The 72,089-nt window shown below is 43.0% G+C and overlaps 2 protein-coding genes and 1 long non-coding RNA gene across 4 annotated transcripts in view; 2 read left to right on the plus strand and 1 right to left on the minus strand.

Moving 5' to 3' along the window:
• Positions 1-20,173: 20,173 nt before the first annotated feature.
• On the minus strand, positions 20,174-48,870 carry LOC112217947 (poly(A) polymerase alpha). Its single transcript, XM_042301003.1, has 20 exons — positions 48,713-48,870; positions 46,662-46,832; positions 43,377-43,443; positions 43,038-43,119; positions 42,730-42,839; positions 42,534-42,587; positions 42,262-42,373; positions 37,740-37,829; positions 34,870-35,008; positions 32,401-32,473; positions 31,762-31,882; positions 29,804-29,888; positions 25,597-25,650; positions 25,281-25,400; positions 23,850-23,959; positions 23,502-23,623; positions 23,045-23,320; positions 22,571-22,900; positions 21,960-22,031; positions 20,174-21,592 (listed from the first exon to the last, which is right to left on the minus strand). The coding sequence occupies exons 1-20, from the start codon at positions 48,718-48,720 to the stop codon at positions 21,497-21,499; spliced, it is 2,292 nt and encodes a 763-aa protein (XP_042156937.1). The 5' UTR covers positions 48,721-48,870; the 3' UTR covers positions 20,174-21,496.
• On the plus strand, positions 47,795-58,771 carry LOC112217948. 2 transcript variants are annotated; one of them, XR_002948537.2, is made up of 3 exons: positions 47,795-47,951; positions 53,949-54,841; positions 56,420-58,771. It is a non-coding gene; the product is annotated as an uncharacterized LOC112217948 (long non-coding RNA). The 2 variants fall into 2 exon arrangements; XR_002948536.2 differs by lacking the exon at positions 56,420-58,771 and adding an exon at positions 55,042-56,334.
• A 9,764-nt stretch (positions 58,772-68,535) lies between these two features.
• actc1a (actin alpha cardiac muscle 1a) overlaps positions 68,536-72,089 on the plus strand; it is a 9,532-nt gene continuing 5,978 nt past the window's right edge. The window contains exon 1 of the mRNA XM_024378570.2: positions 68,536-68,638. The gene's annotated coding sequence lies outside the window, so the exon portion shown is untranslated. The remainder of the gene's footprint in view (positions 68,639-72,089) is intronic.

Raw genomic sequence — 72,089 nt, forward strand, 5'->3', positions numbered from 1 at the left:
ATGTTTTCCTATGGATAAAATAACAGTGAGTGAGCCACGTGTGTGTGTTCTCTCTCTGTGTGTGTGTGTGTGTGTGTGTGTGTCTGAACTCTCTCTCCGTATGAAATATCTGCCGAGAGACTAAAGCATGCCCCCGAGGTCTGTGTATCAGTGATAACCTTTAGAATAAGGTGTAGTTCATGCCTGCCGCCCTCCCCTCTGCCCCTATCTATCTGATGAAAGGATATGGAGATGTTTTGGATAGATTCTCAATTTCTCATGCAGAGGAAGAGAAGACAGGCAGGACAGGCAGACTGGCATATGTGATTGATGTCATCTTTTTGTATTAGGCATTTTAAGTTGTAGCAGAGTACATAGACAACCCTTACAGCAAGCTGAAATACTCTAACTGAAAGGAGGGTGTTTTGTCATGTAAGGGTTGTCTAACTGAAAGGAGGGTGTTTTGTCATGTAAGGGCTGTCTAACTGAAAAAGGGGGTTTTGTCATGTAAGGGTTGTCTAACTGAAAGGAGGGTGTTTTGTCATGTAAGGGCTGTCTAACTGAAAAGGGGGGTTTTGTCATGTAAGGGTTGTCTAACTGAAAGGAGGGTGTTTTGTCATGTAAGGGCTGTCTAACTGAAAAAGGGGTTTTTGTCATGTAAGGGTTGTCTAACTGAAAGGAGGGTGTTTTGTCGTGTAAGGGCTGTCCAACTGAAAGGAGGGTGTTTTGTCATGTAAGGGTTGTCTAACTGAAAGGAGGGTGTTTTGTCATGTAAGGGTTGTCTAACTGAAAGGAGGGTGTTTTGTCGTGTATTTCAGAGGGTTGACTCCCCTTGGTTTCTGGTAATGGTCCTAGCAGTCCCTTTAGTGTGATATGCCTATGGCCAGCTCTGCTACATGAAGTCAATGTCATTCATTCATCTTGTGTAATTCCACTCTCTCTGACAGGAAAATAAATTAATAATTCAACACACACTCAGACATCCCTTACCAGGCACTCATATTTCAATTAACTTTTGATTGAGTTGTGAAATATATAAAATGACAAGACATTTTCTTGTTTGTGACATTCGTCTTCTTAGATTCCTCAGTATTCTACATGACATTCCATTAATTCCGTTTGCACCGGGACAGGTGATCGTCAGCAATAGTAATTTCATCAATACATTTTTCCGGGCCTTGCCTTCTATTTTTTCGAATGAAAAAATAACTTGCTAATTTTGTCGGTGCTCTTTCTAGACACTGCAGGTTTAATTGCTAATTGTGAACTGGGAATGAATACATTTGCATATTAATTAGTTAATTCATTTGCATTTTTAATTTGCTGCCTTCAAAGGGGGTGAGATAAAAGGTCGCGCAATTCTGAATAATTTAAATAATTTATGCTCCATTGGTGAAAAGAAGCCGAACAGAAGTGCTGTGTGGATGTTAACCCCAGAGAGCTTTTAGCGAATAAAGCACTCAAAAATTGTTTTAACAAATCTAATTAAACGGAAAAAGCCACCACCCAGTACAGTTGAGGAGAGAGTAGTGTCCTAAGGAAGAGCGATGGAGAGAGAGAGAGAGTAGTGTCCTGAGGAAGGGAGAAAGAGAGAGAGAGAGAGAGAGAGAGAGACAGACAAAGAGAGAGAGAGAGACAGACATAGACATAGAGAGAGAGACAGACATAGAGAGACATAGAGAGAGAGACAGACAAAGAGAGAGAGACAGACATAGAGAGAGACATAGAGAGAGAGAGAGAGAGAGACAGATAGACAGGCAGACAGACAGACAGACAGACAGACAGACAGACAGACAGACAGACAGACAGACAGACAGACAGACAGACAGACAGACAGACAGACAGACAGAAGACATCCTTTCATTGGGATATGAAGGCCATTCTGATTCTTATCATCCTTTACATTGATTGTATAGCCCTAGAGGGATGACGAGGATGGAGTTATTACTGTATTACAGTACTTGCTTCTGTCATTCTCTCCCATGTTCAAAGTTACTGGAAATACTGTACAGTGCCTTCAGAAAGTATTCACACCCCTTGACTTTTTCCACATTTTTGTTGAGTTACAGCCTGAATTTAAAGTTGATTACATTTAGATTGTTTTTGTCACTGGCCTACACACAATTACCCCATAGTGTCAAAGTGGAATTATGTTTTTAGAAATGAAAAGCTGAAAGGTCTGGAGTACTCAAACCAGTGTTTCCCAAACTCGGTCCCTGGGAGCCCAAAATCAAATCAAATGTATTGATATAGCCCTTCGTACATCAGCTGATATCTCAAAGTGCTGTACAGAAACCCAGCCTAAAACCCCAAACAGCAAGCGATGCAGGTGTAGAAGCACGGTGCCCTACACAGCTGATTCAAATGATCAAAGCTTGATGATTAGTTGATTATTTGAATCAGCTGTGTAGCGCTCGGGTAAAAACCTAACCGTGCAACAAGTTTGAGTAAACCTAACTCGACCCCTTTGTTATGACAAGCTTAAATAAGTTCTGGAGTAAGAGTTTGCTTAACAAATTGCATAATAAGCTGCGTGGACTCTGTGTGCAATAATAGTGTTTAACATGATTTTTAAATGACTGCCTCATCTCTGTATCCCACACATACAATTATCTGTAAGGTCCCTCAGTTGAGCAGTGAATTTCAAACAGAGATTCAACCACAAAGACCAGGGAGGTTATCCAATGGCTCACAAAGAAGGGTAGATGGGTAAAACTTTTGGGGAAAAGCAGACATTGAATATCCGTTTGAGCAATGTGTATCAATAGACCCAGTCCCTACAGAGATACAGGCATCCTTCCTAACTCAGCTGCCAGAGAAGAAGGAAACCGCTCAGGGATTTCACCATGAGGCCAATGGTGACTTTAAAACAGCTACAGAGTTTAATGGCTGTATTAGGAGAAAACTGAGGATGGATCAACAACATTGCAGTTACTCCACAATACTAACTTAATTGACAAAGTGAAAAGAAGGAAGCCTGTACACTTTAAATACAAAGTGTTATGTTTGGGGCAAGTCCAATACAACAATACTGAGTACCACCTTCCATTTTTTCAAGCATAGTGGCAGCTACATCATGTTATGGGTATGCTTGTCATCGTTAAGGACTGGTGAGTTTTTCAGGATAAAAAAATAAACATAATGGAGCTCAGCACAGACAAAATCCCAGAGGAAAACCTGGTTCAGTCTGCTTTTCACCAGACACTGGGAGATGAATTCACCTTTCAGCAGAACAATAACCTAAAACACAAGGCCAAATCTCCGTTGGAGTTGCTTACCAAGAAACAGGCAGAGTTAGAGTTTCAACTTAAATCTGCATGAAAATCTATGGCAAGACCTGAAAATGGTTGTCTAGCAATGATCAACAACCAATTTGACAGAGCTTGGAGAACTTTAAAAATCATTTTGAAATGGGCAATTCAGCCATGGAACGCTTATCCAGAAAGACCCTCAGCTGTAATCACAACCACTCAAGGGGTTGAATACTTATCTAATCAAGATATTTGTGTTTTTTGTGGGTTTTTTTTAATAACTATATTTTGGCTCTTCCACCTTGACATTAGAGAATATTTTGTGTAGATTGTTGACGAAAAACTGAAAACGAAATCAATTTGAATCCCAAACACAACAAAATGTGGGAAAAGTAAATGTGTGTGAATACTTTCTGAAGGCACTGTATTCCTTTCCATTCTCTGGGCTGTGAGGAGAGGAGGAACACACATCCACAGGGACCATCCCATGCGTTCAGCGCTCCGTGTCCCTGCCACAGCAAAGGTGAAACACACCGACGCCAGCCGACACCTGAGACAGAGGATAGCTAGCTCCAGGGTGTGATTCCATTCCTCTCCATGGTCGCTGTAGATAATAAAGGTTAATTACAGTGGTTCACCATGTCATATTTGACATGACCAGTCATCGCTGTAATTACAATCATTACACTCCAATGGATGTGTAGTTATCCCCTTTTAAACACACGGCCGCACAAAGACAATCTATTATTCAATCAGACCAGAGCCATTCAGATCAGACCTGCCTGAGTTCACTTCATCTTGGGCCTGGATGAATCTGACTGCAGCTAATACGCCCTCTGAGCCCCGGAGAAGAAGAGAAGAACAAAAAAAAGAGAGAAGACACCTAATTAGAACCCTTTCAAACGGTCAATCACATTTTCAAAGGAATGCTTTAAGTTTATTCTGATAATCAGGTGACATGAATAGGAATGGATTTCATCTGGTGCTTATCAGAAGTTATCTGGAGATAGAGGGGATGGCAAGTCAGGTGGATGATGAGGCTTTGCCCTTCTCTAGCTTTGTTTCTTTCTCTCGTTTCCCCCTACTGTATCTCTCCCCTTCCCCTCACCTCATTTCTACCATATCCTTGGTCTACTCTACCCAGTGCCCACAGGGATTGGCAGCATGTAATTTAAGAGCAACTGGCACAAAGACCAAATGCCAAGCAGGCAGGCCTATCTATAATGGAGGCTGGTGAAATGTGTTCCGATTTAAATGGGGCCGAGCGTTCGGCTCGCAGCACAGGCCCACGGTGTGTAATTAAGATCACTAGGGACAAAGGAGAGTAGAGGAGACAGTCCAACAATGCAAAGACAGGACCTGGGGTATGGAGGGGGAGAGAATATCAGCTCCATTCACCCAAAATGGAAAAGGGAAGAGTTTTATGGACACTTGAGTAGTTGAATAAAAGAGTCACAGAGAGGTTTGGAAGACCAAATCTAGTACTTCCTACCTCTAGTCTCCTTCATTGTTAGTGTGTTTAAGTCAGTGGTGTAAAGTACTTAAGGAAAAATACATTAAAGTACCACTTAAGTTGTTTTTTGGGGGGGGTATCTGTACTTTGCTTTACTATTTACATTTGACTACTTTTACTTCACTACATTCCTAAGGAAAATAGATACTTTTTACTACATACATTTTTCCTGACAACCAAAAGTACTTGTTACAATTTGAATGCTTAGCAGGACAGACAAATGGTCAAACGCACGCACCTATCAAGACAACACGTGGTCATCCCTACTGCCTCTGATCTGGCGGACTCACTAAACACAAATACATCTTCTGTAAATAATGTCTGAGGGTCGGAGTGCGTCCCTGGCTATCCGTAAAAACAATAAAATGGTGCCGTCTGCTTTTCCCCTACCTACATGTATATACAGTTGGAGTCATTAAAACTCGTTTTCATCCACTCAACACATTTCTTGTTAACAAACTATAGTTTTGGCAAGTCGGTTAGGATATCTACTTTGTGCATGACATAAGTCATTTTTCCAACAATTGTTTACAGACAGATTACTTCACTCATAATTCACTGTATCACAATTCCAGTGGGTCAGAAGTTTACATACATTAAGTTGACTGGGCCTTTAACAGCTTAGAAAATTCCAGATAATGATGTCATGGCTTTAGAAGCTTCTGGTAGGCTAATTGACATAATTTTAGTCAATTGGAGGTGTACCTGTGGATGTATTTCAAGTCCTACCTTCAAACTCAGTACCTCTTTGCTTGACATTATGGGAAAATCAAAAGAAATCAGCCAAGACCTCAGAATTTTTTTTGTAGAACTCCACAAGTCTGGTTCATCCTTGGGAGCAATTTCCAAATGCCTGAAGGTACCACATTCATCTGTACAAACAATAGTATGCAAGTATAAACACCATGGAACCACACAGTCGTCATACCGCTCAGGAAGGAGATGCGTTCTGTCTCCTAGAGATGAACGTACTTTGGTGTGAAAAGTGCAAATCAATCAAAAGAACAACAGCAAAGGACCTTGTGAAGATGCTGGAAGAAACAGGTACAAAAGTATCTATATCCACAGTAAAACGAGTCCTACATCGACATAACCTAAAAGGCTGCTCAGCAAGGAAGAAGACACTGCTCCAAAACCGCCATAAAAAAGCCAGACTACGGTTTACAACTGCACATGGGGACAAAGATCGTACTTTTTGGAGAAATGTCCTCTGGTCTGATGAAACAAAAATAGAACTGTTTGGCCATAATGACCATCGTTATGTTAGGAGGAAAAAGGGGGAGGCTTGCAAGCCGAAAAACACCATCCCAACTGTGAAGAATGGGGGTGGCAGCATCATGTTGTGGGGGTGCTTTGCTGCAGGAGGGACTGGTACACTTCATAGATGGCATCATGAGGATGGGAAATTATGTGGATATATTGAAACAAAATCTCAAGACATCATTCAGGAAGTTAAAGTTTGGTCGCAAATGGGTCTTCCAAATGGACAATGACCCCAAGCATACTTCCAAAGTTGTGGCAAAATGGCTTAAGGACAACAAAGTCAAGGTATTGGAGTGGCCATCACAATGCCCTGACCTCAATCCTATAGAACATTTGTGGGCTGAACTGAAAAAGCGTGTGTGAGCAAGGAGGCCTACAAACCTGACTCAGTTACACCAGCTCTGCCACGAGGAATGGGCCAAAATTCACCCAACTTATTGTGGGAAGCTTGTGGAGGGCTACCCGAAACATTTGACCCAAGTTAAACCATTTAAAGGCAATGCTACCAAATACTAATTGAGTGTATATTAAACTTCTGACCCACTGGGAATGTGATGAAAGAAATAAAAGCTGAAATAAATCCCTCTACTATTATTCTGACATTTCACATTCTTAAATTAAAGTGGTTATCCTAACCGACCTAAGACAGGGAATTTTTACTGGGATTAAATGTCAGGAATTGTGAAAATCTGAGTTTAAATGTATTTGGCTAAGGTGTATGTAAACTTCCGATTTCAACTGTATTACCTCAATTACCTTGACTAACCTGTGACCCCGCACATTGACTCGGTATCGATATCCCCTGTATATACTGTAGCTTCGTTATTGTTATTTTATTGTGTTACTTTTTAAAAAAAACTTTAGTTTATTTAGTAAATATTTTCTTAACTAAATTTTTCTTAACTGCATTGTTGGTTAAGGGCTTGTAAGTAAACATTTCAAGGTAAGGTCTGAACCGGTTGTATTAATTTTAAATGATTTATACTTTTACTTTTGATACTTAAGTATATTTAATCAATTACATTTGCTTATGATACTTAAGTATATTTCAAACCAAATCCCTTTCAGACTTTTACTTAAATAGTATTTTACTGGCTGACTTTCACTTGAGTAACTTTCTATTAAGGCATCTATACTTTTACTCAAGTATGTGTGGAAGGACCACCAGAGAGCAGGCTGGGCTCACGGATAGTAGCCCAACAAGGTAACCAGAGGGCAGGCTGGGCTCACGGATAGTAGCCCAACAAGGTAACCAGAGGGCAGGCTGGGCTCACGGATAGTAGCCCAACAAGGCATGGGAGACAAGGTAACCAGAGGGCAGGCTGGGCTCACGGATAGTTGCCCAACAAGGCATGGGAGACAAGGTAACCAGAGGGCAGGCTGGGCTCACGGATAGTAGCCCAACAAGGCATGGAAGACAAGGTAACCAGAGGGCAGGCTGGGCTCACGGATAGTAGCCCAACAAGGCATGGGAGACAAGGTAACCAGAGGGCAGGCTGGGCTCACGGATAGTAGCCCAACAAGGCATGGGAGACAAGGTAACCAGAGGGCAGGCTGGGCTCACGGATAGTAGCCCAGCAAGGCATGGGAGACAAGGTAACCAGAGGGCAGGCTGGGCTCACGGATAGTAGCCCAACAAGGCATGGGAGACAAGGTAACCAGAGGGCAGGCTGGGCTCACGGATAGTAGCCCAACAAGGTAACCAGAGGGCAGGCTGGGCTCACGGATAGTAGCCCAACAAGGCATGGGAGACAAGGTAACCAGAGGACAGGCTGGGCTCAGGGATAGCAGCCCAACAAGGCATGGGAGACAAGGTAACCAGAGGCAATTAAGCACAGCTGACGGTACTAATGACATATTCTCCTTCCCCTATAAGAGAGAGTATGGAACCAGCAGACCAGGGGGGAAAAACGATCTCTGGAAGATGGCCACCGAGACAGAGGAGCTATCCAGGAAGAACCACTAAGACGGTGACAATCCCGTGACTTGTGTTGTAGTTTAAAGATAATCGTATTGTGTTCCTGTTTCATCTGGAGAAGATGTATGTTTTTTTCCTTGGAAGATTTTCATTGATTATGTTGGAGTGTTTGTGTTGTACTTCCGGCGCCGACAGAGATGGCCGCCTCGCTTCGCGTTCCTAGGAAACTATGCAGTTTTTTGTTTTTTTACGTGTTATTTCTTACACTAGTACCCCAGGTCATCTTAGGTTTCTTTACATACAGCCGACAAGAACTACTGAATATAAGATAAGCGTCAACTCACCATCAGTACGACCAAGAATATGTTTTTCGTGACGCGGATCCTGTGTTCTGCCTTACAACCAGTGTAACCGAGTGGATCACATGCAGCGACCAAAAAAAAAACGACTCAGAAAAAGAGGGAAACGAAGCGGTCTTCTGGTCAGACTCCGGAGACGGGCACATCGTGCACCACTCCCTAGCATTCTTCTTGCCAATGTCCAGTCTCTTGACAACAAGGTTGATGAAATCCGAGCAAGGGTAGCATTCCAGAGGGACATCAGAGACTGTAACGTTCTCTGCTTCACGGAAACATGGCTAACTGGAGAGACGCAATCCGAAGCGGTGCAGCCAGCGGGTTTCTCCACGCATCGCTCCGACAGAAACAAACATCTTTCTGGTAAGAAGAGGGGCGGGGGCGTATGTCTTATGGCCAACGTGACATGGTGTGATGAAGGAAACATACAGGAACTCAAATCCTTCTGTTCACCTGATTTAGAATTCCTCACAATCAAATGTAGACCGCATTATCTACCAAGAGAATTCTCTTCGATTATAATCACAGCCGTATATATCCCCCCAAGCAGACACATCGATGGCTCTGAACGAACTTTATTTAACTCTCTGCAAACTGGAAACGATTTATCCGGAGGCTGCATTCATTGTAGCTGGGGATTTTAACAAGGCTCATCTGAAAACAAGACTCCCTAAATTTTATCAGCATATCGATTGCGCAACCAGGGGTGGAAAGACCCTGGATCATTGTTACTCTAACTTCCGGCGCATATAAGGCCCTGCCCCGCCCCCTTTCGGAAAAGCTGACCACGACTCCATTTTGTTGATCCCTGCCTACAGACAGAAACTAAAACAAGAAGCTCCCACGCTGAGGTCTGTCCAACGCTGGTCCGACCAAGCTGACTCCACACTCCAAGACTGCTTCCATCACGTGGACTGGGAGATGTTTCGTATTGCGTCAGACAACAACATTGACGAATACGCTGATACGGTGTGCGAGTTCATTAGAACGTGCGTTGAAGATGTCGTTCCCATAGCAACGATTAAAACATTCCCTAACCAGAAACCGTGGATTGATGGCAGCATTCTGGTGAAACTGAAGGCACGAACCACTGCTTTTAATCAGGGCAAGGTGTCTGGTAACATGGCTGAATACAAACAGTGCAGCTATTCCCTCCGCAAGGCTATCAAACAAGCTAAGCGCCAGTACAGAGACAAAGTAGAATCTCAATTCAACGGCTCAGACACAAGAGGTATGTGGCAGGGTCTACAGTCAATCACGGACTACAGGAAGAAACCCAGCCCAGTCACGGACCAGGATGTCTTGCTCCCAGGCAGACTAAATAACTTTTTGCCCGCTTTGAGGACAATACAGTGCCACTGACACGGCCTGCAACGGAAACATGCGGTCTCTCCTTCACTGCAGCCGAAGTGAGTAAGACATTTAAACGTGTTAACCCTCGCAAGGCTGCAGGCCCAGACGGCATCCCCAGCCGCGCCCTCAGAGCATGCGCAGACCAGCTGGCCGGTGTGTTTACGGACATATTCAATCAATCCCTATACCAGTCTGCTGTTCCCACATACTTCAAGAGGGCCACCATTGTTCCTGTTCCCAAGAAAGCTAAGGTAACTGAGCTAAACGACTACCGCCCCGTAGCACTCACATCCGTCATCATGAAGTGCTTTGAGAGACTAGTCAAGGACCATATCACCTCCATCCTACCTGACACCCTTGACCCACTCCATTGCTTACCGCCCAAATAGGTCCACAGACGATGCAATCTCAACCACACTGCACACTGCCCTAACCCATCTGGACAAGAGGAATACCTATGTGAGAATGCTGTTCATCGACTACAGCTCGGCATTCAACACCATAGTACCCTCCAAGCTCGTCCATCAAGCTCGAGACCCTGGGTCTCGACCCCGCCCTGTGCAACTGGGTACTGGACTTCCTGAAGGTGGTGAGGGTAGGCAACAACATCTCCTCCCCGCTGATCCTCAACACTGGGGCCCCACAAGGGTGCGTTCTGAGCCCTCTCCTGTACTCCCTGTTCACCCACGACTGCGTGGCCATGCACGCCTCCAACTCAATCATCAAGTTTGCGGACGACACAACAGTGGTAGGCTTGATTACCAACAACGACGAGACGGCCTACAGGGAGGAGGTGAGGGCCCTCGGAGTGTGGTGTCAGGAAAATAACCTCACACTCAACGTCAACAAAACTAAGGAGATGATTGTGGACTTCAGGAAACAGCAGAGGGAACACCCCCATCCACATCGATGGAACAGTAGTGGAGAGGGTAGCAAGTTTTAAGTTCCTCGGCATACACATCACAGACAAACTGAATTGGTCCACTCACACAGACAGCATCGTGAGGAAGGCGCAGCAGCGCCTCTTCAACCTCAGGAGGCTGAAGAAATTCGGCTTGTCACCAAAAGCACTCACAAACTTCTACAGATGCACAATCGAGAGCATCCTGGCGGGCTGTATCACCGCCTGGTATGGCAACTGCACCGCCCTCAACCGTAAGGCTCTCCAGAGGGTAGTGAGGTCTGCACAACGCATCACCGGGGGCAAACTACCTGCCCTCCAGGACACCTACACCACCCGATGCTACAGGAAGGCCACAAAGATCATCAAGGACATCAACCACCCGAGCCACTGCCTGTTCACCCCGCTGCCATCCAGAAGGCGAGGTCAGTACAGGTGCATCAAAGCTGGGACCGAGAGACTGAAAAACAGCTTCTATCTCAAGGCCATCGGACTGTTAAACAGCCACCACTAACATTGAGTGGCTACTGCCAACACACTGTCAATGACACTGACTCTACTCCAGCCACTTTAATCATGGGAATCGATGGGAAATGATGTAAATATATCACTAGCCACTTTAAACAATGCTACCTTATATAATGTTACTTACCCTACATTGTTCATCTCATATGCATACGTTGATACTGTACTCTATATCATCGACTGCATCCTTATGTAATACATGTATCACTAGCCACTTTAACTATGCCACTTGGTTTACATACTTATCTCATATGTATATACTGTACTCGATATCATCTACTGTATCTTGCCTATGCTGCTCTGTACCATCACTCATTCATATATCCTTATGTACATATTCTTTATCCCCTTACACTGTGTATGACAGTAGTTTTTTTTGGAATTGTTAGTTAGATTACTTGCTCGTTATTACTGCATTGTCGGAACTAGAAGCACAAGCATTTCGCTACACTCGCATTAACATCTGCTAACCATGTGTATGTGACAAATAAAATTTGATTTGATTTGATTTGATGCCCTCAATAGAGAACTGTGTTCAATCCAGAAAACCTACTCCTGACTCGTTTATTCCACCTTTCCGCTTTAGAGTGACGCCCAATTACTTGGTCCGCTCACATATGACAATTGGGTACTTTTTCCACGAGTGGTCTAAGTACTCTCGGCTGATGACTCAGGTGATACATTTCTATATCACAATGCTAATTCTGGAGTTTGGTTGAAATGACTTAGTATAGTAAAGGCTCATGCCACTCTACATTTCTCTAAGGCCTGTGCAGTTCTACAGAGAGAGAGAGAGAGGCCAGGAGGCCTCCACCTCAGCCCCCTTCCTCGTCACCAGGACCCCGAGCCCCATCCTCGCCTCCTGACAAACCTCGAGAGGCGGAGCTGCCAGGCTGTGCCAGCAGCTGTGGAGACGCTCATTTGCATATGAAGGCCTTAATTAGGTTTTGTGTAGTGCAAGCGCCTGTGAAAGAGAGTGTGACCAGCGGCCATGAGGTGGCACATGACTGGGGTTTTGGATTGAAGTCCTTTGTGGTGACGATGGGCACAAGGGGTGCTGTACAAAACAAAGTCCTCAGCGATTGGATCGTCTCTAACCCATTATAGTATCAAAGCCAATGAGGAATGTTCAAACCCGCCACTTTACCCACGTGTGTTCTGGATCTGGCCCAACCCATCGGTTTATGAACCAATGAGACGGCCCTGAATATGTTGGCATTCGGTGAAGCGTCGGGGGAGGTACTCAGATCCAGACTCATTGCAGAGAAGAAACTAACGTCTGTGGGCGTGGCGTAGCGTTTGGCTGGAGCAAGGATAGTCTGGGTAGCCAGGCATGGTTTGGATGGCAACTGAGGTGGTAGAGAAGTACTGGGGTTGGTATAGGGACTGGGGGTGGGGGTACTGGTACAGGACCAGAGAGGAAGCTAGTACAGGGATAAGGTTGAAATGGGATTGACAAATAAACCTTGAGGTCGGAGCACAAACATTCTCCTGCTAAGAGACTGTGGCTACAATACATGTGTTCAAGGCCGTTAACCCACGACAACAACTGATGATGTGGACGTCGATTAAGACAGCCCCCCGCACCACTCTGATTCAGAGGGGTTGGGTTAAATGCGGAAGACACATCTCAGTTGAATGCATTCAGTTGTGCAACTGACTAGGTATCCCCCTTTCTCTACTGTCTCCTCTAGAGCCAAGCCTTTGATAATTGTACCTTTGCTTACCTCCAACAGTACAACAAGGCATCAACACCCTCAACCGGTTTTGACTAGAAAGGATACAGCTTGTCAAAATTGATTATGAGGATAGGAGAATTTACACAGCAGGTTAGGAGAATTAACGTAGCATGTTAGGAGAATTAACGTAGCATGTTAGGAGAATTTACACAGCAAGTTAGGAGAATTAACGTAGCATGTTAGGAGAAGTAACGTAGCATGTTAGGAGAATTAACGTAGCATGTTAGGAGAATTAACGTAGCATGTTAGGAGAAGTAACGTAGCATGTTAGGAGAATTAACGTAGCATGTTAGGAGAATTAATGTAGCATGTTAGGAGAATTAACGTAGCATGTTAGGAGAATTAACGTAGCATGTTAGGAGAAGTAACGTAGCATGTTAGGAGAATTAACGTAGCAGGTTAGGAGAATTAACGTAGCATGTGAGGAGAATTAACGTAGCATGTTAGGGGAATTAACGTAGCATGTGAGGAGAATTAACGTAGCATGTTAGGAGAATTAATGTAGCATGTTAGGAGAATTAACGTAGCATGTGAGGAGAATTAACGTAGCATGTTAGGAGAATTAACGTAGCATGTTAGGAGAATTAACGTAGCATGTTAGGAGAATTAACGTAGCATGTTAGGAGAATTAACGTAGCATGTTAGGAGAATTAACGTAGCATGTGAGGAGAATTAACGTAGCATGTTAGGAGAAGTAACGTAGCATGTTAGAACTTACGCAGCAGGTTAGGAGAATTAGGTTAAATTTAGAAAAAGGTTTAGAAAAAATAAACAAACAAAAAATCTACTTTTGACATAAACTGTATCCAATCTAGACATGACATCAACCTGTCTGCCATGACACAGCAGCCTTCTCTCCGCTATAGAACTGGTCAGATCACTCAGAGCGCTGTCTCAGTTTATCTTCTCAGATCTCCTTGAGAAGGAAACCTCTAAACATTGCAGCATCTCCCTTCCCTTTCAAGATAGAAAGCACAGTAGCATTCATTGTTTTCATCTCACCTCTCATTTTTTGAAAGGCGCTCCTGCTTTTATCACCTGATTTGTTCAGTGGAGACGCTTGAAAACAGTCAGGAGAGATTTAATATGCATCTAAGAGGGGAACATCAATGACAGGTATGGTATGATGGGGAGGGCATTGCCAGACCATGCCCTCCCCACTAGCATTGGCACATTGCCCGTGGCGACGAGTCTGGGGTCACGGCAACATAGTGGCCAGTAGGTGGTACAGAACCCCTCTGTCACTCACATGGTAAACGTCACTTACTCCTTGTACCGTCATCAATCTGGTGGTCTAACAACCTCCAGCAGATGGAGACCCAGCAGGAGGACAGGAGGGCCGTGCCCTGGGCCACTACCCAACACAGAGAGCACTCTGTTGGGCTAAGAGGGGACACAACACAAGGATAGCCTGGTTCTCTCCCAGAGGGAAGACGGGGGGGGGGCGTGCCCTGGGCTTCTCCAAAAACAGAGAGCATTCTGTTGTGCTAAGAGGAGTCACAACACTGGGGGAGACCAACGGCCCAGCCCGGATCTCTCCCACAGAGCAGCCAGACACACCTCTGGATGAAGGCCTAATGTAGGGGAGTATTGATGAGGACAGCACACAGAACAGTTATTTAACACATCTCTAAGGAGGACCGTTTGTATGGTGGAGTAGCATTTGAAATAGAATGGACATTCCTATGCATTTTCTATGGTGCAGGGTCACTGCTGCCGATGATGAGGATCCATCTGAATTAGCCTAGCTAGCACACATGCACTGCTTTTAAAGTGATGCAATAGGAACAGCCAGCAAAGACAGGCAATACGAACTACCAAGTTTAGTATTCTTTACCATTGACCGAACCACGGACAGGGCTTGCTGTAAATACCTATAGTCAAAGTTAGACCCCTATATACATTTTTAATATAATTTTACCTTTATTTAACTAGGCAAGTCAGTTAAGAACAAATTCTTATTTTCAATGACAGCCTAGGAATAGTGGGTTAACTGCCTGTTCAGGGGTAGAACGACAGATTTGTACCTTGTCAGCTTGGGGATTTGAACTTGCAACCTTCCGGTTACTAGTCCAACGCTCTAACCACTAGGCTACCCTGCCGCCCCAGAGATGTGAATGCAAACATCTGACCATATTGAAGCAATACATAAACTAAGGATAAACATGATCTGGGAGTGAATAAACTGGTGTGTTTGTGTCCAATCAAATATATTCCAAAGACAGACTGACCACCTGCTGAGTAAAGAGGAAGACTTCTGTTCCTAAGCAACAACACACTCTTACAAGCTCTGTCTAACATCTTGGGGAATTCAGACCGGCTCGGGATGCAGATAGGAGGATTCGGAGGCACACAGGAATAACAACAGACTACAGACTACAACTTTAACTAGGACAAGTTATGAGCATGCTCTCTGCGTAGACAGTTTCCAGTCTTTTACATTTCTGTTGTGATATTTCAGAAACTGTCGTCTGACTTGTGGGACTACACTCGGACTATTCCAGTTTCTTCATCTACTAGGAGACTGCTCCCTGGGTATACCAGTCTCTTCATCTATTAGGAGACTGTTCCCTGGGTATACCAGTCTCTTCATTTATTAGGAGACTGTTCCCTGGGTATACCAGTTTCTTCATCTATTAGGAGACTGTTCCCTGGGTATACCAGTTTCTTCATCTATTAGGACACTGTTCCCTGGGTATACCAGTCTCTTCATCTATTAGGAGACTGTTCCCTGGGTATACCAGTCTCTTCATCTATTAGGAGACTGTTCCCTGGGTATACCAGTCTCTTCATCTATTAGGAGACTGTTCCCTGGGTATACCAGTCTCCTCATCTATTAGGAGACTGCTCCCCGGGTATACCGGTCTCTTCGTCTGCTAGGAGACTACTCTGGGTATACCAGTCTCTTCGTCTACTAGGAGACTGTTCCCTGGGTATACCAGTCTCTTGACTGTTCCCTGGGTATACCAGTCTCTTCATCTATTAGGAGACTGTTCCCTGGGTATACCAGTCTCTTCGTCTACTAGGAGACTGCTCCCCGGGTATACCAGTCTCTTCGTCTGCTAGGAGACTGCTCTCTGGGTATACCAGTCTCTTCATCTATTAGGAGACTGCTCCCTGGGTATACCAGTCTCTTGTCTACTAGGAGACTGCTCTCTGGGTATACCAGTCTCTTCGTCTATTAGGAGACTGTTCCCTGGGTATACCAGTCTCTTCGTCTACTAGGAGACTACTCTGGGTATACCAGTCTCTTCATCTACTAGGAGACTACTCTGGGTATACCAGTCTCTTCGTCTACTAGGAGACTACTCTGGGTATACCAGTCTCTTCGTCTACTAGGAGACTGCTCCCTGGGTATACCAGTCTCTTCATCTACTAGGAGACTGCTTCCTGGGTATACCAGTCTCTTCGTCTACTAGGAGACTGCTCCCTGGGTATACCAGTCTCTTCCTCTACTAGGAGACTGCTCTCTGGGTATACCAGTCTCTTCGTCTTCTAGGAGACTGCTCTCTGGGTATACCAGTCTCTTCATCTACTAGGAGACTGCTCCCTGGGTATACCAGTCTCTTCGTCTACTAGGAGACTATTCTGGGTATTCCACTCTCTTCGTCTACTAGGAGACTACACTGGGTATACCAGTCTCTTCGTCTACTAGGAGACTACTCTGGGTATACCAGTCTCTTCGTCTACTAGGAGACTACCCTGGGTATACCAGTCTCTTCGTCTACTAGGAGACTACTCTGGGTATACCAGTCTCTTCGTCTACTAGGAGACTACTCTGGGTATACCAGTCTCTTCGTCTACTAGGAGACTACTCTAGGTATACCAGTCTCTTCGTCTACTAGGAGACTACTCTGGGTATACCAGTCTCTTCGTCTGCTAGGAGACTGCTCTCTGGGTATACCAGTCTCTTCGTCTACTAGGAGACTACTCTGGGTATACCAGTCTCTTCGTCTACTAGGAGACTGCTCTCTGGATATACCAGTCTCTTCATCTATTAGGAGACTGTTCCCTGGGTATACCAGTCTCTTCGTCTACTAGGAGACTGCTCTCTGGGTATACCAGTATCTTCGTCTACTAGGAGACTGCTCTCTGGGTATACCAGTCTCTTCGTCTGCTAGGAGACTACTCTGGGTATACCAGTCTCTTCGTCTGCTAGGAGACTACTCTGGGTATACCAGTCTCTTCGTCTGCTAGGAGACTACTCTGGGCATACCAGTCTCTTCGTCTACTAGGAGACTACTCTGGGTATACCAGTCTCTTCGTCTACTAGGAGACTACTCTGGGTATACCAGTCTCTTCGTCTACTAGGAGACTACTCTGGGTATACCAGTCTCTTCGTCTACTAGGAGACTACTCTGGGTATACCAGTCTCTTCGTCTATTAGGAGACTGCTCCCTGGGTATACCAGTCTCTTCGTCTGCTAGGAGACTGCTCTCTGCGTATACCAGTCTCTTCGTCTACTAGGAGACTACTCTGGGTATACCAGTCTCTCCGTCTACTAGGAGACTACTCTGGGTATACCAGTCTCTCCGTCTACTAGGAGACTACTCTGGGTATACCAGTCTCTTCGTCTGCTAGGAGACTACTCTGGGTATACCAGTCTCTTCGTCTGCTAGGAGTTGAGATACTTAAGAAGCAAAAGGAAATGTATTTCCTACTTTATACATTTACTTTAGATTTACAAATAATTTAGGATTTTTTTCTTAGATTTCACTGTAATGTGGTAAATCAAGTTAAAAAGTAAGATTTTAAAATGAACAGAAATGTGATAAAACATCTGATAATATAAGCACTGCCATTTGAACCATAGGTCTCATATAGCACAAATCAACAACCCAGGACTTCCCCAACTCGGTCCTGGGGCACGTTCTGGTTTTGCACTAACACTACACAGCTTATTCAAAACCATCAATCTTTAATGATTAGTTGATCAATTGAATCAGCTGTGTAGTGCTAGGGCAAAAACCGAAACGTGCACCCCTTCAGTTCTCGAGGACCCGAGATGGGGAAACAGCCGGGGTAAGAAAGAGTCTACTGGGGTGTTATGCGACTGTGTTGTAACATCTTGCTGAGTTTTTCCTCACGCAGTCGTGGCGCACTTTGAACAAGAACACAAGCATATCTTCTCAACAAGGCAGACCTTTATTTGTAAAAAAAAAAGAAAAAAAGTACAATACCTCATCCTTACAAATACGCCTAAGAAAGAAAAAAAGTACAATACCTCATCCTTACAAATACGCCTAAGAAAGAAAAAAAGTACAATACCTCATCCTTACAAATACGCCTAAGAAAGAAAAAAAAAAAAGCGTTCAACTGAAAAAAAAAAAAAAAACAGCATTGCCTAAGAAAGAAAAAAAAAGTACAATACCTAAGAACAGGGGACATGACATGTAAGAACAGGGGACATGACATGTAAGAACAGGGGACATGACATGTAAGAACAGGGGACATGACATGTAAGAACAGGGGACATGACATGTAAGAACAGGGGACATGACATGTAAGAACAGGGGACATGACATGGCATGTAAGAACAGGGACATGACATGTAAGAACAGGGGACATGACATGTAAGAACAGGGGACATGACATGTGAAGAACAGGGGACATGACATGAAGAACAGGGACATGACATGTAAGAACAGGGGACATGACATGTAAGAACAGGGGACATGACATGTAAGAACAGGGGACATGACATGTAAGAACAGGGGACATGACATGTAAGAACAGGGGACATGACATGTAAGAACAGGGGACATGACATGTAAGAACAGGGGACATGACATGTAAGAACAGGGGACATGACATGTAAGAACAGGGACATGACATGACATGTAAGAACAGGGGACATGACATGTAAGAACAGGGGACATGACATGTAAGAACAGGGGACATGACATGTAAGAACAGGGGACATGACATGTAAGAACAGGGGACATGACATGTAAGAACAGGGGACATGACAGGGGACATGACATGTAAGAACAGGGGACATGACATGTAAGAACAGGGGACATGACATGTAAGAACAGGGGACATGACATGTAAGAACAGGGGACATGACATGTAAGAACAGGGGACATGACATGTAAGAACAGGGGACATGACATGTAAGAACAGGGGACATGACATGTAAGAACAGGGGACATGACATGTAAGAACAGGGGACATGACATGTGAAGAAGAACAGGGGACATGACATGTAAGAACAGGGGACATGACATGTAAGAACAGGGGACATGACATGTAAGAACAGGGGACATGACATGTAAGAACAGGGGACATGACATGTAAGAACAGGGGACATGACATGTAAGAACAGGGGACATGACATGTAAGAACAGGGGACATGACATGTAAGAACAGGGGACATGACATGTAAGAACAGGGGACATGACATGTAAGAACAGGGGACATGACATGTAAGAACAGGGGACATGACATGTAAGAACAGGGGACATGACATGAACAGGGGACATGACATGAAGAACAGGGGACATGACATGTAAGAACAGGGGACATGACATGACATGTAAGAACAGGGGACATGACATGTAAGAACAGGGGACATGACATGTAAGAACAGGGGACATGACATGTAAGAACAGGGGACATGACATGTAAGAACAGGGGACATGACATGTAAGAACAGGGGACATGACATGTAAGAACAGGGGACATGACATGTAAGAACAGGGGACATGACATGTAAGAACAGGGGACATGACATGTAAGAACAGGGGACATGACATGTAAGAACAGGGGACATGACATGTAAGAACAGGGGACATGACATGTAAGAACAGGGGACATGACATGTAAGAACAGGGGACATGACATGTAAGAACAGGGGACATGACATGTAAATGGTAGTCATTGAAGAGAAACATCTGTACATGTTGATTAACACACTGTAGCTTGACAGTGGTCTTCAGATTCATCATCACCATACAAGTCCACACGGTTAGCACAAACAAATCCAAACAAAAGTATCGTTTTGTTTATACATCTAGAAAATATTGAGAAAGTTAAAATGTTAAAAGTCAGGACACATTGTTTGTAAACTTTAAAAAAAAAAAAAAAAAATGAAAAAAATCTTGTTACTTTGTTTGCTAATCCTACTAACACATTTTAAACCCGTTGACTATTCCCACAAAGTCCACACCCATTACGACGTGAACAAGAAAATCCTAAATGAATAACCAACAAAGACAATTTTTTTTTTTTTACGAACTAAACCCTCTATGCAATGTTAGAATAATTATCTTGATTCAAATCGCACCATTTTATGCAACAACAAAAAAATAAACAAAATTCACCAAGGCGAAAGATCCAAGTCCTTTATATTCTAATCAAAAGAAAAGCTTTCTTTTTCATCATTTTAATGTTATTGTACAAGACAGACACTAATGGTTACTGTACAATGCATGTATACATAGAACAAATGTAGTTTCTATGCCCATTCTAATCATTCTATACAATGTATATCTGAACACTTCAGTCAGACACCAGACCACCTCTCTACTCTACACTTGGCCTACAGCACTCTGCTACTGCCTTTTCTTACTGTAGCAGTCCTCGGACATAAATCACAGATAATCTCAACGTTAGCGTGAATGTAGAAAGATGACTAAACTCTTAACTCCTTTTTTTTTTTTTGTCATCTCTAGATTATAAACATGCATCCTAGACAAGAGAAACTACGCCATCCTGTTCACAGAGACATTCTGAGATATTCTGGTTTTTTTTTTTGGTCAAAGTTATTGTGTTGTACATGTACACAAACCTGATGTAGCTCCAAGCGTATAGCTGCAGGCGATGACAGCGTGGACATCTTTATGATGCGCCCCCTCATTTCACTACCTGTATACCCTGAAGCCCACCTCATATCCCAACAGTTACCTGACAGACAGCGACTACCTGTCCGTGGATTATAGACTGATACAGAACGACAGCCGATTCCCTTTATATAATGACCAGGGTTATAAGTAGTGGACTATATAGGGCCTTCAAGCCAGTTCCACTTTTCATTGGTCCAGTCTAAAAAGGAGATTGATTTAGACCTGGGACACCAAGACGTGTGCAATTAGTTACCAGGTAGAATAGAAAAGCAGCAGGCTCCTCGTAGGGGTCAGAGTTTATTAACCCTGCTATAGGGAACAAGGTGTCATAACCTGTAGTCATCTCTAATCCGTTATAGAAGACCGGAAATAACAGGTTCGAACTGGCGTACGTGAGCACGTCTGTCTGTCTGCAGAGTCACGGTGACATCTTTGTGCAACATTCTACTCCTTCCAGCAGCTCTGGAAGAAGTAGGATGAAGATGCCTAAATGGTTAAGGTGACGACACAGGGGAAGGTAAAGCTGATCCCAGATCTGTGCCTATGGGACAACTTTAAATTTAACCAGTAAGGTAGAGGTTGGAAGCTGCCTGGGAGAATCCAGTAGAAGGGCAACATCGCCCTCTTGTGAAGATAGTTGCAACTACGCCCTGCATGTCAACTGACAATGTCCCTAGTCGAGAGAGCGCTGTCTGTCTAGTCGCCTGTGCGTCCGCCCTGTCTGTCTATGTGTCTGTCTGCTGCACTGTGGGCATTCCGTGGCAAAGGACAGAGGACAAGTAGGTCTTAGAACATCCACCGTAGCGGTCAGGGGTCGGGGAGGCTGGATTGGTGCGTCTGTCTGGCCTCTCCTACCTGCTGAGACGAAGCTTGATAGAGTTCTTGACCACTGGAATGGGGTTGGCTGGCAAGAGAGGCACGTCAGACAGATCCGTACTCACCATTCTCTGAGGGGAGAGAGAGATTATTAAGTTGTTGTTTGGCTGCAAAATGCACAATATAAACAGACCAAAGTGGAGAAAATTACCTGTAGCCTACCTAGAATTATATATAAATGAGAGAGAGAGAGAGAGAGAGAGAGAGAGAGAGAGAGAGAGAGAGAGAGAGAGAGAGAGAGAGAGAGAGAGAGAGAGAGAGAGATACTCTTTTGTGAGTGTAATATTTACTGTTCATTTCTAATTGTTTATTTCCCTTTTGTTTTTGTCTATTTCAATTGCTTTGGCAATGTAAACATGTCTCCCATGCCAATAAAGCTTTTTGAATAGAATTGAGCGAGAGAGAGAGGGATGAGAGACACAAAAGGAGAGCTGATACCGTAATGTTTGCCTCCATCTTCACTTCCCCTTCAGAAGCCGCCATCTCCTCAGATATACTGTCCTCATTCACCTGGCAACACAAGGGCCCACAGAACAGTTTATCACAACTATCATTGACCTGGCAACACAAGGGCCCACAGAACAGTTTATCACAACTATCATTGACCTGGCAACACAAGGGCCCACAGAACAGTTTATCACAACTATCATTGACCTGGCACTTTATCACAACTATCATTGACCTGCAACACAAGGGCCCACAGAACAGTTTATCACAACTATCATTGAACTGGTTTATCACAACTATCATTGAACAGGGCCCACCCACAACTATCATTGAACAGTTTATCACAACTATCATTGAACTGGCAACACCAGGACCCACCGAACAGTTTATCACAAGTACTAGGCCGGGGCAGTATACCGTATACCAAGGTATTTGGAAAAAGCCACAAGATGGTTTTTCAACACCATCCAAACTATTTATTTGAAGTTTTTCAATAAATGTGAATATCTGTAGTCAACTTCTGCAGTACAATAGGAGACGCAGAGACATAAAAATGGTATCCATACATGAAATTGGGCCATGATGATAAGCTTGTTGTGTACCTCTGCCTCCACAGAGGTGCCCCCCTCTCCCTCTCCAACGCTAGCTGCACCACTATCCTCTGTCTTTGTCTCTGGGACTATGGAGGGGTCCTCCATCTGGTGCTCCTTAGGGCTCTTCTCCTCCAGCACCTCCTGGTTAGGGGTCTTGTGGGCCACTGGGGGACCTATGGTGGGGGGAGGAGAGGGCGTCTTTTGGGCCACTGGAGGACCCATGGTAGCGGGAGGGGAGGGGGTTTGGGGGGCCGCAGGGGGACCCATGGTGGGGGGAGGAGAGGTGGTCTGGCTGCTGGGGACGGAGTCTCCTGAAGTCTGTCTCTCAGTGGCTGACTCCTACAGGAAACAGAGGAGAACATTATCAAACAGGATCAATAACTGGAGTCTACTGTCCCAAAATGGCAGCAACAAACACCTGCAACAACCTTTACATTGTGTTACATTCTGTAAACTCCTGGCAATTCATATCGAATAGAATACCTCAGAGTCTGATTTTAACCTCTTCCTCTCTTCTTGCATAGGGGAACCAGGTCTCTTCACAGCTGGCGGACTCATAGTGGAAGCTTGGATCTCTGGTTGGCTGGCTGCTGCCGCGATGGGACTGGGAGGGGGACCTAGCGGGCCACTCTTCACTGGGGTCGACGTGGGCACTGCGGCTGACAAGGCTGTGGGGGAGGGCACTGACATGCTGTTGTCACTGTCGAGCGATAGGTCCAGACTACTGTCATTCATCTGACGAAGCCCCTCTGTAGAGTGCTGGAGGACAGAACAAAATGACACGGGTAACAGGAAGCATGCAGTCAGCGAAATTAGAGACAGAGTATCTGTTCCACTTCTATAGAGTTAAAAACACCAGCTGAAGATGCATATCTGAATGGTCAATAACATACGTAGGTTGATCAGAGGTGGAGGATAAGGAAATGGGAGTCTGTCGTACCTTCCTGCGTTTGGGCATGACCAGGCTGGGCAGTAGCTGATGCAGTTGTCTCTTCTTCACATGCATGGCCTGGATCTTCATGTCTGCCTCAAACATCTTACTGCTGATCGCCTGGCGATACACTGCAGGAAACATTTAGAAAATAACTAGGATTATGGTCCTTGTTATAGAACATTAGCATCAGTTTGTGTCAAATAATAGATACAATAGATACAAATAGAGAAAACAGGACAATAATCCAAATCTGGAACGTTTCTAATTCTACATCCCATTTCGTTCCCATGGCGATCCCATGGCGTTCCCATGGCATTCCCATGGCATTCGACTGTTTGAGTGAGGTGATCATACCCGTGTCAGTAAAGGACTGGATGTCAATGGTCAGGTCAACGTTGAGGTTCTCTGATGTCTCCATCTTCTTAAAGATAACCCCTATCACCCACATGGTGCTGACCTCCTCTCTGAGACAGACAGAGACACAGAGACAGAGAGACACAGAGAGAGAGAGACACAGAGACACAGAGAGAGAGAGAGACACAGAGAGAGAGAGAGAGAGAGACACAGAGAGAGAGAGACACAGAGAGAGAGAGAGACACAGAGAGAGAGAGACACACAGAGAGAGAGAGACACAGAGAGAGAGAGAGAGAGACACAGAGAGAGAGCGAGAGACAGAGAGAGAGAGACAACAGAGAGAGAGAGAGAGAGAGAGAGAGAGACACAGAGAGAGAGAGAGAGACACACAGAGAGAGAGAGACACACAGAGAGAGAGACAGAGACACACAGAGAGAGAGAGACACAGAGAGAGAGAGACACAGAGAGAGAGAGACACACAGAGAGAGAGAGAGACACAGAGAGAGAGCGAGAGACACACAGAGAGAGAGAGACACACAGAGAGAGAGAGACACAGAGAGAGACACACAGAGAGAGAGCGAGAGACACACAGAGAGAGCGAGAGACAGAGAGAGAGACACAGAGAGAGAGAGACACAGAGAGAGAGAGACACAGAGAGAGAGAGAGAGAGAGAGAGAGACGAGAGAGAGAGAGACGCAGAGAGAGCGAGAGACACAGAGAGAGAGCGAGAGACACACAGAGAGAGAGCGAGAGACACAGAGACACACAGAGAGAGAGCGAGAGACACACAGAGAGAGAGCGAGAGACACAGAGAGAGAGAGAGACACACACAGAGAGCGAGCGAGCGACACACAGAGAGCGAGCGACACACAGAGAGCGAGCGAGAGACACACAGAGAGCGAGCGAGAGACACACAGAGAGCGAGCGAGAGACACACAGAGAGCGAGCGAGAGACACACAGAGAGCGAGCGAGAGACACACAGAGAGCGAGCGAGAGACACAGAGAGAGCGAGAGACAAAGAGAGAGAGCAGAGACACAGAGAGAGAGCGAGAGACACACAGAGAGAGAGCGAGAGACACACAGAGAGAGAGAGAGACACACAGAGAGAGAGAGAGACACACAGAGAGAGAGAGAGAGACACACAGAGAGAGAGAGAGAGACACACAGAGAGCGCAGAGAGAGAGAGAGAGACACAGAGAGAGAGACACAGAGAGAGAGACACAGAGAGAGAGACACAGAGAGAGAGACACAGAGAGAGAGACACAGAGAGAGAGACACAGAGAGAGAGACACAGAGAGAGAGACACACAGAGAGAGACACACAGAGTTATAAAAGAAAGAGACCTTGTCCATGGTCAAGTAAGAGTTTGTTACAATCTTGCATAAATAAAATAAAATCAATCAAATGTCCCAGCTCAATAACAAACTCACTTCTCCCTGCTTTCCCTGGGTCCAGGGAATGACTGGGGGTTGACATGGGCCAATGTTATGAACTCATTCTTCTCCAGGTTTCCCACAAGGATCCTGATCTTAGACTCAACTAGACCAACCCTGCAGGGACAGAGAAAACAGTACTTTTAGCAATCTATTCCCAAACAGTAGTCTGATAAAAGACCCATCTTTTGGCTTTAGGAGCAACATTGAAACAGATGAAATGCAAAACATGTTACACACCAGATCTCCACCCCTCATCATCTAATGCTCATCAAGGTTTTTCCAGTTTGTATATGTCTTTGTCAATACTCACCATTCCAGGTGCTGCTTCTCGGTGGGGGCGCTTGCTAGCAACACAATATAATGCCTTGGAACATAAGAGACAGAACAATACCATTACACCCTAAAAGACAGAGGCCAGGCAACGAACCCAGGCTAGGAACCCAGGCAACGAACCCAGGCTAGGAGAGAGGCACTTAGAGGCCCGGATCAGATCGGCACCGCTCTCACAGCATGTCATGGAAATATACATCTTTTTTTTTAATACATTAAAAACACACTTCTCTCAAACTGCTACAAACTACAGGACTAATAATACCAAACTGTGTGTTAAGGCAATAAATGATAGACACACAAACATCAATAGTCTACGTGATACTGTCTTACAGCAACACGTCACAGTATCAGCTACAACTGCTCCACAGCACATCAAAACTAGTCAGATAAAACCAATAGAACTAACACAATCATTTACTCTCCAAATCATCATGTCAGAGAACGAACCTGATTCAGTCTAGAAAACATATGTTCCACAATATTAAAAAGTATCCTGATAGTCACTATTATACTAAAACTGAGCAAAACTAGTAGTCTGTCTGTGTACAATCTCTCTACGCAGTTACCACGGTAGCCCCATAAAGTTCTCTCTACGCAGTTACCACGGTAGCCCCATAAAGTTCTCTCTACGCAGTTACCACGGTAGCCCCATAAAGTTCTCTCTACGCAGTTACCACGGTAGCCCCATAAAGTTCTCTCTACGCAGTTACCACGGTAGCCCCATAAAGTTCTCTCTATGCAGTTACCACGGTAGCCCCATAAAGTTCTCTCTACGCAGTTACCACGGTAGCCCCATAAAGTTCTCAGTTACCACAGTAGCACCATAAAGCAGTTACCACAGTAGCACCATAAAGTTCTCTCTATGCAGTTACCACAGTAGCACCATAAAGTTCTCTCTATGCAGTTACCACAGTAGCACCATAAAGTTCTCTCTATGCAGTTACCACAGTAGCACCATAAAGTTCTCTCTATGCAGTTACCACAGTAGCACCATAAAGTTCTCTCTATGCAGTTACCACAGTAGCACCATAAAGTTCTCTCTATGCAGTTACCACAGTAGCACCATAAAGTTCTCTGCAGTTACCACAGTAGCACCATAAAGTTCTCTCTATGCAGTTACCACAGTAGCACCATAAAGTTCTCTCTATGCAGTTACCACAGTAGCACCATAAAGTTCTCTCTATGCAGTTACCACGGTAGCACCATAAAGTTCTCTCTATGCAGTTACCACAGTAGCACCATAAAGTTCTCTCTATGCAGTTACCACGGTAGCACCATAAAGTTCTCTCTATGCAGTTACCACGGTAGCCCCATAAAGTTCTCTCTATGCAGTTACCACGGTAGCACCATAAAGTTCTCTCTATGCAGTTACCACAGTAGCACCATAAAGTTCTCTCTATGCAGTTACCACGGTAGCACCATAAAGTTCTCTCTATGCAGTTACCACGGTAGCCCCATAAAGTTCTCTCTACGCAGTTACCACGGTAGCCCCATAAAGTTCTCTCTATGCAGTTACCACGGTAGCCCCATAAAGTTCTCTCTATGCAGTTACCACGGTAGCCCCATAAAGTTCTCTCTATGCAGTTACCACGGTAGCACCATAAAGTTCTCTCTATGCAGTTACCACAGTAGCACCATAAAGTTCTCTCTATGCAGTTACCACAGTAGCACCATAAAGTTCTCTCTATGCAGTTACCACGGTAGCCCCATAAAGTTCTCTCTATGCTCTGTGTGGAACAGCTCTTCCTTGCATCTTGTTCAAAACCACCTCACTGTTCGTCCAATCACAGGAGCTTGTACTCTGATTATTTCCCATGAGGTTACAATATTATAATAGGTTTAAAATGACAAGTAGATGATAACGGGAAGGATAGTTTTTCATTTTCAGGCCACATTGAAAATAAAAAAAGGTCTGAGCCCGGGATAAAATGACAAGATTTATTTAAACAACAGTACAGAGAAACCAGTAAAATCAGCAGGACGCCACCCAAGCCAGCAGGATGGTCTGATTCTGAAATCTATTAATCAAGCCTGATGTGTAAGACTCTAACCTGGATGGCAATCAAAGTGGAATTACTCCTCTAATGCTCCTGTCCAATCCACAGGCTGGATGTATTTATTCACTTAAAATGATCATCCATTTTTTCAGGCTCTCCAGTGCTATAAAAGGCCAGAATGTCCTGTTGTATTGTCTCCTTTTCTCAACCAGCATCCCAGAGGAATAGGAGTTGTGTTAAAGGCAGGGTGTGCTGTCAACAACCCAGGAGGAGTTGTGTTAAAGGCAGGGTGTGCTGTCAACAACCTAGGAGGAGTTGTGTTTAAGGCAGGGTGTGCTGTCAACAACCTAGGAGGAGTTGTGTTTAAGGCAGGGTGTGCTGTCAACAACCTAGGAGGAGTTGTGTTTAAGGCAGGGTGTGCTGTCAACAACCTAGGAGGAGTTGTGTTTAAGGCAGGGTGTGCTGTCAACAACCTAGGAGGAGTTGTGTTAAAGGCAGGGTGTGCTGTCAACAACCCAGGGGAGGAGTTGTGTTTAAGGCAGGGTGTGCTGTCAACAACCTAGGAGGAGTTGTGTTTAAGGCAGGGTGTGCTGTCAACAACCCAGGAGGAGTTGTGTTTAAGGCAGGGTGTGCTGTCAACAACCCAGGGGAGGAGTTGTGTTTAAGGCAGGGTGTGCTGTCAACAACCCAGGAGGAGGAGTTGTGTTTAAGGCAGGGTGTGCTGTCAACAACCCAGGAGGAGTTGTGTTTAAGGCAGGGTGTGCTGTCAACAACCCAGGAGGAGTTGTGTTTAAGGCAGGGTGTGCTGTCAACAACCCAGGAGGAGGAGTTGTGTTTAAGGCAGGGTGTGCTGTCAACAACCCAGGAGGAGGAGTTGTGTTTAAGGCAGGGTGTGCTGTCAACAACCCAGGAGGAGTTGTGTTTAAGGCAGGGTGTGCTGTCAACAACCCAGAGGTGGTGTGCTTAGCCAGGGTGTGCTGTAGGCAATATAATCAACATTTTTCTGGCCAAGAAAGGGTGGATGGATCAAACTGATTTGCCAGAAGACTTTGAGGGTATTTCACATCAAATGGAGCACTCCAGTAATGGACCATTTTGGTAAATGAAGGAGAGGATTGGATCACTAAACTTTCTATAGAACACTTAAGACAAAGGGGAGGGGATTGGACAACAAAAAGGCTCTGCATTGTGAAAATAGGCCTACACGTTGATTGGGTAACAAAACGCTCTGCATTGTGAAAATAGGTCTACACGTTGATTGGGGCTGCAAAAGGAGCAATGCCTCCCTTCCAATGACAGCAGTGCCTCTTGGGTAACAGAACTGTGGCCACTGTCCTATCATCATGCTCTTGCATACCACTGATAAACCAATTAAAAACGTATATATATATATATATATATATATATATATATATCTAAAACCTATGTAAGCTATCTAAGAAAGTGTTCTTAACTGACTTGCCTAGTTAAATAAAGCTGAAATGTAAAAATAAAAATACATTTCTCTACACACAGATTTCAACACAACATTTCTCTATACACAGATTTGAGCAGAACTGCTAGTGGCTAATGCTGAGTGGCTAATGCTAGTGCAACAATTTACGGATTTATCATGATAAAAAAAAACTACAATAAAAAAAACATGTCTACAAAATCAAGACTAACAAGAAATACATTGTGCAAATTGTGAACTAAAGCATTTTATTTGGGATTTGATAGGACAATATAACAAGACAAGGAAAACCAGGAGATGGTTTAATATAGGAAACTGTACAACTGAAGTACCTACCTTTTAGTAAAATATACAAACATCAAATATTGAGTTGTGCTTACATTAGAGACGCAGTCTATACTAAATATTACTGAGACACTGGGCTTCAGGCCCTGCATAACGTTAACATAGTATTTGCGTTTATGATAATTGCTTTGTGAATCAAAGAGGATGCTTAGGTAAGAAGAAAGATTATTTTGAGTCTTGTATGAAAGCCTGAAGTGTATATTTAATAATTACAAGTAAGTCAAACTGAAGGAGTGGATTACATATACAATTGAATATAAAAAGAGGAAAAGGAGAGCTTCACATTTACTGAAAAGTACGTTGGTATATTTAGAAAATAGAAACCTTTATTGAAATAGTTGGTTTGTCTCACCATGTGTGTCCCACAGGATGAGCTGCTTAATACATACTTGTATTTCTGAAAGAAGTTTGGTGCTTCAAATAGTTTGGACCACTCTGCTTTATTCTGCAAAATTTCATCTGTGATGGACAGACCTGTGGGAGGAAGGAAACCTTGTTTACCAACAGGGAGAAGGAGGAAGGAAACCTTGTTTACCAACAGGGAGAAGGAGGAAGGAAACCTTGGTAACCAACAGGGAAAAGGAGGAAGGAAACCTTGGTAACCAACAGGGAAAAGGAGGAAGGAAACCTTGGTAACCAACAGGGAAAAGGAGGAAGGAAACCTTGGTAACCAACAGGGAAAAGGAGGAAGGAAACCTTGGTAACCAACAGGGAAAAGGAGGAAGGAAACCTTGGTAACCAACAGGGAAAAGGAGGAAGGAAACCTTGGTAACCAACAGGGAAAAGGAGGAAGGAAACCTTGGTAACCAACAGGGAGAAGGAGGAAGGAAACCTTGGTAACCAACAGGGAGAAGGAGGAAGGAAACCTTGGTAACCAACAGGGAGAAGGAGGAAGGAAACCTTGGTAACCAACAGGGAGAAGGAGGAAGGAAACATTGGTAACCAACAGGGAAAAGGAGGAAGGAAACCTTGGTAACCAACAGGGAAAAGGAGGAAGGAAACCTTGGTAACCAACAGGGAAAAGGAGGAAGGAAACCTTGTTTACCAACAGGGAGAAGGAGGAAGGAAACCTTGGTAACCAACAGGGAAAAGGAGGAAGGAAACCTTGGTAACCAACGAGAACCAAAGGGAAACTTGTTAACCAACGAGAACCAAAGGAAAACTACCATCGCTCAGTCAGACTGCTCTATCAAATCATAGACTTAATTAGAACATAATAACACACAGAAATATGAGCCTTAGGTCATTAATATTGTCAAATCCGGAAACTATCATTTCGAAAACAAGACGTTTATTCTTTCAGTGAAATACGGAACCGTTCCGTATTTTATCTATCGGGTGGCATCCATAAGTCTAAATATTCCTGTTAACATTGAAGGTTGTGCAATGCATGTCATAATTACGTAAAATTCTGGCAAATTAGGTGGCCCAAGCTGTTGCCCTGACTCTGCGTGCAAGAGAAGTGACACAATTTCACCTGGTTAATATTGCCTGCTAACCTGGATTTCTTTTAGCTAAATATGCAGGTTTAAAAATATATACTTCTGTGTATTGATTTTAAGAAAGGCATTGATGTTTATGGTTAAGTACACATTGGAGAAACGACAGTCCTTTTTCACGAATACGCACCGCATCGATTATATGCAACACTTGACATGCTAGATAAACTAGTAATATCATCAACCATGTGTAGTTAACTAGTGATTATGATTGATTGATTGTTTTTTATGAGATAAGTTTAATGCTAGCTAGCAACTTACCTTGGCTTACTGCATTCACGTAACAGGCAGACTCCTCGTGGAGTGCAACGTAATCAGGTGGTTAGAGCGTTGGACTAGTTAACCGTAAGGTTGCAAGAGTGAATCCCCGAGCTGACAAGGTGAAAATCTGTCATTCTGCCCCTGAACAAGGCAGTTAATCCACCGTTCCTAGACTGTCATTGAAAATAAGAATGTGTTCTTAACCGACTTGCCGAGTTAAATAAAAGGTGTAAAAAACAAAAATAAAAACCGGCCAAATCAGTGTCCAAAAATACAGATTTCCGATTGTTATGAAAACTTGAAATCGCCCATTCCGATTAATCGGTCGACATCTATTAGGAACCCCTTCAAAAATAACTAAAAAAAGGCCAGACTAGATGGAATTGACTTGATATGTCAAATTTACATTTGACGAAACTTCCCTTTGACATCAATGTATCATTTATGTGAATGTTTGAGTAAGTTTCTCACTCAAGTCTCTGAAGTTAGGACAGCGATATGAGGGGTTTTGTATAAAAAGAGCACAGAGGGGCCTGTGGATGCAACAGTTTGTGTATAAAAGTTAGAAATCGAGACGGCCAACGGACCCTGTTTGAACTCGTCCACCATGACAGCCCGTGTGGAGACGGAGACGTTGTAGGTGGAGTTCTGCTGGGGGTAGGCTGGTGTGATGATGGGCATCAGGTGGTACCGGTCACTGGGTGTCACCTGGAACAACACAGTGACACATTCTCAGAGTTATATCCTACATGGTAATATAGGGCCACTAGCAGGGTTGGAGTCGGAGTCAATTTCATTTAAATTCAGTCATATCTTACATGGTAATATAGGGCCTCTAGCAGGGTAGGAGTCGGAGTCAATTTCATTTCATTTCAGTCAGTTGTATGATATATTAAGCCTCAAATGCAGTTGAATCAAATTGTTTGTAGTGGAACAGATGAAATAAGTAACTGACTCGGTTGAGATCACAGGTAAAACCCCTGGCCCTAGACTTTAAATGGTTGATACAAGTGGGATGTGTCTGTGTCTTGGAGGAACGGGTGTTTATAACCGCTTTAAAAAAAATACATAAATACAAATATTTATATTTATTAAAAAAATAAAACTCACTTTAGTTGGCAGCTCAGCTAGTAAAATGCTCTAGGCAGTTAAGTTCATGTTTATGACAGTCCTTGATCTATTAGTGTTGCTCAGGAAAGGACTTGTATCAGCATGATCAACATTACCCTGGGGTCCCAGACTGGCAGGTTCAGGTTGCAGTCCTCTGGCTGCTTCAGGAGAACAGGGTTGGGCCATTCCCTGCAACACAACACAATTCAAGTTCAGTGTGATGATACAGACCAAGTATAGCATCAGTCAGCCAATCCTTTGCACTAGCCATCTTGTTTCGCTATGTTCCTAAGAAATACAGGAGTAATTAAGGCTGCCAAAAGCACCAAGGACCGAGAAAATGTGATGACAATCAGGGTTTCTCTGGATCAAAAAGGGCAGGGGGCATGGCAACAAGGACCGTCGGCACGGCTACATTTTAGAGGCCTCCATCTTGGCACTGTAGAGATATTGCATTCTTAAGCCAATTGCCCCAATTCTATAAATATCTCTATAGAGCAAAGTTGTAATTTATTTTTATTTTTTTAAAGCTAATTTTCTGCAATTCTACACATTTTGCCATGGAGCAGAGTGAAAATGTTGCAGTTTTAAAAGATGTTCCCTGCAATTCTGTGCATTTTGCCATGGATAAAGCTTTGTTCTTTTGCTCAAACATAACAAAATGAACACAGCTAAATTCATTGTTTTTGGAATTTTCAATTCTCCGACTGTCTAGCTTTTATTTTGGTGATTGTTAGTTCTGAAAGACTAGATTATATATATAAAAAAAAAATAGAATGTAGAAAAGATAACCGGTGGTTTTAGTCCTTTGAGTTTTAGTCCCGCTTCATAACAGGGTTTCTGGTAGGCGGGAAATGCCGGCTTTGGCCCTAAATTGTTTTATTTAAAGACAAATAAATAAAACAGTTGCCGGCAAATGACAGGGAGCAAAAAAATAAAAAAATGTTAAAAATAAATAAATATATATTCATTGATGGAAATGGATTTGACAGTCATGCTTATTGGTCAATAGTGAGACTGTTTAGTATAATGGAGTGGAATTAAATGGACTTTCCTTAGTTATCATGCATCTATTTATAGTTGGATTCTAGCTTGAAACATACTTGTTCAGGTTACCATACCAGAACTTATTGATTACGTCACATGTATAAGGAATGCATACAGTATGATAGATGTCAAGGAAGGTAAATAGGAACTAGGTGTGAAAAAGGTGTGTTGAAAGTTACTGAGTGAGAAAAAGGGGGAGTGCAGAAAGATCCTATTCTGTTAAAAGATGTTATTGTTGAATATGAACGTTCCTAAGGAGGGAGGCAAAGGGCAACAGCGTAGTGTCAGTTCTTGATAAGGCAGACCAGTTTCTGAGGAATCATGTCTCTGCAGCTGTATGACCCAGTGGGTGATTAAACTTGGTTTGAGCTTTTTCTACTCTGTTTGTTCAGAACCGAACATTATCCAACACAACTATCACACGTGCACTATGCCATTAGACCCACAGCATATTTTGAGCAGGATTTATCCTGGAGCTCATCAGCTGGTTGCTGCACGATTAAAAAGAGCTATTTTTTTTCTCTCTCTCTCAACTGGTAATTGAAGTGCACCTCCCAGTCACCATTTAAGTGCAGGCAACATGCAATCAGCGAGTGACCCACCACTTTACAATGTGAGCTGGAGGCAGTATGCATTTCGAAAACACACTTAAAATTGTTTGAAACCTGATTTTTTTTCCAAATGAGGCATGTCTTACCTTGCTTCAAATCAGCCTATAAACAAAATCTGACAATTGAAACGTTTGAGGTAAATAGATTATTATTATTTTTTTTTTTACATTAGGCGACGCGTGAGTTTCAAGTTTACAATTGACCCTACCATTTTATATGCCAGTTATGATCATATGCCCATTTTCATGCAACAGTTTCATTTAAATAATAATGTGGTTAATCATACAATTATAGAAGTAAAGTAATAAGGGACCATCATCCTCTGCCATATGGACACATTGATACATCGTGATCCATTGGCGGCAACAACAAAAATGTTCAAAAAATGTATTAAGAAGACATTTTTATTTACTATGACGGCCTATACCGGCCAAACCTGGACGATGCTTGGCCAATTGTGCGCCGCCCTATGGGACTCCCAATCTCGACCGGTTGTGATTACAGCCTGGAATCGAACCTGTAATGATGCATCAAAGCCCTGAGATGCAGTGCCTTAGACCGCTAAGCCACTCGGGAGACTAAAGAAATGAGAGCATGGAACTCATAGCCTATAGGCCAATGTAGCAGTAAGTCTATAACTTTCATTGATCTTTCACACTGAGGACGGGTGATTATCGAGACATGGTTGGAAATATTTTTACAAATAGCTCACTGTGAGGAACTATAGTTTTAAAATATAATTTGTGATTAATGTAAAAAAATATATATATATTAAAAAAAAACGGACACGTTGTCCGGCACCACGGAAAACCCTCATTCATAAACACCTCAGACAAAAACCGACACGTCACTGGCAAAGCACAGAAAAACAAATGACCATCTGAAAACAGGTCACAGAGTTCCGCCTGAAAGAGAGAGACGTCTCACCACTTAGAGAAGACGAGGAAAAACTTGTGTACGAGGGTGGAGGCCACGGCGTTGGGGTAGAGCTGGCAGGTCCTGGCTACCAGCATGGCCCAGGAGACTCCACCCAGGAAGCCCAGGATGTTACTGTAGATGTTATGGCCTGGAGGAGAACAATAACATAACATTAGGTGTATATATATAAAATGGTGTTGGGTAGAGCTGGTGGGTCCTGGCTACCACTAAAGAGGTTAGATTTGTTGTTGCCCTACAGGGCAGTTGGCAGAATAGAGGTGAGTTGTAGTAGCCGTAACAGCAGTAGATACATTAGGGGTTTAAACGGAAGAAGAGAAATACCACGAACAGGTCCCAATCATGATGTTGCGGTAGCGGAGGGAGGAGACAGGGAAACAGCCCTTTCCTTAAGAAAAGTCAGAGGAGTGAGTAAACCCCAACTTAAGTTATAAATCACCTGTTAAAAATGTGCTAGGATTTATAAACACATCCATAAATATCTTCAGAAATGAGACAGATCCTGGTTCTGTTGAGTGTTTGTTTAATAGTGATTCCGTGAGCTCTAAGATTCACACAACATCTGTCAGATAAAGCGATTTCACCAATTCAACGTTTTTAAAATCTTTTGCCATGATGTAATAAAGGTGTAAAAAAATAAAAAAAAACTCTCCGGGATATTCCAGATTGTATTTAGTGTTTACACGGTTCTAAACGGTCAGGATTCTAAACGGTCAGAGGGCTAATCTATAGGTCCACCAAACACATGTAAAAATCTAACAGCCACTCAGACTTTTAACCAGATAAAATATTTTTATTACGCTAAAATTAAACCAACAACAAAAAATGATCCTTTGTAAATGTTCCTAAAACAAATGTATTTCTAGTGAGAAATAAATGTGGTATATTGTTTCCATTTCATTTTTTTGTGACCAAAATATCACAGATCCAGCCAGGCACTGGCAGGTGGAGGGTGTTTTAGGCCCTGCTAATCTAACAGCACCTGTTTGACAGACACTGGCCTAACACGTACCCAGCGCCAACTCCTCCTACCCTCCTTCTTAATATCAGGCTACAATCATCCCCACAAGTAGACCAAGCTTGTATAACCACCATCTAAGTGTCCTGTGAGCACGTCCTGTTTAGCTGTTATAACGTAACTTACTTGGGCCTATACTTCAATATCAAACATTCATTTGTTTGTGTCATCACACAGCATACGAGTCATTCATGCCTTTAAATACAAAAAGTATTTTTGGTTTTAAAATAAAATAGGGGGGGGGGGCCTTAAATAATTAAACAAATAAATCGCAACATGTCGGCTAAAGCAACTGTATCATCTTTCCTGTGATGAAGCTTTGGAGGCCTGTTGGAATAGCTCCTCTGGGATTACTTAATTTGTTCAGTGTTGTTTACTGTTCCAGACAGTGGCACACATACCCATGCAGGCTCAGAGAAGCAGCCTACCCATCTTCCTGCAGGCTCAGAGAAGCAGCCTACCCATCTTCCTGCAGGCTCAGAGAAGCAGCCTACCCATCTTCCTGCAGGCTCAGAGAAGCAGCCTACCCATCTTCCTGAGAAGCAGGCAGGCTCAGAGAAGCAGCCTACCCATCTTCCTGTAGGCTCAGAGAAGCAGCCTACCCATCTTCCTGCAGGCTCAGAGAAGCAGCCTACCCATCTTCCTGTAGGCTCAGAGAAGCAGCCTACCCATCTTCCTGTAGGCTCAGAGAAGCAGCCTACCCATCTTCCTGCTGTCTTATTTTAGAAAAACCTCACACCAACATTTCACATGGCCAGTGGATTCTCCAGTAGTTTCCACAACCATGTCTAATGTCTTCCACACATGACTTGTCCGGCCCAAATCATTCCTCAGAATTTGAGTCTGGCCAGGTATAAGACCAGGATGAGCAGTCGAGACCAGCCGGGTGGTCAGAGAATGACAACTTTAAATCACTTGGAATTTTATTTGTCGTTTTAAATGGAAAACCCGATTAAAACGGCAGTTTCAAAGCGTAAAGAAAAATATATATTCATCACATCTATAGTATACAAGCCGATTCACATTCGATGGTAAGTGAGCCATTTGGCCGTACATGAATGATCACCAGGCACCAGTGTAAGTTAGCTGGTCCTGCAATTCAGCTGTAATTCCTTGACGGTTCTGCCTCGTCTCCCAATAAGCTTGGCGAATCCTATGCCATATCACTAACAGCCATCTAGCTTCTAAATAGAACTAAAGGGTTGGGGGTCGAAGGGAATGTTTTTTGATTGGGCTTAGTTTTACACAATTTTAAAAATAAAAAAACTACAGTCACAGCTAGAGAATCAGATTCAGTACCTGCACCTGACTGGCCTTACATGCCAGTGAGTGACTCGCTCTGCGGCTTTCATTGTCTTGCTGTTCCCTCAAGACAAAATATGATTGGAAAGTCAGAATTAAAGTCAAAATTATGATTGGAAAGTCAGAATTATGATTGGAAAGGCAGAATATGCAAGCCAAACAAATTCACCATGGCAATGAGGCTTGAGGTCTGTCCTGTGTGTAAAAATGCCATGACACGGTTTCTTTTAGGCAGGATAATCCTGTTTAGGAAATAGGAGCTCAGTTTGGGCCCAGCGTGTTGACATGTCATTAGTTGATTGTTTGTGTGAAAAGAGGGCAAGGTGAGAATGAGTGAGATACACCCAACCTGTCTAGCCACAACAGTCTCAGTCACTCAGTGTTACACAGCACACACACAAGAACAGGGACTGACACATACAAGCAGGTGAACACACACATGCGCTTATGGAAGATACTGACTCAACACACATAGTTCTGTTATCCACCAAGACAAATGACTGCGCTCCTATGCAACAACAATACTACAGATCCAACTCACGTTTAGCCCACAGCTTGATGGTCCTCAGAGTCAGTCTGAAGTTCTCAATGTTGGGTACAAGATGGAGGATCTCATCTGTAACTCTGCAACCTGAAAACACAACGTCAAGTCATTATTGTCCCCAACTAACCCACAGTCACAAGAGACAGACTGTTCGGCTACAACGTATCCCCGTAACTAACCCACAGCCACAATAGAGATTAGAGGTTGACCGATTAATCGGAATGGCCGATTAATTAGGGCCAATTTCAAGTTTTCATAACAATCGGAAATCGGTATTTTTGGACACCGATTTGGCCAACTTTTTTTTTTTTTTTTTACACCTTTATTTAACTAGGCAAGTCAGTCAGTATTCTTATTTTCAATGATGGCCTACCGGGGAACAGTGGGTCAACTGCCTTGTTCAGGGGCAGAATGAAAGATTTTTACCTTGTCAGCTCGGGGATTCAATCTTGCAACCTTTCAGTTAATCTAACCACCTGATTATATTGCACTCCACGAGGAGCCTGCCTGTTATGCGAATGCAGTAAGAAGCCAAGGTAAGTTGCTAGCTAGCATTAAACTTATCTTATATAAAACAATTAATCATTCGATCAATCATAATCACTAGTTAAACTAGTAATATCAACCATGTGTAGTTATCTAGCGTGTCCTGCGTTGCATATAATCGATGTGGTGCGCATTCGCGGAAAAGGGCCGCCGTTGCTCCAACGTGTACCTAACCATAAACATCAATGCCTTTCTTAAAATCAATAGACACAAGTATATATTTTTAAACCTGCATATTTAGTTAATATTGCCTGCTAACATGAATTTCTTTTAACTAGGTAAATTGTGACACTTCTCTTGCAACAGTCAGGGTATATGCAGCAGTTTGAGCCGCCTGGCTCGTTGCGAACTGTGAAGACTATTTCTTCCTAACAAAGACAGCCAACTTCGCCAAAAACGGGGGACGATTTAACAAAAGCGCATTTGCGAAAAAAAGCACAATTGTTGCACGACTGTACCTAACCATAAACATCAATGCCTTTCTTAAAATCAATAGACAGAAGTATATATTTTTAAACCTGCATATTTAGCTAAAAGAAATCCAGGTTAGCAGGCAATATTAACCAGGTGAAATTGTGTCACTTCTCTTACGTTCATTGCACGCAGAGTCAGTGTATATGCAACAGTTTGGGCCGCCTGGCTCGCTGCAAACTAATTTGCCAGAATTGTACGCAATTATGACATAACATTGAAGGTTGTACAATGTAACAGCAATATTTAGACTTATGGACGCGACCCGTTAGATAAAATACGGAACGGTTCCGTATTTCACTGAAAGAAAAAACGTTTTGTTTTCGAAATGATAGTTTCCGTATTCGACCATATTAAATGACCAAAGGCTCGTATTTCTGTGTTATTATGGTATAATTTGATTTGATATTTGATACAGCAGTCTGACTGAGCGATGGTAGGCAGCCGCAGGCTCGTAAGCATTCATTCACACAGCACTTTCGTGCGTTTTGCCAGCAGCTCAAGTGCTTCAAGCATTGCGCTGTTTATGACTTCAAGCCTATCAACTCCCGAGATTAGGCTGGTGTAACCGATGTGAAATGGCGAGCAAGTTAGCGGGGTGCGCGCTAATAGCATTTCAAATATCACTCACTGAGACTTGGGAGTAGTTGTTCCCCTTGCTTTTGTGGAGCGATGGGTAACGATGCTTCGAGGGTGGCTGTTGTCAATGTGTTCCTGGTTCGAGCCCAGGTAGGGGCGAGGAGAGGGACGGAAGCTATACTGTTACACTGGCAATACTAAAGTGCCTATAAGAACATCCAATAGCCAAAAGGTATATGGAATACAAATGGTATAGAGAGAAATAGTCCTATAAATACAATATTAACTATGTTAAAAGGAACCACCAGCTTTCATATATTCTCATGTTCTGAGCAAGGAACTTAAACTTTAACTTTTTTTTATACATGGAACATATTTCACTTTTACTTTATTCTCCAACACTTTGTTTTTGCATTATTTAAACCAAATTGAACATGCTTCATTATTTATTTGAGGCTAAATTGATGTTATTGATGTATTAAGTTAAGTTAAAGTGTTCATTCAGTATTGTTTGTAATTGTCATTATTATAAATAAATTATATATTTTTTATTATTATTATTTATTACTATTATATTGGCCCTGGTATCGGCGTAGAAAAATCATAATCGGTCGACCTCTAAGACAGACAGTTAGGCTACAATGTCCCGTAACTAACCCACAGTCACAATAGAGACAGACTGTTAGGCTTCAATGTATCCCCGTAACTAACCCACAGTCACAATAGAAACAGACAGTTAGGCTACAATGTATCCCCGTAACTAACCCACAGTCACAATAGAGACAGACTGTTAGGCTACAATGTATCCCCGTAACTAACCCACAGTCACAATAGAGACAGTTAGACAGACAGTTGTTAGGCTACAATGTATCCCCGTAACTAACCCACAGTCACAATAGAGACAGACTGTTAGGCTACAATGTATCCCCGTAACTAACCCACAGTCACAATAGAGACAGACTGTTAGGCTACAATGTATCCCCGTAACTAACCCACAGTCACAATAGAGACAGACTGTTAGGCTACAATGTATCCCCGTAACTAACCCACAGTCACAATAGAGACAGACTGTTAGGCTACAATGTATCCCCGTAACTAACCCACAGTCACAATAGAGACAGACTGTTAGGCTACAACAATGCAGAGAACACTTGAAACCTACAACACAGCAGTTGCTTTCAACCAGCTGTCGTTACGGTTACCGGTGAGTCAACAACCAATCGTTAAGAGGCCTTTCGACCATTCAAAACACACTGTTTTTAACTTGGATCAGTGTAGTGAAATACCATTCAGCAAATTATTTTATCCTAAACGACTTACAGTACAGTAAATACACAGCACATGCAGAACATTTGGAAAGTATTCCAACCCCTTCACTTTTTCTACATTTTGTTATATTACAGCTTTATTCTAAAATGGATTAAATTAATATTATTTTTTTTCATCAATCTACACACAATACCACATAATGACAAAGCAAAACCAGGTTTAGAATCGTTTGCAAATGTATTCAAAATAAAAACAGAAATACCTTAGTTACGTAAGTATTCAGACCCCCCCCCCTGCTTTTTTTATGAGACTCAAAATGGAGCTCAGGTACATCCTGTTTCCATTGATCATCCATGAGAGGTTTTAACAACTTTATTGTAGTCCACCTGTGGTAAATTCAATTGATTGGACATGATTTGGAAAGGCACACACCTGTCTATATATAAAGTCCCACAGTTGACAGTGCATGTCAGAGTAAAAACCAAGCCATGAGGGTTGAAGGAATTGTCCGTAGAGCTTAGAGACAGGATTGTGCTGAGGCACAGATCTGGGGAAGGGTACCAAAACATTTCTGCAGCATTGAAGGTCCCCAGGAACACAGTGGCCTCCATCATTCTTATATGGAACAAGTTTGAAACCACCAAGACCCTTTCGCACAGGCCAAACTGAGCAATCGGGGGAGAAGGGGGTTCAGGAAGGTAACCAAGAACCCGATGGTCACTTTGACAGAGCTCCAGAGTTCCTCTGTGGAGACGGGAAAACCTTCCAATCTCCGCAGCGCTCCACCAATTAGGCCATTATGGTAGAGTGGCCAGATTGAAGCCATTCCTCAGTAAAAAGGCATTGCCAAAAGGTACCTAAATGACTCTCAGGCCATGAGAAACAAGACTCTCTGGTCTGATGAAACCAAGATTGAACTCTTTGGCCTGAATGCCAAGCGTCACGTCTGGAGAAAACCTGGCACCATCCCTACGGTCAAGCATGGTGGTGGCAGCATCCTGCTGTGGAGATGTTTTTCAGCGGCAGGGACTGGGAGACTAGTCAGGATTGAGGGAAAGATGAACAGAGAAAAGTACAGAGAGATCCGATGAAAACCTGCTTCAGAACACTCAGGACCCCAGACTGGGACAAAGGTTCACCTTCCAACAGTACAACGACCCTAAGCACACAGACAAGACAATGCAGGAGTGGCTTTAGAACAAGTCTCTGAATGTCCTTAAGTGGCCCAGCCAGAGCTCGAACTTAAAGACTTGAAAATAGCTGTGCAGTGATGCTCCCCATCCAACCTGACAGAGCTGGAGAGGATCTGCAGAGAATAATGGGAGAATCTCACCAAATACTGGTGTGCCAAGCTTGTAGTATCATACCCAAAAAGACTTGAGGCTGTAATCGCTGCCAAAGGTGCTTCAACAAAGTACAGAGTAAAGAGTCTGAATACTTATGTAAATGTGATATGCTGATGTGATAAGGCTGTAATATAAATTGTAGAGAAAGTCAAGGGGTCTGAATAGTTTTCCCGAATACACTGTACATTTTAGTATCTGTGACCCCAGCGGGAACCGAACCCATCACACTGGTGCTGATAACACCACACTTTCCCCAACTGAACCACATCAGGACCCAAGCTCAGAGGATACAAAGAGCTCAGTGTTACCATTGAGACTCCTAATGCAGCGGATGTCAAGGTTCTTCAGCAGCCCGTCATCTCGAAGGTCCAGATTCTTTGGGATTGTTTGCAAAGCTAACCGTGCAAACAGGATGTCGATCTAGAAATACACAACAAACAGTTCATGGACATTTTATTTTTTAAGTGGTACATCTCAATATTGGATGTATTGCATGGTTTCCTTGCAGTAATGCAAATGTTCACATTTAAGGCGTATAAAGAAATCATGAACAATAAAGAAATATGTTCAAATGTCACACCTCAATGCTGTCAAAAGACAGCTTTATCACCGGGACAAATGCCTCCTCAACAGCCTGGAAAATAAAGACAGAAGTTCATGAACAGTCTGCACCTTGTTCATTTTTGAGTATGAATCTTTACCTCTAACTCTACCAATACCCACTTCACTCTCACCTACTACCAACACAAGTCTCACTCTACCAATACAATGCCCACCCTCAAATCCTTGACCTCCTCCTGCTCCTTCAGCTTGTCCAGGAACGAGGAGAAGAAGTCTGTTCTCTCCACATGTCGAGGAGCCACAAACAGGGCGTCAATGTCTGCCCCTAGAAGACGAGGACAGAAGACCTTGTTTAGATGTAAACTCTGTGGTCATATGTTGTCAGGACTTCTGAACCTGTGTGGTTGGTAGTCGTGTTCAGTAGGTACCAAACAGGAAAATGTTTTGAACTGAAAATTAGCATTCCTGTCGGACAACAACTCTTAATGTAACTTTTGTAGTGAAAAGTGGACATAACATGTACCTTTAGTGTGAACTCCTAACCTGTACGACCCAAATGTGAATATCTTCCCTCCAACAGACTCAATCACCGAGGCAGGCAGATTCTAGAAAAAGAAAAAAAAAACAATCCGTACATACAATCCTTACAAACTGTTGCATCATGGTAGGTAACAGTGCCATGCGGTTGTCATATCAACCAAATATTATAAAACTGCATACCAAATCGCACACTATTCCCTTTTATAGTGCAGAGTCCTGATCAAAAGTGACCCACTATATTTGGGACTGAGCCATTTGACGTTATCACCAGACCCCTTGCTGTATCAGAGAACTGTCTTATAGGTGGAATGTAAAATCATACCTTTGTCTCACTGACGTCACGGATCCATTCCTTCACCAGTGTGTTCAGTTTTCCCAACACGTGTATTCTATGGAAAACAAGGGGCATGATTTAGAGGAAGTCTGTGGTACTTTGACGTTTAACCCCCCTAGTCGATGTTCACGCCCCTGCTGAAATGTAATTAGCATAATAAAAAATATATCTCTCTAGCTTAAACTGGTGTATTTTTATTATGCTAATTAGATTTCAGCAATTTATATATATATATATTAATTTTTTTGCATTGGATGCGTCTCTACCCACCGCATCCGTTGATGCTGCATCCGAGGTGGCAGAGCTAGAGTGGTGTTTGTCCGACTATGAGACACCCCGAAAATCAATGTTCTCAACTGGCAGTTTCATTAAATATTACCCACAAAACACCCGTGTCAACGTCAACAGTGAAGAGGCGACGCCGGGATGCAAAGAAAAAGCAATATCTCAGACTGGCCAATAAAAAGAAAAGATTAAGATGGGCAAAAGAACAGACACTAGACAGAAGGACTCTGCCTACAAGGCCAGCATCCCGGAGTCGCCTCTTCCCTGTTGACGTTGAGACTGGTGTTTTGTGGGTAATATTTAACCTCTTGAGCTTATGGCTCAATACTGCCCCCGTTGGAGGAAGTGCGTGCCCATAGTAAACTGAAAATATTTTTTTCCAAAATTGCTAATATATGCATATAATAATAATTATTGAATAGAAAACACTCTAAAGTTTCTAAAACCGTTTAAATTATGTCTGTATGTAAAGCAGAACTCTCAGGGCAGCCTTTCTCCCAAACTCTCTCTTGTCAAGAGAAAAGTTGGGTCAACTTTGACGTCATCGCCCCCACCCTTCCCAGGCAGCTACCGATCTGGGAACAGTATGTATTTGTTCAGCGCGATGTCTGCTTTCAATTGGCACGTTCATTGTTTGAATTTCGCGCTCCTCATCCTTTGGCGGGCGAAAATGCCCGGTTCACTCTCACATACATGCACTCTATTGCGCGCGGCCGATTTGGGGAACGTTCTTTTCCAATAGACACCAGTTGAAGCCGGTTCGTTTGTTTGCGATTATCATTGTTTTACATGATAAAAACATCATTTTGCTCGATTCTGCACTTAGTTTGACCAGTTTAGTCGACATATAATATGTAATTTTGAAGTTTGATTGCGCAAGAGTGCGGGACCAGAAGGAGCAGAAGTTATTTTGGGTGCATTTCAGCTGAAGCTGTTAGCATATGCTAATACAAAGACGCACAACTTGAAACCAAACGATGTATTGGGTAAGTATGACTCCTTCTACGTCTTCTGATCGAAGAACATCAAAGGTAAGGGAATATTTATGTGGTTATTTTGGGTTTCTGTGGACTCCAAACGTAGAGGAGACACTGCTAATATCTGAGCGCCGACTCATAGCATAGACTAGTGAACGAATTCTGTAACGTTAAAAATAAATGTAACACAGCGGTTGTATTAAGAAGAAGTGTATCTTTGTAACTATATGTAGAACATGTATATTTAGTCATGTTTATTGCTTGTTATCTGACGTTATCTGTCCGAGCTATCATAATTTCTCCGGACATTTTGAGTAGCATTTTTGAAATGTCGTCATTGTAAACAGAGATTTATGGATATTAATGGCATATTATTGAAAAAAAAAAAAAAAATGTACTGTGTAACATGTAATATTACTGTCATCTGATGAAGATTTTCAAAAGGTTAGTGAATTATTTATTTTTTAATCCTACTTTTAAATTTTATATTTTCTGGGACAAAATGGCCGCCGTTTGCCTTTTGTTTCGGTGGTGGTCTAATATAAATGTGTGCTATGTTTTCGCCGTAAAACATTTTAGAAATCTGACTTGCTGGGTAGATGAACAAGGTGTTTATCTTTCATTTGAGCTATTGGACTTGTGTAGGTGTGGAGGTTAAATATGTCTAAGAATATTTTTTCACATTTTGTGTTATGCTAATGAGCTTGAGCCGTAGTCACGATCCCGGATCCGGGATGGGTAGCATCAAGAGGTTAATGAAGCTGCCAGTTAAGGACTTGTTTGAGAAAATGACACCTCACTAGACAATCTAATGTACTTGTCCTCTTGCTCAGTTGTGCACCGGGGCCTCCCACTCCTCTTTCCATTCTGGTTAGAGCTAGTCTGCGCTGTTCTGTGAAGGGAGTAGTACACAGAGTTGTACCAGATCTTCAGTTTCTTGGCAAATTTTCACCTGGAATAGCCTTCATTTCTCAAAATAAGAATAGACTGACAAGTTTCAGAAGAAATGTCTTTGTTTCTGGTCATTTTGAACCTGTAATCGAACCCGCAAACGCTGATGCTCCTGATACTCAACTAGTCTAAAAAAGGCCCGCTTTATTGCTTCTTTAACCAGAACAGTAGTTTCCAGCTGTGCTAACATAATTGCAAAGGGTTTTCTAATGATCAATTAGCCTTTGAAATTGATAAACTTGGATTAGCCAACACAACGTGCCATTGGAACACAGGAGTGTTGGTTGCTGATAATGGCCCTCTGTACGCCTATGTAAATATTCCATTATTTAAATTTAAAAAAGCAATTTCCAGCTACAATAGTCATTTACAAAATTAACAATGTCTACACTGTATTTCTGATCAATTTGACGTTATTTTAAAATGGACCAAAAAAAAAGGTGCTTTTCTTTCAAAAGCAAGGACATTTCTAGGTGAGCGCAAACTTTTGAGCGGTAGTACGCATTTCTATTATCTTTCAGATATAGGACAGACATTATAGATCGTTTCAGGGGAGAGGAGGTGGGATGAATGAGCCAATTTTAACAGCAGTAAAGCCAAATAGAAAATGTCTAATATATCTATGACTTTAAAAAAATATATCATAAATAACTATAGAAGTATGTCACTTTATAACCACGGCAGGTAACCTAGTAGTTAAGAGCGTTGGGCCAGTAACCGAAAGGTTGCTAGAGCGAATCCCAGAGCTGACGAGGTAAAAAAAAATGTTCTGCCCCTGAACAAGGCAGTTAACCCACGGTTCCCCTGTAGGCCGTCATTGTAAATAGGATTTTTTTCTGAAATTACTTGCCTTGTTAAAATGTGTAATTAAAAATAAATAAATATATATCTATTAAATACAGTTTACCAAGTACTGACTGAAACCCCAACATGAGAATAATTGGCTGATGTACTGGCAAGATATAGGATAAAGTTCTCCTCCTCCTCATAGGCCTTGACACTAGCTGATATAACTTGTGTCCATTCCAACATGACCATTTACTAGTGACAACCATCCTACCTGCGTTGTAGTTCCAGCTCCTCTTCAAACACCCCGTACGGTTTCAGGGCCTCAGTCAGCCTGTGTGTGAGGACAAGGTCAGCCTCCTTAGCTTGGACCAGGCTGATAGGAGAAGTGATCCCATAGTGCTTGGGAGTCTCCCGACCCAACGACACCTGGTTAGCAGTTGGACTGAAAACAGGACAGGACAGACGTGTTTGTGATCTGAATAAATGTATGTGCCATGTAACAAATGTTACTAGGAATTTCTCTTGGTATTGTACAAAGAAACATCCACACATCAACACAACTCACACAGAAAGAGCCTGACGGCATCACAGCACATTCAAATGCTGCATGTAGTGTGTCTTTTAAAGTTAGTTCTATACTGACTCCCTAGCATACATTGCCTGCTGTGGTTTCTGTGGTTGTGGTGGTAGAGAAAAACAGACATAGCTATACATCTTCATATTGGACTCTGGGGAAAAACACAGACGTTTCTCAATGGATTCTGATGATGTCATGCCTCATATTATCTAGAATGTTTTGACTGAACAGAGCCACCAAGGACATAGTCAACATCAACTTGGTGACCTTCTGTAATGTTATAGTTTGATGTTGACATGACATCACAGACGCCTAACATGCTGACCAGACGAGGCATGCATGTGTCCGCCATCGCGCGGATGCAGGTTTTGTCCACCCACACCAGACACGAATTTGTGGACAGGTCACTTGCTGCTGCTAGCTAATTTGTCCTGGGATATAAACAGTTGTTATTTTACCTGAAATGCACAAGGTCCTCTACTCCGACAATTAATCCACAGACAAAAGGTTAAAAACAGTTTGCTTCTAGCAATCTATCCTCCATCAGGCTTCTTCTTCTTCTTCGGGACTTTATATGAAGGTTGGCAACCAACTTTACAAACCAAAACATAACATGCTGATCACACCGCTCGTGTCACAAAATAAATGTAAACATGCATGCTATTCAATCATTGCACCCACACTGCTCACGTCCGTCTGAATAGCCAGGTGCTAAAATAGAACCAAGTTCTATTTGTGACACTTGACACGCTGCAAGTCCCTCCTCTCCCATCTCATTGGTTTTGAGGAGCATATACCCACGTGGGTGATTGAAAGTCAACTGAGATCCACACTCCAGTCCAGTTGTTGGTGGTAATGCATCTTAAAGTTGGTGGCCTACACTGCTATATAAAGTACGAAGAAGCCTGAAGGAGGAGAGATTACTAGAAAACAAACGTTTACCTGTGGATTAATTGTCGGAGTAGAAGATTTTGTGCATTTCAGGTAAAATGACAACCCATTGTTTATAGCTCATAACAAATTTTCAAGCAACAGCAAACTAGCTATCTACATTTCTAAATGTTTAATGCTTTTCGACCTGTCCTCAAATTAATTTAGTTGGTTTTGATATTTCAACCTGCGTGTCCGGTGTGGGAGGACAAAACGAGCATGTAAGAGTTACGCCTAAATGACAGTGGACAAGACTAACCCTGAACAGACAACTTTCTCTAACTGGCAATGAAAACACATGATATTTCAGCTGTATCTGACAAATATATTTAACATAATTGCGAAAAAGAGAAACGAATTAGAGTAGTAACAGTAGCGTAACATTGTCTTTGTTTGCATTTAACCTTTTAAACAAAGTTTGCGAACGACAAATTTACAAATATCAACTTTACACTTCACTTTGTTACTAGAAAACACGTAGCTAACTAACGTTAATTGGTTACCGAATCACAATTTACCTACTAACGTCAGCTACGTAGCACAAAGCTAACGTTGGTTAACGTGTTTTATTATGGCAGCTAAGTCCTGGAAATGTTAACTAGTCGTTTGCAAATTCACTTGCCAAGAACGCTTGAATGCATTGGGTTGAAAGTCAGACCCGTACTAACGATAACTACTGTAACTAGCTAATATTCAATTGTTTCTATACTATTTCCCGCTACCAAAAATAAATACTTGCCAAACTGGCTCGCCAGCATCGGTAGGCCCAATCCCCTTTCCAAACACATATCTGTCCAAAGTAACGAGATACTTACAGAGCCATTGAAACAACCTCCAGCAAGTCCAATCAGGCTTCCCAAAATTCCCTTCTCATACTCGTTTCTTATTATAAAAATTAAAAAAAGATAGCTATGTTATTTAACCAGCAACCGAGCAATGTGATTTACACCTTTTGTTTCCTCTAAACATGGCGCGTGTTCAAGCTGTGCGGTAAAAATCGCACCGTGAGTGGGTTGTGTTTACGTCATACCGTAGAGCACACTTTTATCACATGGGAACTGTAGTCTTTTAAAATAGATGGACATTTTGGCATTTTTATTTTACCAGGTAAATTTACGGAACACATTCTCCTTTACAGCAACGACCTGGGGAATAGTTTCGGGGGAGAGGGGCGATGAATGAGCTAATTGTGAGTTATGTGTAGTAAGTACTCTGTGTAGAGTTATCATTCATCCTTACCCTAGGAGGGTGTCTATTTAGTAATTACACAGTAGTACTCTGTTTTACCTTCAGGGGGTTGAGTCTAATATATACAGTATAACTCATCTGCTGCATAGCCTTAATTTTTGTACTAAACAATAGATGTATTTGAATATCTAGTAGGTGGGTATACAAGGATTACTTATACTTAACAATTTTACAAAAACACATTCACTTAGAGTGCAGATGTAAAGTTTGCTAACAGATTGATGGTTTGTGCCATCATTCTGTTACTAAACTTTGTATTTGCACTGCTCAAGTAAATGTGATTTTTGTTAAAAGTAGTCCTTGTGCATAGTTATGGTTAGTTTAACTTTTGCAATCGTTGGTTTTAGTTTAACATTTTAAAGTGAAAAATCTAAATCTCAGCGTCACTGTTACCTGGAATAGAGTACCACAGTGAGTCATAATACCCATAATCCTAGCAGTCAAATAGGGAAATGGTTTCACTTGTTTTTTTTCCCATCATTCGTTTTTCCCATAGGGGATTATACAAACATTTAAATTAAGGGCCTGTGTTTTGTGTAGGCTTACCCTGATGTTTTCAATAACTGTAAATCTCTCTACCCCCAACAAATGAAATTGTGATTAGCTGCTAATGTGGCTATCATATAGAAATACAAAATGCCAAGATTATCTCAACGAGGCTGTTGAATCGAGGCAAAGGTAAGCGTCTCTGGATTAACTATACATTTAGCTAAATGTAATAATGAATGAATTGGCTGCTGGATCTTTAAATGTACCTGTTAGGGAATGGTGTCAGCTAGAGATCACGTGCAAGATGATTCCAGGGATTTGTAGTTTTGCATGATATCTACTTTGATTTCAATTAGCATTTTAAAATCTGTGCGTAAAGAGCTGAATATATTGATAGGTCACCTTGTCCCAGAGAGATTTACATGGTAATCAAAACCTCACGCCGGGGGTAAGCCTACACAAAACAACCCTTTAAGTGTTTCTACAAATCCCTTTTATAGGGGGGAAAAATTATTGGAACCATTTCCCTTGTCTGTGAAATTCTAACCAAGTGAGAGACTTTATCATTTCTACAAACAATCAATCTTTATTATAAGATTTGCACATTTTTAAGCTAGTTAACGATCCACTCAACAACACTGCAGAGTTAAGAGCCCCTCAAACGAGTCGGGTCTCAGCCTTTATAGGAAAATACAACCTCTGTCTACGTGGGAGTTTAGCAGGTGTGTGTGTGTGAGAGACCATGGTGGGAAGAAATGTGAGACCAAGTGTTGTTACTCCTTTCTGCTGCTCAAACTAGCCTCTGTTCTCTTCGTATCTCCACACAGCTGTGCCCTTGAAAGATACGGAAAGGACAGAATGGACCAAAAAAGTGTGGTCACTCTGAGGCTCTTTGTTTTTTGGCTGCGTGACCAAGCTACTAAGAAACAAGAGGAAAACACTGTCTTCTCAGATGGGAGAAAGACAGTGGAAATGTACAGGTTAAAAGCTTTACAGCACAAGTGTATACGGAGCGCCGAGTTTGTAATTTTGCCACGATACCCTGTTTGACCACAAGGTTTTATGGGTATTATGACACCTTCACTGTGGGGCTCTATAGCCCAGCTGTTTTCACACTTTTTAGGCTTATCCTGATGTTTTGATAAAAGTGTAAATCTCTCTCGGACAAGGTCACTTATAAATGTATTTACCCCCAACAAATGTAAATGCTAATGTGGCTATCATAAAGATTTTTAAAATGTATTTTTATTTCACCTTTATTTAACCAGGTAGGCTAGTTGAGAACAAGTTCTCATTTGCAACTGCGACCTGGCCAAGATAAAGCATAGCAGTGTGAACAGACAACACAGAGTTACACATGGAGTAAACAATTAGAAATCATTGAAAAAATTAAAACGCTGTGGGTTTGTAATTGGATTATGTCACGTGCTAGGGTAGGTGTAGCTGAGGCAAGTGCACATTTTCTTCATAAAATGTACCATTCAGTTGTAGTTACATTTCATGAATATGATCTTTACAAAAACTCAAGAGTCAAACTAGAGGAATGCATGTTTATCTCTCATGGGGAAAATAAACAAGGGGTATTGCAAGACGTGATCAACACAAGAGTCTTAACACTGTCAGGACAAAACATTTAAATACCAGTCGACAAGGTCTCCTAGATGTTTGGAGTGGTAACCACCTCACACTAGTCTTGTAAACTGTTCCGGAGGAGATATACACAACTACAGCTCCATGGTTTGTTGCTGGTGGCCCACTCTTCGATGGTATACAGAGAGTGTTTTTAAGAGTACACAGATCTGAGAGGACTGGATAGAAGTAAGCAATGTGGAGATGAGCCTATATAAGGGCCACCCACCAAAGGCTTCCTAAAAGGCGTTTTGTGACCCAGGAAGCAAAACGTCAACGTTTTACCAATATGAGCACTATGGCTTCAAATTTGTAAAAGTTGCACAATGTGGTTGATTTTGAAATCAGCGCATTTTGTGTAATTTTAACGAGCAACATTGAGGTTGCCATGTTACATCTCGGTTACAATTGTTCCACATGTTCAGTTGTCCATGCTTGCAGAAAGCAATGCATTTACCAGACCGAAGGAATCCCCAAATAATACAAGTTAAGAAGCGTTTGAAACATGCTAAATATATATATATATTTCTTCCGGATGCCAGAACAGTGTTTATTTAGCTGTGGGGTCCTTTAGTAGATTTTGAGAGCTACGTTAGCTAGTGTAACAGCATAGCTTCCGTCCCTCTCCTCGCCCCTACCTGGCCTCGAAACAGCCACCCTCGAGGCATCGTGACTCATCACTCCACAAAAGCCGCGGTCCTTCCGGAGCAAGGTCTCAGAGCGAGTGACGTCACTGATTGAAACGCAATTAGCGCGCACCCGGCTAATCATTTCACAACGGTTACACTAGCAAACATCTTTTTCTTTAGTTTGGCTAGCAGGCAAGAGCTATGGTGGCTCTTGTAGACTAAATACAGCTGCCAAAATCTCCAACTGAGAACTACTGTACACAGACAAAATATATGTCCTCGTTTCGGGATTCATCTGGGTCAGTGAAGGCAACGTGTCGCTTGAGCTGATGCAAGGACGAACACGCACAGTTCTGTGCACCAGTGTGGAAACAAAAGTAACCAAGGTGAAACAGAAGTGATGCTAGTTAAATTATCCAAGATGCACTGTGATTTTGATGCCAAATATCATAACTTTGATTTAAAGAGAACTTATGTTCTTTTACAAGTTTTGAATCACACAGTATTCATATCCATAACGTTAGCTACATAGTGTTACTGACATGTTGCAGTTCTGTTTTCTGGGTCACAGAACAACACATCGGCTTAATGAGGGATTGTAAAACGCAGCCTTTCTCTACTCGGGGGTGGGTCCGTAGTTCCGGAGATGCCCCACCAGACTGGTGATCTCCATCATAGTACCGCATTGTTCATCAATGAAAGATTTCCTCTCAATGCCTTAAGTTCTATTCAATCAGTTTACTATTACTATACACTGGTTCTGACAAATAGGTTGAATATTGGTTTTGAAATGCTTTGGCTAAATCAGTATTATATTCTAGCCTTACCAATTGTGTTCTGGGTGACTCTCCAGCATGTCAAACTATTTCAGAACCATTTCATCTTCCACAGTCTATACTTCTTCAGCTGGCTACGGTACTCGTCTACTCTGCCACATCCTCAGCCTGGTTCTGCACCCGCTCCATTAAGGAAGTCATCAGATGCCTCCAAGGAGAAAATAAAATCTGCAAAACAGACACGGGTGGACTCCCAAGTGGCGCAGCAGTCTAAGGAGTCACTACAGACCCGGGTTCGAACCGACCGGGAGACCCATGAGGCAGTGCAAAATTGGCCCAGCGTCGTGAGGGTTTGACCGGCCCGGGATGTCCTGATTCTCATCGTGCTCTAGCGACTCCTTGTGGCGACCTACAAGAATGTCATCTATGAAACCACCAACTCCGCTTCACAAATGTTACAAAAACAATCTGAATAATATGAAGTCCAACACGATAAGACGAGGCAACAAGCCTAAATAAGATCTACAAACATGCTTTCAGGAACAACTCATGCCACAACTCCATACACGCATACTACCACTCGTGTGTACACTAGCAAAACAAATCAAACAAATTGTATTTGTCACATACACATGGTTAGCAGATGTTAGTGCGAGTGTAGCGAAATGCTTGTGCTTCTAGTTCCGACAATGCAGGGTCTACAGCACATGATAATAGCCTTTTTGTGTACACTAGCACATGGTAATAGCACTCGTGTGTACACTAGCACATGGTAATAGCATGTGTGTGTGTGTGTGTGTGTGTGTACACTAGCACATGGTAATAGCACGTGTGTGTGTGTGTACACTAGCACATGGTAATAGCACGTGTGTGTGTGTGTGTACACTAGCACATGGTAATAGCACTCGTGTGTGTGTGTGTGTGTGTGTGTACACTAGCACATGGTAATAGCACTCGTGTGTGTGTGTGTGTGTACACTAGCACATGGTAATAGCGTGTGTGTGTGTGTGTGTGTGCACATGGTAATAGTGTGTGTGTGTGTGTGTGTGTACACTAGCACATGGTAATAGCACTCGTGTGTGTGTGTGTGTGTGTACACTAGCACATGGTACATTTCTGTTTTCAGCCACCCCAGAGTGCCTCACTTGTGGACGTGCTGGCAGCATGTAGCAGCACGTTCGATTGTGCAGCTCAAGAATTCAGCATAGCAAGTTTGTAAGAAGGTCTGGTTATTTAAATGAGTAAAGAGTTTAATCCGTTCTCCATTACTTTATTCACAGGTAAATGGTAATATGCTCTACACCGCTCTGGTGACAGACTTTGCTGCCTTGTTTCCAATCGTCCACATGGCTGCGAGAACCTATTCAAGTAAGTAAATCCATTTAAAGTGTAAACTATATTATTAGCTACAGTGCAGTCTAACTCAAATGAGCTGCTAACGTAACTAGCTAGCCATCTAGCCAACTTTACGCTGCAAGGTTTGGTGACCAGGGCCATCTGGGACTGCCTCCTGAGGGCCTTCAGGCGTGTCAAGGCTACCTGTGTCCTGCATAACTTCATGGACATGAGGACCAGGAGGGGGGAGGGGGGGGGATCTACAGCTTGCCGCCGTGTGCCAGAGGAGAGGTCTACAGGATGTTTCAAGGATGGGGGCAAACAACTCAGCACAGGAGGCAATCCACTTCCATTTACTTAGCTATGTCAACTGCAGTTATTTAATTCCAGGTGAGGGTGCTGTCTGTACAAAAACAAAACAGGCTCTTTTAAGAGTCGCCCATATTGAGAACAATTACACCCTATAACCCACACCTACACACTTGTGTATCAATCTGATGTGTTGTGCAGGCTCAGGTGTAACTGTGGCTCCTTCCACCTTCAAAAGAATAGACAAAGGGAACCAACCATGGAGAATAGTAAGACACGTCATTATTTAACGTAGTAGACGCTATATAGTTTGTCATGTCTGTTTTTCAGTATAAAGTACTCTGCAGCCACTTAGTGTGGACACCAGGTGAGACCACACACACATTCCTGTTGAACACTCTCTTTACTCAAAACAGTCTCTGTCCTTTACTTCATCCCCTTCTCCCTAAATCATCTAGGTTATATCAGCTGTGTCGGTGAACTCCTCCCACATCTGAACTGGCTGACAGAGGGCACAGCATGCTGAGAGGTGAGAGGTGACTTGGTCTGGTCAACAGGAAGTATTATTAAATGCTTTACATTGAAATAGAGATGTATTATTAACTTTGGGACTACTATAAGGATAGTTTTGCATTTCACCTACTGATGATTATGATGACTGAGTGTTAGGGGATGATTGTGCCTTCTTTTTTTTTTTTTTTACTGTATTATTCTGTCTCTCGTCTCCAGGTAGGTTCTGATGTGAGAGGATAAACTGAGTGCCCGAGGCTGTTCGGAGACATGGCCAGAGACACTTATGTATCTGTGATAAACAGAGAGTATTAGGGTAACCCTGTAATTCATGAATCATATGCTGTCTTCCCTGTTCCTCTGTTCTTATGACTTTGTCTCTCTCATACCTCTCCCCAACTTCCTTTTCATCTGTTTTTATAATGGCCACCAGATGTGCATTGAAGTACAGATTGAACATTTTTATTTAGAATATATTACATTTTATAATGCATGTATTTATAACACTTGGATAATGAACTTTCAGTAAAGCGTTTCACGTTCTCTACTGGTTGAAATGAAGTCTCGTTTGATGACCAACTACACCTATCCTGTGTTTATCAGATCAATGCAGAAGAAGTGTTTGCTATTGAGATGAACTAGTTGTATAGTAGTTACATGATGCAAAGGAAGGGTAGTGTTTTTAAATTAATAAAATCTGTTTCTGTATAATAATGAATTATAAATCCACCTTTTAACTAAAGTTTCTGGTCTATTGCATAGTTACAATGTGTAACCATTGAGGGACCTGGATTGGAAAAACACTGGAAGTTAATAATTGTCATACATACACAGCATCATTCAAATAATGGAGTTTGATACTCCTGGTATTGGATATGACTGAAATGTCTCAGATATTCATACCTGAATCGCACCTTTTATTTGCCAATTTGGAGTACATGAATCAGTGAATGTATTCAATGTACAGGCTACAATGTGAGGATCTCATGCTTGGTAATAACTGCACGTATATAGGACTTGCATCCTTGGCAAAACGTTTATTATATTCTACTCGACCCATAGGGTTCATTCAGACTGTTTTGAAGTCGATACAACAGGCTATGATAGCTGAGGGTCATAGCTAGGTTCTGAACTAATATTTATACCAAACATTTTAGGGTCCATACACAGATCGGATAACGTTTCATAGCTAGCTACACATCCATGGGCATACAGGTATTTTTATACTCTACAAGCAAGACAATGACTAGATACGTTACTTCAGCTGCATTGCATGGGAAATGTCCAGGCAAGCTTACAAAATTGTACATTCAATGTGTTGTAAATGCTTTCCTAGATTCTTTGCATCCACTGTTTCACAAGACGAAAGCCAAGTTTGCTGGTTTTCTCAGGAGTCCCTAAAACCATTAAACAACCAGAACTACAATCCATAAAGCTACCTAGCTGGTTAATGTCAGCTAGTTTGCTATTGAGCGATTTTCGTAAATAAACGATTACGCATATGTCAGTTAATCTACGTTAACTAAGATATTTTTTTTGCATGACTCATGTAATTACTTACATTCCATCCTAGTATTTCTATTTTCCCTCTTTGCAGAAGAAAATCACCAGCGATGGGTCGCGCAGCGTCAAACTCGTCATGCAAACCAGTCGATATGATTGGTCATCGCCCAGGTCGCCACTGACGTTTTCCATGAACTTGGGAACTGCTTTTGACTCTTCACTCTCCCGCTCAACCCCTTTTCATAGCCTCCTCCTGAAATATATTTGATACATTTATCTTTGTATGTTTTTGTATTTAAGACTCAGCGATATGACGTAGATGCAAAGTAAACCGAATAGTGAGTCAAAGTCCGCAACAACTAATAGGGTTGAAGCGCGAGGCTAAACTTCTACGCTGTTTTTGTTTCCACACGTTATGAACCAGTGCAGATACTGTGTGAGAGAGAAGTCTTATATCTCGCTCATTGTAATATCGTCCTTGCCCCTAATGTCCACGTAATTCCGCTGAGTCTACCTTTCAAAGATGTGCAAAACACATTTCTGCATATTGGATTTTCATGGTTTTGACACATGTATTTTAAATGTATAGTTGAATTGTTATCAGAAAATAAGAGGCACGCTTTTTGGGAACGACAGATACAATTTGAGTAGTGCTGTCTTTTACTGACCAGAGGTGTCACCTCGTAGATAACCTCTGAACTTCATCTAAAATGTTTACACAGTATCTCTGCCACAGTACTCTTCCCTGCCGCTGGAGGGCCCAGCAGACAGACTGATTGGAAAACAAACAGCACAATATCTCAATATTCTATGTCTGGCTTGAATATGGGTATAAGGCAATAATACCATTGTACACTCATTGCTGTGTACTTGCTACAACCCTGTACTCCTACAATACATATATTATAAACTGATGCTGGACAGCTTTTTGTTAATACTGCAACTGGACCACTCACTAGAAGTTGACAGTTTGTATTCCTCCACCACCCGGTTGATTTCTTCCTTTATCAACAATTCCAGCCTCGGATACCCAGTGGAGATTGAAGGTATCCTTCAGACTGGTTATATCCACAAATTGACACTCCAGTAATCCACATCTGTGTGCATTTTTATTTTTTAAATGGGTCAAACTGATGCTCAAATTTAGACCAGTCCCAGATCTACTGCTGTACTGCCAATGTCCTCCCATCGTCGACCATAGGAGTTGTCAAGACTGTCAAACAAACTGATCTGGGACCAGGCTAGTGAAGATATGCTCCAACTGACCATTGTCATTTCTGAATTAGATTTCCTAAACCTGAGACAGGGATCAAATTAGACATACCGTCAGAGCCTTAGTGAGGTAGTCCTCCTTGGAGGACTTTCTTGATCTGCCCTGGACTGAACATTTGAGTCATTTAGCAGACCCTCTTATCCAGAGAGACTTATAGGAGCAATTAGGGTTAAGTGCCTTGCTCAAGGGCACATCAGATTTTTCATGTAGTTGGCTCAGGGAATCGAATCAGGGAATCGTATCAGCGACCTTCCAGTTACCGGCCCAACGCTCTTAACCGCTAGGCTCCCACCCCTTATTATCTATACAGAAAACACCAACCAATTAAAATCCACATCTATTTAAAATAAAGAAATGCAACAATTTTACAAATGCACTTACTGATCATAGATATGTCTTAGCTTGTGTTTTTTATATATTATTTTAACATTTCCGTCATTTAGCAGACCCTCTTAGCCAGAGCGACTTATAGTTGTGAATGCATACCTTGACTTTTTTTCATACTGGTCCCCAATGGGAATCAAACCCACATCTTGGCGAAGGCCGTGCGCCGTGCTCTACCAGCTGAGCCACATGGGACAATATCCTCCAGTGTACTTGGAATCATCCACAGCGATGGAACAATGTGTCTTCTGGCCTGTGGTCGATAACATTCTGGATAACCCTTGTAGACAGACTGAGGTAAACAGTAATTGTAGGATGTGTAAGTATTTTCTTCACCCCAACTCTGGCAGATTTCCTTGAATAAGCAGTAAATGAACATTAATGGACCCATAGAAAAATACAAACTCTGCAAGGTCGCCGACAAATGGTACGGATAATATTTATGCCCAAAAACAGGGACTCCTGCAAACTCCAAGCCAATTCACCCGGATGAGTCGAGACAGAAAAACAGTGAGAAAATGTCCATCGAAGCCTCGATAGTCTAATAATGTATATTGTACCTTGAAGAAGTCCAGAAGGTTCTTCCATTCTATATTGGACACCCGCCACCACATAACTGGACAGCTTGGACTTTTCCTGAATGGTAAATAAAAAGTTGTTTTTGCAATTGTTGATGACGTTTGCCCAGCCCATTATACTTAAGCAATAAGGCCAGAGGGGGTGTGGTATATAGCCAATATACCACGGCTAAGGACTGTTCTTTGCGGCGTGCCTGGATACAGCCCTTAGCTGTGGTATATTGGCCATATACCACAAACCCCTGAGGTGCCTTATTGCTACACTGGGCGTATATACTGTACTCTATATCATCTACTGCATCTTTATGTAATACATGTATCACTAGCCACTTTACCTATGCCACTTTGTTTACATACTCATCTCATATGTATATACTGTACTCGATACCATCTACTGTATCTTGCCTATGCCGCTCTGTACCATCACTGATTCATATATCTTTATGTACATATTCTTTATCCCCTTACACTTGTGTGTATAAGACAGTAGTTTTGGAATTGTTAGTTAGATTAGTTGTTGGTTATTACTGCATTGTCAGAACTAGAAGCACAAGCATTTCGCTACACTCGCATTAACATCTGCTAACCATGTGTATGTGACAAATAAAATTTGATTTGATATAATGAAATAAATACTATTTTTGTCAGTCATATATTTAAACTCTCCCCATGACTTCTAGGCTAGCTATTAGCTCGCTGTTGTGTCCTGTCAAAAATGCCTTCATCAGTTGTCTTCCACCCTGATTTTGTTTGGTGATTTATGGTTAGTGCCGTATGTCTTCCTCAGCTGTGTGGTGGTAAATTTGACCAACCATTCAGAGTCTTCCTCCAAAACTCACCTCAACTAGTCTTGTAAACTCCTCTGTTTAGTGTTGATATGAATGTAATTCACAATAGGACAGGTGATTGTAGGACATTATACAGTATGTGCAATGTAGACACACACACACACACACACACACACACACACACACACACACACACACACACACACACACCCAACCACCACACACCTGTAGCAGCACAGGACAACAACAGGTTTAGTGCTGACATGGAAACTTCCAAAGCACTTCACATATTTATAGAGCTGACACTATGTGACAAACTGTCGGCACGACCTCATCTGCCTTCAAACTGCCCCACTCCCTACTACAGGTCCCTCTCTCAGCACACTGTAAAACACAACCACACAACGGAATGCCGGTCAATGACAACACACTGTAACACACAACCACACAACGGAATGCCGGTCAATGACAACACACTGTAACACACAGTTAGACTGTAAAACACAGTTACACACACACGTCACCTGGCAGTAAATTGTAACACACATTCACAGAATGGCAGTAGATGGCAAACTGTTTAGCTATTTGAATTGAGAATTCAGTTATAATTAAAATAAGTAATAATGCAGCTAAAACACTATAATTCATACTTATTTTCACCTTTTTCAAATTGCATGACTTACTCATGCTCCAACCTCACGTGGTCATTCTTTAGAGCGTACTCAACAACAGGGGTGGAAAGTACTTTAAGTAAAAATACTTTAAAGTACTACATAAGTAGTTGTTTTGGGGGGTATCTACTTTACTTTACTATTTATATTTTTGTGACAACTTTTACTTTTGCTTCACTACATTCCTAAAGAAAAAAATGTACTTTTTACTCCATAAATTTTCCCTGACATCCAAAAGTACTCATTACATTTTGACAGTAAAATGGTTCAATTCACACACTTATCGAGAGGCCATCCCTGGTCATCCCTACTGTGTGCCCCTGGTGATCCATAAATGACAAAAACAAGAAAATCGTGCCGTCTGGTTTGCTTAATATAAGGAATTTAAAATGATTTACTTTCGATACTTAAGTATATTTTTGCAATTACTTTTACTTTTGATACATGAGTATATTTAAAACCAAATACTTTTAGACTTTTACTCAAGTAGTATTTTACTGGGTGACTTTCACTTTTACTTGAGCCATTTTCTATTAAGGTATCTTTACTTTTTACTCAAGTATGACAATTCAGTACTTTTCCCACCACGGCTCAACAAGATGTCCAACTGCATCTAAATTCTGTCTCAGAGAATATAGAGCTCTTAAGTAGTCAATATAATCTCACCTCTAGAGTCTGTCAGGGGCCTCAGGAAACAGAGAGCATTAATGGTGCCATGCCTTACTACCACTCCTCTGCTGACAGCTACTGTCTGTCAGTGATTTACAGGGAGAAACACACATCGATTTGAGTAATATTTCTATTGCTGTTCTTGATTGATATGCCTCTCACGGTGCATTCTGTCTACTGCTGCACTGCCAGCAGCTGTTAGAGACGGCACGTGGGCACACACATCCCATCACATAGCGTTAAGGACAGGGGACAACTGAGAATACAATTAGCCTGCTGTCAAGGATCTCCATTTTGTTCCTCCCTCAGTGTCATTCAGTTCAGTACTATGTTCGTTGTTGTTTTCATGTCCACTAATAGTTTTTATGACACAGTAAAACAGTGAAACAGATAAGCAGTTTGTCTACAGCCATGGTTCCTTCCCCACAGTTGCTCTCAGTCTCTCAGTCTCTCAGTCCCAGTAACCAAACAACAGGTGTGAAGTCAAAATGTTGCCGTGAACTGAACATGTGCTGGTGGCCCTAAAATACAATGCAAGTCCTTTGCAATGAATATACCAATGGGCCATCATATACAAATGTGCCATCATATACCAATGGGCCATCATGGAGTGGCAGGGTAGCCTAGTGGTTAGACCGGTGGATTAGCAACCGGAAGGTTGCAAGTTCAAACCCCTGAGCTGACAAGGTACAAATCTGTCGTTCTGCCCCTGAACAGGCAGTTAACCCACTGTTCCTAGGCCGTCATTGAAAATAAGAATTTGTTCTTAACTGACTTGCCTAGTTAAATAAAGGTAAAATAAAAACCACCACTACAAGTGAGAGACTGTATACCTCCAGCTTGATTTTTCACTTAAATTGACTTGTTTTGTTATCACACTGCTAGGCTGCACAAGCCTGTGACGGATAAAGCCTGTGACGGATAAAGCCTGTGACGGATAAAGCCTGTGACGGATAAAGACTGTGACGGATAAAGCCTGTGACGGATAAAGGTAAAATAAAAAAATAAAAACCACCACTACAAAGCATTTTGACGGATAAAGCCTGTGACGGATAAAGCCTCAATGGAAAAGCCTGTGCCTAACTGGGATGACTACCCTGTGCTGATAAAGGGCATTTTGAATGGTAAACAAAAATCACGTCTACCAAGTTGAAGTGCATTTTAAAAAGCATTTGTGGTCAATGGAACAGCTGCCTACTGGGATGACTACACATTGCTGATGGGGGTTGAGACACAACACACACACACACACACCAAGGCATACACAGTGCTGGGGGGTTGACCAAGGCAGGCCAGGCAGCTGTCAGAAACAGACACAGGCAGACAAATCCTGGGCCGCCTGCTTCACCTTATAAGGAAGAAGGTCCCCCAAAAGTATGACCAGGTCTCAGACCTATTCTGCTTATCCTGGTCAACTCTCACTGGGCTTGGGGGTCACCTGGTTATCCTGGTCAGCTCTCACTGGGCTTGGGGTCACCTGGTTATCTTGGTCAACTCTCACTGGGCTTGGTGTCACCTGGTTATCCTGGTCAACTCTCACTGGGCTTGGGGTCACCTGGTTACCCTGGTCAACTCTCACTGGTCTTGGGGTCACCTGGTTATCCTGGTCAACTCTCACTGGGCTTGGTGTCACCTGGTTATCCTGATCAACTCTCACTGGTCTTGGGGAAACCTGGTTATCCTGGTCAACTCTCACTGGGCTTGGGGTCACCTGGTTATCCTGGTCAACTCTCACTGGGCTTGGGGTCACCTGGTTATCCTGATCAACTCTCACTGGGCTTGGGGTCACCTGGTTATCCTGGTCAACTCTCACTGGACTTGGGGTCACCTGGTTATCCTGGTCAACTCTCACTGGGCTTGGGTCACCTGGTTATCCTGGTCAACTCTCACTGGGCTTGGGGTCACCTGGTTATCCTGGTCAACTCTCACTGGGCTTGGGGTCACCTGGTTATCCTGGTCAACTCTCACTGGGCTTGGGGTCACTGGGCTTGGGGTCACCTGGTTATCCTGGTCAACTCTCACTGGGCTTGGGGTCACCTGGTTATCCTGGTCAACTCTCACTGGGCTTGGGGTCACCTGGTGGTCAACTCTCACTGGGCTTGGGGTCACCTGGTTATCCTGGTCAACTCTCACTGGGCTTGGGGTCACCTGGTTATCCTGGTCAACTCTCACTGGGCTTGGTGTCACCTGGTTATCCTGGTCAACTCTCACTGGGCTTGGTGTCACCTGGTCATGAACAACTTGGTGGGGAACCAGAGTGATTTATTTTCCATTTCCACCACTGATGGTAACAAAATATGATATTTGTTCTCCACTTTATTAGAATGATGTTGTTCTACCTCAGTGTTCTGCTTTATGTATGCATGACAGTTCATGTTGTTGAATGTCTGAAATGTTTCCTATGTTTGTCAACGAAGGATTAAACATGGACGTCAAAGCTGGAAGTGTTGATGGACTCGAGGGCCAAATGAATCAGAGGACACATGCAGTATTTCCACCACTACTTACAGTACCTTCGGTGAGTTAGCGTTAAAATCTTAAAACAAATCAAAAAACAAAAGTTCTTCATAATCGCTCTTTAGGGAGGCGCTCTTCGAGTTCAAACTGAAACCGTTGACCCTATGAAGAGACAGTTACTGTATTTGTTGTTCAGATCATCCCTCCTCCACTCTACTATTCTCCTCCCTCCTCCACTCTACTATTCTCCTCCCTCCTCCACTCTACTATTCTCCTCCCTCCTCCACTCTACTATTCTCCTCCCTCCTCCACTCTACTATTCTCCTCCTCCTCCACTCTACTATTCTCCTCCCTCCTCCTTCACTCTACTATTCTCCTCCCTCCCTCCTCCACTCTACTATTCTCCTCCCTCCCTCCTCCACTCTACTATTCTCCTCCTCCCTCATCCTCCACTCTACTCCCCTCCCTCCTCCACTCTACTATTCTCCTCCCTCCCTCCTCCACTCTACTCTTCTCCTCCCTCCTCACTCCTCCACTCTACTATCCTCCTTCATCCTTCATCCCTCCTCCACTCTACTATTCTCCTTCCTCCTCCACTCTACTATTCTCCTCCCTTACTGACAGCTGTAGGAACACACTAGTGTACAAGGGAATCCTGAAGACCTGCATCTGCTGTGTTAACCCCCAGTAAATATACCCCTTACCCTCTCCACAGCACATCATCCAGTAAATATACCCCTTACCCTCTCCACAGCACTACATCCAGTAAATCTACCCCTTACCCTCTCCACAGCACAACATCCAGTAAATGTAGCCTCTCCACAGCACATCATCCAGTAAATATAGCCTCTCCACAGTAAATATATCACATCATCCAGTAAATGTAGTAGCCTCTCATATAATCATGGGACAGCACATCACAACTGAATGCCAGTGTGTCTTCCAAAACCCCTCAATCAGAGAGATCCCCTTAATCGACATCTCAGCGCCTGAGGACCAGTTGTTGTTGGGGGATATCTGCATCCCAGATTTTTTTCCCCATCTTCCTGGCACCCAGCGATATCCACTTACTGCCACACAATCAGTTGCCACCAAAACCTCGTAGTGTTGGGTCACCAGCTGAAACGGGACATAGTGTAAGACACCACACTTCGCCATCCATCCATCTCCCCCTTTTGATGGCTGGTGGGCGGGCGGAGGTGTAGCACACGCTGTCATATGACAGTATTGTTTCTAACAGGACTTGTGTTCTGTGAAGAGATCCACCAGGAACTTCCTCAATACAGTGCATTTGGAAAGTATTCAGACCCTTTCACTTTTTCCACATTTTGTTACATCACAGCCTTGTTTTAAAATGGATTGAATTAAAATATGTCCTCATCAATCTGCACACAATACCCCATAGTGACATCACAATACCCCATAGTGACATCACAATACCCCATAGTGACATCACAATACCCCATAGTGACAAAGTGAAAACAGGTTTTTATACCTTATTTAAATTATTAAAGTATTCAGACCCTTTGTTTTGAGACTCGAAATTAAGCTCAGGTGCATCCTTTTTCCATTGATTATCCTTGAGATGTTTCTACAACTTGATTGGAGTCCACCTGTGGTAAATTCAATTGATTGGACATGATTTGGAAAGGCACACACCTGTCTAAATAAGGTCCCACAGTTGACAGTGCATGTCAGAGCAAAAACCAAGCCATGAGGTCAAAGGAATCGTCCGTAGAGTTCCGAGACAGGATTGTGTACCGATCTGGGGAAGGGTATCTAAACATTTCTGCAGCATTGAAGGTCCCCAAGAACACAGTGGCCTCCATCATTCTTATATGGAAGAAGTTTGGAACCACCAAGACTCTTCCTAGAGCTGGCCACCCGGCCAAACTGAGCAATCGGGGGAGAAGGGCCTTCAATGCTGACCAAGAACCCAATGGTCACTATGAAAGAGCTCCAGAATCCCTCTGTAGAGATGAGAGAACATTCCAGAAGGACAACCATCTCTGCAGCACTCTACCAATCATGCCTTTATGGTAGTGGCCAGACAGAAGCCACTCCTCAGTAAAAGTCACATGACAGCTCGCTTGGAGTTTGCCAAAAGGCACCTAAAGGACTCTCAGACCATGAGAAACAAGATTCTCTGGTCTGATGAAACCAAGATTGAACTCTTTGGCCTGAATGCCAAGCATCACATCTGTAGGAAACCTGGCACCATCCCTACGGTGGAGCATGGTGGTGGCATCGCCATGCTGTGGGGATGTTTTTCAGCGGCAGGGACTGGGACACTAGTCTGGATCGAGGGAAAGACAAATGGAGCAAAGTACAGATTGATCCTTGATGAAAACCTGCTCAAGAGCACTCAGGACCTCAGATTGGGGTGAAGTTTAACCATTCAACAGGACAATGACCCTAAGCACACAGCCAAGATAATGCAGGAGTGGCTTCGGGACACGTCTCTGAATGTCCTTGAGTGGCCCAGCCAGAGCCCGGACTTGAACCCAATCTAACATCTCTGCAGAGACCTGAAAATAGCTGTGCAGCGACGCTCCCCATCCAACCTGACAGAGCTTGAGAGGATCTACAGAGAATAATAGGAGAAACTCCCCAAATACAGATGTGCCAAGCTTGTAGCGTCATACCCAAGAAGACTCAAGGCTGTAATCGCTGCCAATGGTGCTTCAACAAAGTCCTGAGTAAAGGGTCTGAATACTTATGTAAATGTGATATTTCAGTTTTTTATTTTTAATACATTTGCAAAAATGTCTAAACACCTGTTTTTCATTGTGGGCTATTGTGTGTAGATTGATAAAGGGGAGAAGAAAAATAATATTTTCATCCATTTTAGAATATGGATGTAACGTACCAATGTGGAAATAGTGAAGGGGTCTGAGTACTTTCCGAATGCAATGTATGTATTTCATCCAGCAATTATTCTCCAATATTAGGTGTAATTTATTTGCACCAAAGAAAATAAGTGCTAAACAGCGATGCATATAAAAAGGGAATGCAGGTTGGAATGCAAAAGGGCTCAATATAGATACAAGAACCCTTGAAGGACGTTTTTGGTGTGAAACACATTTCTTCTTTAAAGGCTGAGAATAGGTCATCATGAGTAGGTTATCTAAAGATACTCCCTTTGAGGTACATCAACAGTACACGTACAGCAGCTACAAATGGAATACCGCATTCCTATTGGACCTTACTGGGCCAAGACTCTATATATATATTTTTTTTAAAACCTCTGTCTCCTGATAGGACACAAAGCCAGAGTGTATGTGGGCACGGAGGGAAAACCCTCTCTGTCACCCCAAAGAGGGAGGTGACGAAAAAGGAGTTGTGGCAGAGGACGTTACCTCCAGGAGCTGCCACAATGTGCAGCCGCCGACACCTGTTACCCAGCATGCCCCTAAAAGGAGAGAGAGGCGCCAATCAGAGCAAAGTTACCGCCCGGCTGCTGCCACAGGCTGTCCCCAAGACCCGCAGAGCCAAGCCGAGCAGACGGTCTGAACTTTGGACCCCCTCTCTCTCTTCTCTCTCTCTCTCTCTCTTTCTCCTCCCTCCCTCTCCCTCCCTCTCTCCCTGCCCCCTCTCTTAACTTCTAACCCCTTCCCACCCCCTCTGTCACTCTCTTAACCCCCAGCTGTCTGGCATGTTTCTGGCTCTTCACTCTCAAACATACCACAACGGCTCTTGGCTGGAAAATGTACACAGGCACTATCCCACCACAGGCACTATCCCACCACAGACACTATCCCACTACAGGCACTATCCCACTACAGACACTATCCCACCACAGGCACTATCCCACCACAGACACTATCCCACCACAGACACTATCCCACCACAGACACTATCCCACCACAGACACTATCCCACTACAGACACTATCCCACTACAGACACTATCCCACCACAGACTCTATCCCACTACAGACACTATCCCACTACAGACACTATCCCACTACAGACACTATCCCACTACAGACACTATCCCACTACAGACACTATCCCACTACAGACACTATCCCACCACAGACTCTATCCCACTACAGACACTATCCCACTACAGACACCCCACTACAGACACTATCCCACCACAGACTCTATCCCACTACAGACACTATCCCACTACAGACACTATCCCACTACAGACACGATCCCACTACAGACACTATCCCACCACAGACTCTATCCCACTACAGACACTATCCCACCACAGACTCTATCCCACTACAGACACTATCCCACTACAGACACTATCCCACCACAGACTGGACTGCCCCTCAAACCACTTCTTAACGAGACGCCCCCAGGGGGTCTGTTACACCCCCACCGCCTACTCCCCCCTCTGACAAACACCCCCATCTGAGCTTAGTCATATTAACGTGACTGTCTCACTGGGTCATGGACAGGAGGACAGTTTCAGTGAATGGAGCTGAGATTTCAAGCTTCAAGTTTCAGTTAGGCTATGTAAATACCATACAGGGCCTGTGTTAAGTTGTGACTTCAATATTTCACTCCGTGTTGGGATGAGATGACAACCGGTAGAGCGATATTGGATGATTGACGTGAATGAATAATGTTGTGATTGTCTGTTATGAGCTTAAAGATGTGGGACAGGGTAAACAAATCACACGCCCTTCGTCAACAAAAACAGACCTGCCGGATCAATAAGCTCCTGTCATATTCAGCGACAACACTTGTAGACAACACTTGTAGACAACACTTGTAGACAACACTTGTAGACAACACTTGTAGGTTTATTTGAGACGTTCATATGCAAAAGAAAAAGGATCAACATTCTCAATGTATATGCTTTAGTAATTTATAATCATTATAAATATCCAAATCTCTTATGCAAATGATGTAAAACATGCAGATGAATTGTCTTTCCTTCTCTCCATTATAACACAATAACAAACCGGATAAATCTGATATAACAGTAGACTATTTTCTCTCTCCTAATCCCAAAAGGCCAGAAATTCCTTGACAGTTTTATTGCGTTGTCTGAGCTAATCGTCTTCCTCCTTTTATAAATGTCGAACGTCAGAATGAAAGAGAATTTTTTTCACATCAATCAGTTAACACCTACTTCATCATGACCCAACTATAATCAACCATAACACAATAATGGAAAGAAATCTAGAAATAATCCCTTTCACTTCCCTCTGCCAACCATTTCCTTATTTTTGTACCAGTCGGACACCCAGGCAGTCAGGCAGTCAGAGGCGGTACTAGAACCCTCCGTCTCCTAGGTAACAACACTCTGTTTTAGATGGCGTCCTATCAGGAAGGAGGGCTCTGAGTGACACAGGATAGACGTTCTAGTGAACCGTTATCTAGAAGTTCTTATTTGGTCTTGTATAAACTCTTGGTCCCGCCTCCAGGCTCCAGGCCGTTGGTCCTGGGACAAGGGGGCATATTTAAGGGACACCTCTCACCCTCATCCTTTATCCCAGTGGAAACTCCAGTCTTGGCGTACAACTTGGTGAGTGTCTTCTTTTGCTTTGTTCATTTTCCACTACTGCCCTGTAGCACTGTTTCTCTAGTGGACTCAGTACTGTCTATAACACTGTTTCTCTAGTGGACTCAGTACTGTCTATAACACTGTTTCTCTCTTGGTCTCAGTACTGTCTATAACACTGTTTCTCTAGTGGACTCAGTACTGTCTATAACACTGTTTCTCTCTTGGTCTCAGTACTGTCTATAACACTGTTTCTCTAGTGGACTCAGTACTGTCTATAACACTGTTTCTCTCTTGGACTCAGTACTGTCTATAACACTGTTTCTCTAGTGGACTCAGTACTGTCTATAACACTGTTTCTCTAGTGGACTCAGTACTGTCTATAACACTGTTTCTCTACTGGACTCAGTACTGTCTATAACACTGTTTCTCTAGTGGACTCAGTACTGTCTATAACACTGTTTCTCTACTGGACTCAGTACTGTCTATAACACTGTTTCTCTCTTGGTCTCAGTACTGTCTATAACACTGTTTCTCTCTTGGTCTCAGTACTGTCTATAACACTGTTTCTCTAGTGGACTCAGTACTGTCTATAACACTGTTTCTCTACTGGACTCAGTACTGTCTATAACACTGTTTCTCTCTTGGTCTCAGTACAATCTATAACACTGTTTCTCTAGTGGACTCAGTACTGTCTATAACACTGTTTCTCTAGTGGACTCAGTACTGTCTATAACACTGTTTCTCTACTGGACTCAGTACTGTCTATAACACTGTTTCTCTACTGGACTCAGTACTGTCTATAACACTGTTTCTCTAGTGGACTCAGTACTGTCTATAACACTGTTTCTCTAGTGGACTCAGTACTGTCTATAACACTGTTTCTCTCTTGGTCTCAGTACTGTCTATAACACTGTTTCTCTACTGGACTCAGTACTGTCTATTACACTGTTTCTCTACTGGACTCAGTACTGTCTATAACACTGTTTCTCTCTTGGACTCAGTACTGTCTATAACACTGTTTCTCTCTTGGACTCAGTACTGTCTATAACACTGTTTCTCTCTTGGACTCAGTACTGTCTATAACACTGTTTCTCTAGTGGACTCAGTACTGTCTATACCACTGTTTCTCTCTTGGACTCAGTACTGTCTATAACACTGTTTCTCTAGTGGACTCAGTACTGTCTATAACACTGTTTCTCTCTTGGACTCAGTACTGTCTATAACACTGTTTCTCTCTTGGTCTCAGTACTGTCTATAACACTGTTTCTCTAGTGGACTCAGTACTGTCTATAACACTGTTTCTCTATTGGTCTCAGTACTGTCTATAACACTGTTTCTCTCTTGGTCTCAGTACTGTCTATAACACTGTTTCTCTCTTGGTCTCAGTACTGTCTATAACACTGTTTCTCTCTTGGTCTCAGTACTGTCTATAGCACTGTTTCTCTCTTGGACTCAGTACTGTCTATAACACTGTTTCTCTCTTGGTCTCAGTACTGTCTATAACACTGTTTCTCTCTTGGTCTCAGTACTGTCTATAACACTGTTTCTCTAGTGGACTCAGTACTGTCTATAACACTGTTTCTCTCTTGGACTCAGTACTGTCTATAACAATGTTTCTCTCTTGGTCTCAGTACTGTCTATAACACTGTTTCTCTAGTGGATTTAGTACTGTCTATAACACTGTTTCTCTATTGGTCTCAGTACTGTCTATAACACTGTTTCTCTACTGGACTCAGTACAGTCTATAACACTGTTTCTCTACTGGACTCAGTACAGTCTATAACACTGTTTCTCTACTGGACTCAGTACTGTCTATAACACTGTATCTCTACTGGACTCAGTACTGTCTATTACACTGTTTCTCTCTTGGACTCAGTACTGTCTATAACACTGTTTCTCTAGTGGACTCAGTACTGTCTATAACACTGTTTCTCTCTTGGACTCAGTACTGTCTATAACACTGTTTCTCTAGTGGACTCAGTACTGTCTATAACACTGTTTCTCTCTTGGTCTCAGTACTGTCTATAACACTGTTTCTCTACTGGACTCAGTACTGTCTATAACACTGTTTCTCTCTTGGACTCAGTACTGTCTATAACACTGTTTCTCTCTTGGACTCAGTACTGTCTATAACACTGTTTCTCTCTTGGACTCAGTACTGTCTATAACACTGTTTCTCTCTTGGACTCAGTACTGTCTATAACACTGTTTCTCTACTGGACTCAGTACTGTCTATAACACTGTTTCTCTAGTGGACTCAGTACAATCTATAACACTGTTTCTCTAGTGGACTCAGTACTGTCTATAACACTGTTTCTCTCTTGGTCTCAGTACTGTCTATAACACTGTTTCTCTCTTGGACTCAGTACTGTCTATAACACTGTTTCTCTAGTGGACTCAGTACTGTCTATAACACTGTTTCTCTCTTGGACTCAGTACTGCCCAGTACCTGTAGCCGCTCTGTTTAATTGATTAATGGACTACTTCAGACAGACGACGACAGGGAGAGGGGTGCTGAGAGGAAGATTGCTACATGACTTGTTAGTGCTGGGGAAGGATCCACACTTTGTCAGCTATTCTTAGAGAGCATTGTGCACTGTGTTGTTGTCATTTTGGAAAGGGAAGAAGCGCCAGGATCTTGGTTTAACAGCCGGGAGCTACTATTGTAATTGAAAGAGAGAGCACATAGAGATCACCTGTAGAGTTAACACCTGCAATGGGTGTCTACCTACTTCCAATTGGCTTTTAGAGAAGGATGTTCATGAGAGAGCTTGAGAATGAATCGTTTTGAGAGAAATTGTGAAGAAAGAATATTAGGAGAAAGAAAGAGCTGAAGACAGAATAAATGAAGGGAGTTGAATGGGGAGAAAGAGAGTGCAGGACAGCGGCAGTTGCCCAGCAGCCAGGGCTTGTTGTGATTGATTGACATGCCATGCTGTTGGCAACACATGCTGGTGACAGGCCATGCTGGTGGCAACACGTGTGAACAGTGACCTGTGGCTCTGGTGGATTAGGGGAGGGGGGGACAGACAGAGTGGCCACTGTGTAGTACCAGGCCTTCCGACTCCTGACCACTGGCCAGGCATCCTGACCAGGCCTCAGGCTTCTTGACCAGGTCACTTATGACCACACACTGACCAGCTACCAGGCCTCTAGGCCACTAATGAAGGGAGCTGCCAGGCCTCTAGGCCACTAATGAAGGGAGCTGTCAGGCCTCTAGGCCACTAATGAAGGGAACTGCCCGGCCACTAATGAAGGGAGCTGCCCGGCCTCTAGGCCACTAATGAAGGGAGGTGTCAAGCCAGGGTTGGAGGGATCAGACTCAGGGGCTGGCTGGCTGGAGGGTGATGGATAGACAGATGACGCTGGCTGTAGGGTGATGGATAGAGCGATAGACAGATGAAGCTGGCTGTGGGGTGATGGATAGAGTGATAGACGGATGAAGCTGGCTGTAGGGTGATGGATAGAGTGA

This window comes from Oncorhynchus tshawytscha, linkage group LG18 (genome assembly GCF_018296145.1).
Source record: "Oncorhynchus tshawytscha isolate Ot180627B linkage group LG18, Otsh_v2.0, whole genome shotgun sequence".
Taxonomy (NCBI): Eukaryota; Metazoa; Chordata; class Actinopteri; order Salmoniformes; family Salmonidae; genus Oncorhynchus; species Oncorhynchus tshawytscha.

What these genes read in the sequence shown, in the direction of transcription:
- LOC112217947 (XM_042301003.1), bottom strand. An exon ending in CTGCATTAGGAGTCTCAATG is followed by an intron (nt 37,830 to 42,261) that starts GTAACACTGAGC and finishes TTGTGTTTTCAG; the next exon opens with GTTGCAGAGTTACAGATGAG. An exon ending in TCATGCCCAAACGCAGGAAG is followed by an intron (nt 23,321 to 23,501) that starts GTACGACAGACT and finishes TCTGTCCTCCAG; the next exon opens with CACTCTACAGAGGGGCTTCG.